Source organism: Cajanus cajan, chromosome 9, assembly GCF_000230855.2.
Source record: "Cajanus cajan strain Asha chromosome 9, NIPB_CcT2T_4, whole genome shotgun sequence".
Lineage (NCBI taxonomy): Eukaryota > Viridiplantae > Streptophyta > Magnoliopsida > Fabales > Fabaceae > Cajanus > Cajanus cajan.
In genome coordinates this window covers 29838734-29910822 of record NC_138525.1, presented here as the reverse complement: position 1 = coordinate 29910822, position 72089 = coordinate 29838734, and the positions used below count along the sequence as shown (strand labels likewise).

Genomic DNA, 72089 nt, shown 5'->3' with positions numbered 1-72089 from the left:
AGAACACTGCTCAAAAACCCCAGAATACTCAAGGAGAGAGTCAAAATTGTGGAAAAGTGTCAAATGACGTCCAAATGACGTCTTATTTATAGGGGTGAGGCGCAGTACGGCCCCTGGTGTCAATACGGCCCGTATTGAAGTTTTGAACTTCAATACGGCCGTATTGAATTCAATACGGCCGTATTGAATTCAATACGGCCGTATTGAGGTTCAAAAACATCAATACGGCCGTATTGGTTTCAGTACGGCCGTATTGCAGTTCAAAAATGCAATACGGGCCGTACTGAGCTCCAAAGAGGCCGTATTGAGCTCCACTCCTCTCACTTTCTTATTTTTAGCTACTCTAAGACCTCTAAACCTACAGATAGTCATCCTATGGTCTTCTGGGAGTCCTTCTGGCTGACTTTCCATTAATCTTTAAGAGTCTTCGAGTCTTATTTCCGACCCGGACAATTTTAGGGGTCTACATTAATTAGGGAATGTCCAGACACAAAACTAATCCCCAACTAATGGTTTTGAAAAGAGTTCATGGAGTCGCCACCAATATTTTGCTCAAAACATCAGAAAAAGAAGAGAAGAATTTTAAAATACCAAAATGGCCTTTACAACCAGAGTTTGGTTCGAGGGTCAATTACGTGTGGGAAGGTGTTAGGCACCCTACAACGCCCTAAATCGGTACTCCATAATGAAACTAGCGTGATTGCAAACAATAATTTAAATATTAGATTCCCTTTTATTATTTACATATTTACACGATTTGTCCTAAAATGCCTATATGATTTTTTTCATGTACAATAGAAGGGATAGATAGTAAAGAAAGGTACCTCTTAAAATGAGCTTTTATAGATACTTCCAATGTAGTAAATTTGAGGTGCTTTTTGGTTACCTTTCACACTTCAAAACACTTCACCAATCTCAAGAAATACAACAAAAAAAGAAAAAGAAGTGTCTAAACATTAGAGGGACTTTACAGAGACTCCAGTTCCAATCCTAAACACCGTTCACGAGCCTTATATTTATTGGCACAAAAATCTACTAGAACAGGCCGTTCTGAATTCAGAACGGGCCGTTCTGGAATTTTCTATTACATGCAAAATTTGAAATTGGAATGGCCCATTCCTAGAGCGAAACGACCCGTTCCGGATTTGAATTTTGCATGTAACAAAGTCAAAACAGGGAGTTCTGACCTAGGGTTACAAGCTTTTTTCTAAGCTTGGAATGGCTTGTTCTGGTTTGGGAACGACCCGTTCCGAGCTTCTAATTTTTGCATTTTGTGTTTTGGATCTCTAGATGTCATGTTAGCCTGCTCTGGTGTTGTTTTTGAGCCTTCAGGAACTTCTTCTTCATGTTGAAAGTTCATTTATTTTTTTTTTCCCTGGACAAAATAAGGTGTCTACATCTAGTCTTTTTTTGGTAGTTCACAATGGCCCATTCTGGATTCAGAATGGCCCGTTCTAGGCTACTAAAACTATCATTCATGCCTTTTGATGCTTTAGTGTATCCTAGGCCTATTTCCACATTAGTTTGGACTTTCTAGGTTCTATGTACTAGTCTACTTAGTCTTCTTCTTGATATAAGCATCCCGGATGAAATCAAGTGTCTATAACACGCACTAAGCTACTAGCAGTGAGTGATGACGATACTTTGGGTTCTATCACCCACAAGTCACAAGTAGAGATGACAAAAATTACTTGTAAAACTCATTACGGATTAAAAATGCATAGTTAAATAAGTATCTTTTTATTAATGGAGTTGAGTAAAGAATGGAATATATTTATATTTGTACATATCCACACTTTAAAATTACTAAAGAAATATTTTTAATTATATATAAAGTAAATTAATCTAATTTATTTTGAAATATATGTTTCATAATTATTTATTTATAGTGCAAATATATGTTACGATGTTACTTTTAATATAAATATATATATATATATATTTAAATTTTTTTTTTTTTTTTTTATGTTTTTGTATATAATTTTTTTATGTTACGATATTACTTCTTGCCTATGTTAACAAATGTTCACAAATACTCATGGTTACTTTCATATATATAAAACTCATGAATAGTAATTAAATAAAACACACACTAAATGGGATGAGTGACAAGAAGTGTTACATACTCTATCCCTTTGCCATCTCAACTCCCAACAAAATTTATACATGGACTTATATATAGTTTTACTCCATAAAAATGAGGTAAATTTATTTTTAATCCATCAAATTTAATTTTTGTAGTCCGTGTAATTGAAGGGGAAAAAACCTTACTTTAGCCCTATGTTCAAATGTCTTTAATCTTTAAAAATAACTCACTTATTACTACGTCTGTCACACAAAATTCATATACTTTTATCTTTATATTAATAAAAATATCACATTAAAGTCCACTAATGTTATATGTAGTCAAAACTAGATTGAACCGACCAATCTATCGATCTAGAAGAATAACAAAATTGAAGTGTGAAAGAACCTGTCAAAAAGTAGTGAAAATCGATCAAGAACCAGTCCAAAAACCAAGTTGAATCGATCCTTTTCCACTTTTTTTTTATTTTCTATAATTATTTAAAAATTTATGATAAATAAATAAATATATTTAATAAAAAAATCATAAATTAGAATAAATTATGTTATTTATTATTGTTAATAATTTTCTTATAAAGATATAATTTAGTCATTTATATTAATTTATATTTTTATATCATGATATTTTATGTTTTATATCATATTAATTTGAGACGTTTCGACTCTAAATTTTAAATTGTTAATATATATTATTGAAATTTAAATTTAAATATTTTATTTAGACTTTTGCATACACTTCAAAAAAATAAAAATATATGAAATGATGTTTTGTTTTAATTTTAGTATTATAAATTTATGATATTATGTTTTATGTAATATTATTTTATGTATTACATAAATATTATTATTTTATTAATACTAATTTGATCATGATTCAACTATAGTTAAATCATTAAATCTTAAACCAATATTTTGACTGATTTGATGATCAGTCCAATTTAAAAAAAAACACTAAATATTACACAATTGAATCAATTTGTCATTGTCAATAATGCTACTAATAGTCTTGATAGACTAAAACAAGTTTTTTTTTCATGGTCTACGAAGATCTAATTTAAATTTAAAGGACTAAAACACATTTGCCACAAATTCAAAGAACTAAAAGTATTTTTTTAATGTTATGAAAAGAAACATAGAGTAGAGAAAACAAACAAGATAATATGAGATAGAGAAAATAATCTGACTGATGTCATGTCTTTAGGGGAGGACTAACCTATTTATAAGTACATGTGATAACTGAACAATTACATAAAAAAGGAATAATACATAACAGAAATATAAATAGTAATGATTGATAGTGAATATTGACATCCACTTATTGAGCCACTAATTATTATTCATAACACTCCCCATTGGATGTCTAATATTTAGAATGTGTCTCGTTAAAATCTTACTAGAAAAAACCTCGTGGGATAAAAACCTAGTGAAGGAAAAAGAGTATAACATTCATAAATATTTATTTCTCCCCCTCATGCATACAATATTTAAGACAACGGAGTCCAATCTTGAGTATCAATTGTTCAAAACTTTTCTTGGAAGTGACTTTGTAAAGAGATCTGCTAGGTGGTCACTTGAGTAGACTTGTTGAACATTTATATCACCATTCCTTTGAAGATCATGAGTAAAAAAAATTGATAGAATATGCTTTGTTCTATCTCCCTTTATGTATTCATCTTTCAATTGTGCAATACATGCAACATTATCTTCATATATAACTATCGATGTCATTTTTCCAAAAAAAAAAACACAACTTTCTCGTACATGTTGAATCACAGATCTTAGTCAAACACATTTACGACTTGCCTCATGTAATGCTAAAATTTTAGCATGATTAAATGAAATGGCTGATATGATTTTTTTTACAGATCACCATGAAAATGGTTGTACCACCACTTGTAAACAAATATCCTGTTTTTGATTTACCATTACGAGGATCTGACAAATAACCTATGACTGTATAACCATTTAGTTCTGGTTTAGGAACATTTGAATATAATAACCCCATATCCATTGTACCTCTAAGATAACGAAGGATTTGTTTAACTCTATTCCAATGTCTTTATGTAGGTGAAGAACTATATCTTGTTAATAAATTAACAAAAAATACTATTTCAAGTCGTGTATAATTAGCAAGGTACATTAGTGCTCCTATAGCACTAAGATATGGTACTTTGGGACCAAGTATTTCTTCATCCTTTTCTTGAGTTCTAAATGGATATTTGTTAACATCTAAAGATCTTACAACCATGGGAGTGCACAATGAATGTGATTTTGAAGTTAGCGGAAAAACACACAGAAGGGGGGTGAATGTGTGTGTGAACGAATGAATTTTAAAGTTGTTTTTGCAAAGAGACTCTTTTTCTTCTAATATAGATATGATTTTGAATACTTAAAAAACTGTGCAAGGTTGGCTCAACAAAAGATTTTCTGTCTGAGAGTTTATCGTCTACACAAGGAAAATATTTCTTAAAATAATAAGTTAAGTAGGTATATTTTCCGTCTGAAAATAGTTGTAGTTAAAATTAAGTAGTGGACGAAATCTTTAATATGATATATACGTTAAACAAAGTTGCATCGAAGAAATAGATAAAGAGTGCAAAGAGTTTTATACTGGTTCGCTCGACCTGAGCTACGTCTAGTCTCCTTCAACCGAAGGGTTCCACTAATCACAACAGATTACAAGTATTATCAACCACTTTTGGTTCGCCAACTTCACTCGTCAATGCTAGTATTCTTAAACCACTTCTGGTGCCCCAAGTATTATCAACCACTCCTGGTTCGCCAACATCACTCGTCAACACTAGTATTCTTAAACCATTTCTGGTTCCCCAAGTATTCTTTCAACTAGCCTCTCCAGGCTTTACAGTAGATAGATGTTTTGAGTGTGTATATATCTCTCACAGAGAGGATAGGATGGTTTCTACACTCGCTAAGGTATGAAACCATAGTTTTGTTGAGATTCATGGAGTATTGAATCAACTCAGTCCTGGAGTATGAGAGTTTTGATGATAACAAAAGATAGATTCTGAGAGTTGAAGCCGACCAAGGACACAAACCAGTTAAGAAAGGAAGATATGAATATCATGATGTGTAATAAGAGTAGCTTATAAGTTCTTATGTGTTGTATTGTTTTGATTAGCTTATTTTGCATGTATGCTTTGTGCATGAGTTAATCTTAATCTAATTGACTGAGAGTGAGTATGATGATGATTTAAAATACTTGGAAAGATTTTTGAAGTATAAAATTGAGTTTTTGAAAGCTAACTCAAAATAATCGATTATCATTAAGTGTAATTGATTATTCCAACAACAGGTGAAAAGAGCCTTGCTGTAATAATCGATTATCTGTGAAATAATTGATTATTCCAAGAAGTACTCTCTGGAATAATCGATTATCCTGCGAAATAATCGAATATTTTGTTCTTGAGTGGTTTCCAGAAATCATGAAGAACAAAATAATCGATTATCCTTTAAAATAATCGATTATCTGGATCTGAAAACTTTATAAATATCTTTCACACTTTCAAACTTAAGAAATGAGATGAACTGAGAATCAAAAAGAGAAAAATTGATATTGTGAAGTCTTTGTGACCTTTTGGAGTGTTTTCGTTGTGAAACCAAAAAGAAAAATATTTTGTGAAATGCTTTGAAAAAGATCATCATCATCACTACATTCTTGGGAGAGGAAGATTAAGATTTGTTTGGAATTCACGGTCTGATTTGTTCAGCTTCCAGGTGAATTTGTTCATTTAATTCTGTGTAAAGTGTAAGGGAAATCTTAAGTAGGTGTCTCAAGTGGTAAGGAATTCTTGTAGTGGGTTTCTACAAGAAGTGCTTTCTTGGGAGCAAGAAAGGGGTTATCTTGAATGTAGGAGTATATGCATGTGTGGTATGCTTGTAAAACTTCTTCATTGAGATAGTGGAACAAATCTTGATCAGGTTATGATTGAGGACTGGATGTAGGTCACATGTGGAGTGGATGAACCAGGATAAAATACTTGTGCATTCTTCTCTCACCCTTATCTTTTACATTGAGCAAAATCTTGGTTGAGTGTTAAAGTGGATGATCTTGATTAATATGTTTGTATGCATAACATTTCTTTAAACTGAATCAAAGTATTGCGTATTAGTTGTTCTTATCATTGAACTTAATCAAGATTAATCAAGAAATCATATAGGACTCATTCCCATTGGCAAGTCTTTCAAGGAACTTCTTTGAGAATTCATATTAGAAAACTTTAAAATTGAAATAAAGATCCTTAGAACTCTGGAAAAAAAATTTAGTGTCATAGAATCCAATTCACTCCCCCCCTCTTGGATTGAGTCATTCTTTTCTAACAATTTTTACAAAGATATGTGTTTTGAGTGTGTGTGTGCAACTCTCACAGAGAGGATAGGATAGTCTCAACACTCACTAAGATAAGCTATCTTAGATTTACACAGATATACAAGACTGTACAGGAAGAGATGTAAGTTTTCTTTTACTTCACTTTTTCTTATTGCTTGTTGCTTATCTTCTCTACTTCAACTCTTGTTAGGTCTTGATATTTATAGCCTCGTGATAAATCTTCCTATTGTTTAAATTTGAACGTGTTCGTTGGAGCGGAGCTTCCCGTTGGTGCAAATAGCAGTTCGTTCATGGCTACATAGATCTTTCATTTAATGCATTTGATCTTGTATTAAATGTTTTCTTACTGAATCTGTGTTACGTGAAGTCTTTTGCATAGTTTTCTCACTTTTATTTTTGACTTCAATCATAACCTAGGTATTTCTGTTCTCTTTCTGTCATTATAATTGTAGAGGCATTGTCTTTTTTCTGAAAAGTAGGTGTACTTTCTTTGACACACGCATCCTTTGACTTGTGGATTCGCACTTGTCTATTTTTCTTCTTTTTTTTCATAATTTTGATGACTTCGTGTGCTTTTCTATGAGTGTAGATGATATATGATATTTCTTGTTGTGAATAGTGGACTTCAGACACTTTTCAGTATTCTTCATCTGCGTTTGGAATTTGAGTCTCCGTTTGAGAGGTAGACTTTGACTTTTCCTTTCGTTTGGTTTGTTGTGAAGATTATAGAAGACTTTAATTCCGTCTGGAACATTTCTTCGTCTTGTGTTATCCATCGTCTGATACTTTGTTGACCCTCGTCTGGTTGATCATTAAGCTTCATCTAATGTTTGTACGGACTTTATCCGGTGCTTAACCAACTTTTGTCTTGTTCTTGATTTAGCCTTTTTTGATACTTGTTTTGGCCTTTCGTTTGATACTTAAGACTTCGACTGGTAGTATACCTTGTTTTGTATTTATTGTATTTTTGTCTGGCTTTTGATCAGGTTTAGTCTTGTTGCTTGATCAATTCGTCTGATGTTATGTACAGCTCAACCAAGCTTCATTTGGTTTGACCATAGTATGTGTAATAACACATACTTCGTTTTTCATTTTTGCATGTTCTTATATTTATCTGAAACACTAACACACATGTTAGAAATAACAATATATATTATATTATCATGTTCAAAACCTTTGTTAGGAATTTCTTCGTCTGACTTAACAAATTTGTCCATATAAAATCTTTTAAGCACCTTTGTTACGTATGCTTCTTGATGCACAAGAATTCCATTTTCTAAATATTCAATTTACATTCAAAGACAAAACTTTGTCCTTCCTAGATCCTTCATTTCAAATTCTTTCTTTAGGCAATCTATTGCTTTTGAAAGCTCTTCAAGAGTTCCAATAATGTTTATGTTATATACATAAACTACAAATCTGGCAAATTCATTTTCAGATCTTTTAGTAAATATACACAACAAATTGGATCATTTTTATATCCTTCTTGTAACAAATATTTACTTAGTCAACTATACCACATACGACCTGATTGCTTTATCCCATATAGGGACTTATTCAACTTGATCGAATAATCTTCTCTAGAAATTGCATCGTTCGGAAAACTAAATCCTTCTGGGAGTTTCATATAAATGTCAGCATCAAGAAAGCCATACAAATATGTTTAACTACATCTAATAGGTGTAAATTAAGTTTTTCATGTACAACCAAACTAATTAAATATCAAAAAGTACTTGCGTCTATTACAGGTGAATATGTCTCTTCAAAATCAATACCGAGTCTTTGTGAAATCCTTGAGCAACTAGTCATGCTTTGTATCTCACTGTAACGACCCGCCATGGTCTCTACACTTAGTGGAATCACACTACTACAAGTGAACTAAGAGAAATATTAAGCTGGATAACTCATACATACAGGTATAAATAAGAATGAAAATAACTAAGTTTCTGGTTATAAAATAAAACACCATATATATACAGTCATCCCAAAAATAATATTCCCTAGTGCTGGTCAAGCACAGACAAAACTGTTACCCAAAATGGTAACTCTAACACGAGGATCAAACTTCCCGTCTCGCAGCGGTCACCTCAAACTCCAAGCTAGCCCTGGCCAGCTCCCATACAAGGTATGATCATCGCAATCCATCCACATGGAAACAGAAAGGTAAGCTAGAGTTCAAAAATCAATTATACAAGTATAGAACAATAATCTATACTACACAATCATCCAACTATCAATCATATTCATAGAGTCACAACATACACTTTATCCAATACTACTCATGCATAAAATACAATCCACCAATCATGAAGTCAGAAACCACACACTTCATCATATTAACAATCATGTAATAAATTCATCTCATGACAGATATCAATACATATCAATCATCTAATGCATCGCCACGCATACACCTAGGAGATCTCCCTAACAACAGAGCTGTATAAGTGACATCCCATCCTACCGAAACCACCCCAACCATTTTCACGCCCAATGTGCCCGCTCGGTCACAGCTAAACAGGATATAATCCTCACTCGAGTTTACTCGGATGATGTCACTTACACAATTGGAAGTCCAGATCCACCGTCAGGTATAGCACAGTTGGGTACGGGCTTACCACAACCTTGGAATGCATAACCAAGTCAGTTGTGGAGTTCGCCCATGTCGCAACCCGAATTTTTCCGATCTCGCGACTAATGGTTTAGACATCCTTTTAAAAGTTTCACCAATTAAGGAATGCCCGGACACCAGAATAATCCTTAGTTAATGGTTTTGAAAAATGGTTCATGGAGTCGTCACCAATGTTTTACTCAAAATATTGGAAAAAGAAAAGGTTTTTTTTTTTTAAAAGAATTCAATAATGGCCTTGATAACCAGAATTGGGTTCGGGGGTCGGTTACGTGTAGGGAAGGTATTAAGCACACCTACAACGCCCTTAATTGGTACCCTATGATGAAGTTAGCATTATAAATGATAATAATAGAAATATTAAATCTCCTTTTATTAATAATTATTTACATGCTTGAAATTTAAATTATCTACATGATTGTTTTTATTATAATAATTATTATAAATAAGAAATAAAAAAAGAGAGAAAGAAATTAACTGAAATACCTCTTGAATGAGCTCTATTGGATCTTCAAAACAGGAAGATTTTAGGTGTTTTGTGGCAACCCTTCACACTACAATTCCTCACAAAATCTCAAGAAATACAAAAGAGAGATGGACAGAGAAAAAGAGAGAAATTTCGAGCTCTAAGGAGTCTGGACGAAATTTTGGAGTCCTGAGAACTCTGCCCAAGCTGTCTATTTATAGGCATCAGAAAGGGTCCAAAAAAGCCCGTTCCAAAATCGGAACGGCCCGTTCTGGATCTGGCCGATATGTGTTAATTTCATGACTGGAACGGCTGGTTCTGAAACTGGAACGGCCCGTTCCCGAAGTGAGATTAATACATATATGGCTAGACTGGAACGGCCGTTCCAAAAAAGGGTTTTTAGACATTTTTCATAACTTGGAACGGCTCGTTAAATTTTAGGAACGGCCCCTTCCAGTTAAGGTTTTATCCCTTTTTTAGGAGATTGGAACGGCCAGCCTACAATTTTTAGGCCTTTTAGGAGCCTTGGAACGGCCCATTCCAATTCAAGAATAACCTGTTCTGGACTTGGGAACGGCTCGTTCTGGGCCAATAAAAATAGTTAATTTGGGCTTTTGGGCCTTCTGATGTCCTATCTTGTTGATTATATCCCCCCGGACGAAATTGGGTATCTACAACTGCCCCTCTTTACTTGTCCTTTGGAATAGCTGTGTTGCTTTTCCAAAGGCAAGTAAAGACGTAGACATTTCGTCTGGGTCTTCTTCTCGTCTCTGTTTTGATGCTTCTACGTTGCTTCCCTTGGATAGGTGTATTTGCTCGTATCCTCACCCTTTAGAGCAGTTGCGTACTCTATTGGGTAACAAGGCTGACAAACTGTACACCTGATTTTCAGTCTTCGAGTAGAAGTTCCATTGTTTCTCTTGTGATAGTGTGGTAAAAATTCGGATCTTCACTCTTGTTTTGACAATAGATACCTTCACATTGTTTCCTTTGGGTAGACGGTGTTCCCTATATCCTTGCCCCTTGGAGCAACTGAGTGTTGGATTGTATGCTCTATTAGGTGTCAAGGATGGTGAACCGAAACATCTAGGCTTCAAGATCCATGTGAATGCCCTATGTCGCTTGCTATGTCCGAATCTCCTCCTTTGCTTCAGCAGTGTAGATGCCCCTACATCATTTCCTTATGGTAGATGGTGTTTACCTGTATCCTTGTCCCTAAGAGCAACTGAGTGTTGGTTTATATGCTCCGTCGAGTGATAAGGATGGTAAACTTGTACCATCTAGGCTTTTGTCTTTGATGTCGATGCATCCTACTGCTTCTGCTGGCTTTATGGTAGTATGTTCCTTTATTTGTAGCTTGTTAAAGAGGGAGTATATTCTGAGCTCAGCCTCTCCAGGTTGGACTGATATTTAGGGCTTCAGCCGGCCCACTCTAAAGGTAGGTAACCCTTTTTGTTGTTGTAGTATTTTTGTAGCCTCTCCAGGCCATAGTATTTTCGTAGCCTCTCCAGGTCGTAGTATTTTCGTAGCCTCTCCAGGCCGTAGTATTTTTGTAGCCTCTCCAGGCCGTAGTATTTTGATAGCCTCTCTAGGCCGTAGTATTTTCGTAGCCTCTCCAGGCCGTAGTATTTTCGTAGCCTCTCCAGGCCGTAGTATTTTCATAGCCTCTTCAGGCTGTAGTATTTTGGTAGCCTCTCTAGGCCGTAGTATTTTCGTAGCCTCTCCAGGCCGTAGTATTTTCGTAGCCTTTCCAAGCCGTAGTATTTTCATAGCCTCTCCAGGCTGTAGTATTTTCATAGCCTCTCCAGGCCGTCTGCTGGTGCTGATGATGTGATTGCCCTTTGACGAGGATTGTTGGTAAGTGGTGCCCTTGTGCTGGTGGGTAAAGGAGTAGATGGTTGACAGAGATTCTAGTGCTGCCCCTGCCATGTGAGTATTGTGATGCCTCTCCAAGCGTAATGCTAAGTCTTTTTGATTTATTGATGATTGATTGTTTGATTGTTGATGGATAGTTGTGGAATGAAAGACTGCCCCTAGGTGGATGGGTAGGAGATGTTTGTTGTGCCCCTCTGTTGGTGGGCAAAGATAGATGGATGACAGGGATTCTAATGTTTCCCCTTCCATGTGAGTATTGTGATGCCTCTCCAGGCGCCTGCTTGTGGTAGGTTTTTTTTTTCTGAATTTCATTTTTTAGCTTCGGCTTTTTCATGTTGAAGCTTGCCTTTTTTTCTATTTTTCTAAATGCTTCGGCTTTTTCAACATTTACGAAGCTTTTCTTTTTCTCATGTTTTTTTTTTTTTGCTTTTTATTGTCATCATTGATGGAGGGATCTAGTCCCATGATGTTATTTGCTGAATCTTTATTGATGAGTATTATTTTGGAAGCCACTCCTAGCTTTGGTAGGAAAACATTCCTGGTCTTGGCATTTTCATGAATCTTCCATTATTCGGTTGAGGAGTAGGGCGCGATGGCCTCTTCATGCTTATGGGTTTGCTTATTTGGTTGATTCCATTCTATTCCATTGTTGATATGTCTTTGCTTAGTGGGCACATAGAATCACTTGGGGTTGTCGTTTGCCACTGCTTGGCTCATGGTTGGCTATTTAGCTTGTGCTTCGTCTTGATGACTGCTTCTGACCCATAGCAAGCAGAATGCATGGATGCATGGATGCAATGAAAATGCAAAATAGGAGTGATTTTATTATTTATTTTTTGTGTAACACCCTTCCATATGCCCCTACCTTATATGCATGAGATGCAGTTTATGCTCATGTGTTTGTTCCTAAACATGCAATTCAAATTTTTTTTTTTAATGTCGGGAAATTAACCTGTGCGCGTTAAGGTTAATGTTCACGATTCCTTTTTATCCATGTTGTTTGTGATTATCGCCGGGATATGTTCTTTTGAACTCAAGGTTTCAGTGGCTCCTTGATTATCTAGTCGATGTGTAGTCAAGCTTCTTCCAACTCTGTTCGAGGACATCTCTATCTTCTCTTTGTGAGCGTTCACTGTACATTTTTCATGTATCTTTTCAGTACCATTTTAATGTCATAAGGGTCAAGAGAAAAGAAGGAAGGAATGTTATTATTTTTATTTTGTTTTTTTTCAAAAGGGTTGTTAGAAGGGATTTTTTCAAAAAGGGGTTTTTAGAAGAAGGGTTGGCCAAGGTAGGCTTTGGTGTTTAGGGTTATCAAAAAAAACGTATTTGCTACGAGAAAGCTATCATTGTGTTTTAGCCTTTTTGGAAAGTGAAGTGATGACTCGGGATCGTACTCTAATTGGATGATTCTTCTGAGCCGCCTTTCGGTTTTCAACTCAGGTTGCTGCTTCAACGTCCTAACATTTGCCTAGGTCACTTGAGATGTGTTCCCTAGCGGACATTTTTTTTATCTTTTCTTTTGCCTAGGTTACCCATTTTTACTTGTGGGTTGCCTAGCAGATCTTATCCTAACTTTTGCACAGCCCCCTTAGTGGGTTTCCTGCCGGGCCTTCATTTTTTTTGCAGCACTCATGAGGTATGGGATGTCTTTATTTTATCAATCCCTAGTCATGTTTGAATTCCTGATTGTTCCTTTGTTATCCTTTCCATGCTATTATTGAGTAACGTCTTTGTTGTAAATACATTTTGTTTGTTAAAGGTTGATGGATGAGGCCTAGAGTGGATATTTAGAGGGAGAAGAGAAACGAAAGAGTGTTATGGCATTTAAAACAGTACTTTCAATTTACACGTGCTCTTTTAACAAAGCTCGAAGGCCCGGGCATGCCCCGAGTTCGTGATTCATACACAGAGAGATAGACGAAGGTTGCGCCCTAGAAAGTCATGGATGATTTGATAATTTAAAAAAACCGTTCCACTTGCTTGGACATCGGTGTTTCAAACTAGGAGTGAAATCTTTATGAATTCTTGCTTTCGAAGGGAATACTCGAGCCACCTTTCGATTTCAACTCAGATAGACATTTTTATATATCCCTAACTTTTGCATAGGACGTATCCTATCGGGATTATGATTCTTTTTTTATTTACCCTAATTTTTGCCTAGGACGCCCTTTACGGGTTTTCATCCTAGCGGGTTTTTGTCGTGCAATGTCTTTATTCCTCAATTGGATATTGTCTTGTAATTCCCTAGAAACAAGGATTCGTCCATTCTTAATCATTCCTCCTATCCCGGCAATTGTCATTTCGTCATGGGAAAGTCTCGCTGTTTGAATCGTCGATTTGGGCGTGTGATGCCCCAATTACTGATAAGTGTTCCCCGATTTGATGTGTCAGGTTCGCATTTGATTACAGTAATTTTCATTATCCGGCTAACACGCACAAATTAGATTTCCCTTTTTATTCTTATTTATTATTTACAAGGAAGACGTGTTATCTATATGAAACGTAAAATAGGATGCAAAGACATATGAGAAATTCAACGAATATCATTCTCATTGATTTTTGTTTAGAGAACATTCTTTGCATACTATTATTATATGTGCCTTTCATTGCTAATGAATGTATGCTAATGTACTATCCTAGGAGATGCATGATATTTATTTTCTGCCTAAATTTTATCATGTTTTAGGCCAAGGGTTATGATGCATGATTTTTTTGCTATATTTTTTATTTGTTTTTTACTAAGGTTATGATGCATGATTTTTGCTATATATTTATTTATTTTTGTTGTTTTTTTTAAATAAACTATCCTATATGATGCTTTGAGTTAGGGTATACAGAAGAGTGTTAGTTTTTTTTATTGATATTTGTTTATTTGTCTATAATTCCTCTTTATTTGAAATGAACAAAAAGAGAACACAACGAATGCAATACACATATGCTCAAACAAATGTACACCCGCGGACAGTCACGTTCATATCCTTGGTCTGTGGTCCCTGCAAGAAAAGTGCATTGTATAGGACGGTTCTAATCTCACTGGTTTTAAGGCCCCCAAGGTGCCCCCATTATAGGGACCGAGTATCTCTAACGTCGTCACCTGGCAAACTCTAAGGTCTGTCGCAGTATTTTAGGCTAGAGTAACCGGTTATAACCTTCAGTGTGATTTTTGACAAGGTTCGCAGGCTCCAAGGCCAAACTTGGGCCGGTCGTACGTCAACCACTCCTAATGTTTAATACCCTCATGCCCCCGGGTGTAGGGGGAACTGTTGTGTGCAATGGTTTGTGTACAATTTTTTTATTCAAATAGATGCAGAATTTAAACAAGCAAACAGATATTAAAGCCCAACAAATAAAGCAAATAAAGTAAAGGGGAAAAATATTTAAATTATTATTGTCGCCACCGGCCCGAAACGGGCTTTCGGCATTCGCGAAGGATGGTTGGACTCTTTTATTGTTTTGAAAAGTATGGATTGCTAGAATGACTTATTCTCAAACTGAGACCTCGTCAAACGAGCAATTTTATTAAAATGATTCACCAATCCATATTAATCCCAAGCGGGACCCTCCATGGATTAGTGGTTTTCGCAAAAGGAGGGTTCGTGGAGTCGCCACCAATGTTTTACTCAAAACATTGGAAAAAGGGATAAGGCAATTGATTTTATAAATCAACTTTGGCCATTACAACCAGAGTTGGGTAAGGGAGTCGGTTACGCGTGGGGAAGGTGTTAGCACCCCACAGCGCCCCTTTCGGGTTCCCTATGACAGATTATTTCTAAAATAACAGTGTAAAATTACTAAATTACCCCTATTTATTCTAAGCGATTATAAATTAACTATCTACATGATGACAGTTTAAATATGCACACAGAAAGCAGTAAAAGGAAGGATTTAAGAAGAAACCTCTTGAAGCGTGCTTTTATATATTGAGTAAAACTGGGAAGCTTTTTGGCGTTCCCTCGCTCTACAAGCTCGCTCGCTCCTTCCTAAAAACTTTTAACTATGGAAATCTGGAGGATTTCCCTTCGACTAGGTTCGATCCTCAAGCAAAATGGCTCGGGGCTCAAGAACTTTGTCGGATCAACTCTCCGAGTGATTTCTAGGGCAGAACACTGCTCAAAAACCCCAGAATACTCAAGGAGAGGGTTCAAACTATCTGAAAAAGTGTGGAATGACGTCCAATTGACGTCATATTTATAGGGAATAGGCGCAATACGGCCTACAGAAGCAATACGGCCGTATTGAAATTTTTGAACTTCAATACGGCCGTATTGAATTCAATACGGCCGTATTGAAATTCAGAAATTTCAATGCGCCCGTATTGAGTTCACTGCGGCTGTATTGAAACTTCAATACGGCCGTATTGATTTCAGTACGGCCGTACTGAAGTTTCAGAAACTTCAATACGCCGTATTGAGTTCACTGCGGCCGTATTGAAGCTTCAATACGGCCGTATTAAGTTCAGTACGGCCGTATTGGGCTTCATTCCCTCCACTTCCTTATTTTGAGCTATTCTAAGACCTCTAGACCTACAGAGAACCCTCCTAGGGCCTTCCAGGAGTCCTTCTGGCTGATCTTCCTTCAGTCTTCGAGAGTCTTCAAGCTTTATTTCCGACCCGGACAATTTTAGGGGTCTACAGCTGCCCCCCCTTTACTTAGTCGGACGGCCTTTTGGTGTACCGGCTGACAAGTAAAGGAGTTGACCCAATTGTCCGGGTGATGTGCCGACCTTTTGACTTGTAATGTCTTCCGGCGGAAAATTGTTGAGTAGCCTCTCCAGGTGGGTGCATACCTCGGCGCTTCTGACATCCTCGGTAGCTGAGTTTAACACCAACGTGCTTCTGACAACGCTGATGGCTGAGTATTGTCTCTCCAGACCTTGAGTATTGTCTCTCCAGACCTTGAGTACTGTCTCTCCAGACCTTGAGTACTGTCTCTCCAGACCTTGAGTACTGTCTCTCCAGACTTTGTTTGAGTATTGTCTCTCCAGACCTTGTTTGAGTACCGTCTCTCCAGACCTTGTTTGAGTATCGTCTCTCCAGACCTTGTTTGAGTACTGTCTCTCCAGACCTTGTTTGAGTACTGTCTCTCCAGACCTTGTTTGAGTACCGTCTCTCCAGACCTTGTTTGAGTACTGTCTCTCCAGACCTTGTTTGAGTACTGTCTCTCCAGACTTCGTTTGAGTACTGTCTCTCCAGACCTTGTTTGAGTACTGTCTCTCCAGACCTTGTTTGAGTACCGTCTCTCCAGACCTTGTTTGAGTACTGTCTCTCCAGACCTTGCCTCTTAACATTCAGCAGTTCCTGCCTCTTAACATTCGGCAGTTGAGTATTGCCTCTCCAGGCCTTGCCTCTTAACATTCAGCAGTTCCTGCCTCTTAACATTCGGCAGTTGAGTATCGCCTCTCCAGGCCCTGCCTCTCAACATGAGGTAGTTGAGTATCGCCTCTCCAGGCCTGTGCATACCTCGGTGTTCTCGACAACTGGGCAGCTGAGTATTGCCTCTCCAGGCTTGTGCATACCTCGGTGCTCTCGACAACTGGGTAGCTGAGTTTACCCTCTCCAGGTCCTGCCTCTTAACATTCAGCAGTGTGAGTTTACCCTCTCCAGGTCCTGCCTCTTAACATTCAGCAGTGTGAGTTTACCCTCTCCAGGTCCTGCCTCTTAACATTCAGCAGTGCGAGTTTACCCTCTCCAGGTCCTGCCTCTTAACATTCAGCAGTGTGAGTTTACCCTCTTCAGGTCCTGCCTCTTAACATTCAGCAGTGTGAGTTTACCCTCTCCAGGTCCTGCCTCTTAACATTCAGCAGTGCGAGTTTACCCTCTCCAGGTCCTGCCTCTTAACATTCAGCAGTGTGAGTTTACCCTCTCCAGGTCTGCTTCCGTGTCTTCTGATCACTTCGGCAATGATTTGATATGATTTTTGTCTCCACAGTCCACGATACTGCTTCGACGGTTTTTCTGATTTTGTGCCGCTGAGGGCTGGATAACGCAGGGATCCGTCTAGGGGATGTGCAGTCATTCATAAGTTCTTGTGCCCCAACTTGCATTGCATTGTTGGTACCCATGGGGAATTTTTGACTCCTTGGGGTGTAGACACAGATGCTCTCTCTTTGAGTTGAGCGATGCCTTTTGTTTGGCTGACGTCCTTTGACGTTGGTGGAGTATCCCGGTTGTCCTTATTTGGGTGACTCTTTTCAATTTTCTGATTTTGTAGCCTCTGTGTAGGCTGTTTATCCACTGGGGATTTTGTCATTCATTTCTTGACTGGCCTCTTCTGTTAGGCAAATAATCTTGATGTTTGATGCTTGGCTGGATGCCGCATTCCGCTTGGGGAATATTTATTGAGATTTTTTATTTTTTCTCCTTTTGTAGGGATGCCTCTTGAGTAGGCGACTGAGGAATTGGAGTTCAGTGTTCGGCTGAGTGCCAGATTCCGCTTGGGGAATACTTATTGATATTTTTGATCTTTCTCCTTTTGTAGGGATGCCTCTGAGTAGGCGACTGGGGAATGAGGGATCTTATGTATCCCAGAGTATTATTTAGGAAGCCTCTACAGGCTTAGCCTCGCTCAGCACTTTGAGTCGGAGAGCTATCTTCCACTGAGGAAGTGTTAAGTCCTTTGATTTGTATATACTGTTTGGATGATCGCACTTCCATTGGGGATTGCGTCGATTTTGCTTTGATAGCTCTCGCTGGGGATTTTTCCGTGAGCTTGAGCTGAGGTTCCCTCTGGGGAGTATTATTTCTGCGAGCCTCTCCAGGCTCAATTATTCTTTGATGTGGAGTATTATTTTGGCGAGCCTCTCCAGGCTCAATTATTCTGAATGAGTATTGTTTCGGCAAGCCTCTCCAGGCTCAGTTATTTCTGAGAGAGTATTATTTCAGTAAGCCTCTCCAGGCTCAGTTATTCTGATGAGAGTATTATTTCAGCAAGCCTCTCCAGGCTCAATTATTCTATACAGTTGGGGGAGTATTATTTCTGCAAGCCTCTCCAGGCTTTAGTTATTCTGAGGAAGTATTATTTCTGCAAGCCTCTCCAGGCTTAGTTATTCTGAGAGTATTCTTTCGGCAAGCCTCTCCAGGCTTAGTTATTCTGAGAGTATTCTTTCGGCAAGCCTCTCCAGGCTCAGTTATTCTGAGAGTATTCTTTCGGCAAGCCTCTCCAGGCTCAGTTATTCTGTATGACGCTGTTGATTTTCTGAATCTTTGCATTTTGTTTGCTGCTGTCATACGCAAGCAATTTTTTCTATTTTTTCTATTTTTTGCAATTGCCTCATGACGAGGTCTTTGAAAATTTCTTTATGGCCAATACGGCCGCATCCATTTCAGTACGCCCATATTTAGTTGAAATTTTGTTCATAACCCTGATTTTAGTACGGGTGTACTGAACATGGTACGGGCGCATTGTTTTTTCTGAAATTTATATTTTTTATTATTTTTTGTTTTTTCAATAAACAGAGAATAAGTGATCTTCCAGTACACCTATCATCTGTATGCATGTATGCAGTATGATGCACCTAATTCTATTTGATTCTTTTTTCAAAAGAATTGACCGATGCGTTTTTGTGTTTGGATTTTGCCATTCCTCCAGACGGACTGTGCTCTGCCGATTTCTGTTACCGAGGAATGATGCATATTTGATTTTGGTGTCATCAACCAAATGATTCTTCCCTTTCTTTAGAAGATGTGTCAACCCTCCTATTGACCACTATATCTCCATGTTTCCACTAGATTATTCAAAAATCGTTGGGACAAGAGAGAAAAGAAGGAAAGGGTATATTTTTCAAAAGTTTGTGTTTTAGAGGGGATTATTTTATTTTTGAAAAATGGTTTTTGTAAGAATGGCTGGCCAATGGTAGGCTCAAGTGTTTAGGTTAGTTTGATTAAACACTTATGAGGTTAAGCACATCTTTGTTATTAATGATTGTGTTTTGACAACTTGGATAGCTTTTCTTGAGCCCCTTGTTGAATTCGATTGATGGTACCATCATGGATTTATTTTGTTTTTCTTTTTTGACGGCCCTAACTTTTGCCTAAAACACCCATTTGTGATGTCTTAGCGGGCTTTTGTTTTTGTTCATTATTTTGTAACCCTAATTTTTGCCTAGGTCACCCTTTTGTGGGATTCCTAGCGGGTCTTTTGCTCTTATTTTTGTGCAGCCCCCTTTTTGGGTTTCCTGCCGAGCTTTTTGTTTTTTTAGGATTTTTGTCCTGAATGGATTTCTTTTATCCATGACGGCACTTATTGAGGCCAAGAAAAGGTGCTCCAAGTTGACACACACACTTCCACATAAAAATGATGTGGGTTTATTATTATTAAGATGATTTTAACCTCATTCATGTTTATTCAAACAGGGTTAAAATAATGTGGTCTAGAATTTTATTGCAAGCGAGAAAAGAAGCAATAAAGAATTAATGAAGAATGATTTTATTATAATCGCAGCGGAAACATGTGCCCTATCGAGGCTCGGGGGTCGGGCTGTCCCCGAGGAGTGATCTCTAATAGTCACTGAATTTACACATCCCTATTAGAAGGAGAAAAACATTTTGACGACGACGACCGGCCTTGACGCTTGTCAACCGGCCTTCCTAAAGATCTGGCTTAAAGAACGTCGAGAAGGATCTTGATTCCTCTTCGTTCTTTGATCTTTATAAGGGTTGTATCCTAACCCTTGTTTCCCCGGATTATCCTTGATAATGGGTAGCTCCGGGATTCCTTGGGAGTCCTTGCCTAATCCTTGTCCTGGCAAGTATCCGTTCTTGGTGAGCATGGAGGCTACCTTCCTCATTTCTCGGGGAAACGTTTCGACATTGGCGATTTCCAATGCTTGGAAGGCGGTTTCTAAAGCTTCCTCCGTTGCATCCACGTAAGGTATGGTGGATGGCTAACTGATGAGTATATCATCTTCAGCTTGTACAGTCACCAGCTTGTCACCCACAATGAATTTGACTTTCTGGTGGAGCGTAGAAGGTACAGCTTTCGCATCATGAATCCAAGGTCGGCCGAGGAGACAACTGTATGCGGGAGTAATGTCCATCACTTGGAATTCGACATTAAAGATAGTGGGTCCAATTTGGATTGGAAGATTGATCTCTCCCACTACTTCTCTCTTAGATCCATCGAAGGTTCGAACGATCATGTTGCTCGGGCGCATTTGGACTCCCTTGATCGCCAATTGCTTGAGCGTTCTTTTTGGCATCACATTCAAGGAAGATCCATTATCTACCAAGACTTTAGCGATGTGATACTCCTTGCACTTTACAGAGATGTGCAAGGGCTTGTTGTGGATTGATCCCTCGGCGGGGATTTCTTCATCGATGAAGGTGAGGTGATCATTAGCCTTGATGTGACTAACAATCCCCTCAAACTCGTCTTGGGAGATAGTGTGCGACACGTATGCCTCGTTCAAGACTTTCAACAGAGCTTGCCGATGCGGTTCGGAGCTTAGGATCAACGACAACAGCGTAATCTTTGCTGGCGTCCTATGAAGTTGATCCACGATGGAATACTCGCTCTGTCGGATAAACTTTAACAGCTCATCAGTCTCCTCCTCGGATTCTTTATTTTCCTCGGTTTTTTTCTTTTCTTCTTTTTCTTTATTCTTGGGGGCTTTATCATGAAGATCTTCGAGAGTGTAGATCCTGCCACTCCTAGTCATGCCCCCAAGTCCAGCGATGTTGGAGATATCGCTGTCGGCAGAAAGGTGGATGTCGTATATCCACGGCACAGCCTTATTTGATTCGTAGGGGAAAGGTCTTGGAGCAGTGATCCTTAACGGTGTCGGACCTTCCCCTTTGTTTGTCTTGATTACCAACAACGGAGTTGACGTGTGTTCGCTTGACGCGGTTGTTGGCTTGCATTTAATAATGAACGGCGTGCGATCCATCTTGAACATACGCATCGATTATTTCTTTCTTTTTATTAATATTTATTAATGAATTACTAGGAGGGATGTATGAAATGCAAATCTAGATCCCTCCATGATCTTTGATAAGAATGCATGATATGAGATGATGACGCTGAATATGCATGCATTGTGTTTATTCAACTAAGCATTATCATGTTTTTAGGATGTCCCTAAGATGATGCATGATATTGCTTGGTTTGGATAAATAACCCTTTTTCTTTTTTGGGTATTTTTTTTTTATTATTATTATTATTATTTTTTGGGTGAAAAGGGAAACTACCTATATGAATGCAATGAAGGTAGATGTTAACACCATGTACTAGAAGATCTTTATTTCTATTTATTCTTTTTATTTATTTAAAAAAGAATGTTGTATGTTTAAAAGGTGCAATGTATGCTCATACAATGTCACATAAAAATGCACAAACAATTCACTCATCCACGAACAGTCACGAGCGAATCACAAGGTAGGGGTATCCTGCAGAAATAGTGCATATTCAAGGTAGGTTCTAACTGTTCTCACCAGTCCAAGGCCCCCAAGGTGCCCCCATTATAGGGACCCAATTCCTCTCATCGTAGGTCGATGGAAAGCTCCAACGCACCGTCGGACTCAAGTTCATGGTTATCACCTTGAGTGATGTTTTCCGACAACGGTCTACGGGCACCTATAGACCCATTCGACAACCGGCCGTACTAACATCCACTCCCTATGGTTAATCACTCATGCCCCCGGGTATAGAGGGAACTGTTGTGTGCAAAGGTTTGTGTACAGTTTGTATTTCAAACAATTGCGGAAATTTAAACATACAACAGTTATTAAAGCCATATAAATAAAGCATGTTTATACAAACAAGGGGTAATGAAGTAATTTTAACTATTATTTGTTAAAATAATCTGTCACTAAATGGGACTGACTCTCGAGGCTTCCCCAGCGGAGTCGCCATCTGTCGCCACCGGCCCGAAACGGGCTTTCGGCATTCGCGAAGGATGGTTGGACTCTTTTATTGTTTTGAAAAGTATGGATTGCTAGAATGACTTATTCTCAAACTGAGACCTCGTCAAACGAGCAATTTTATTAAAATGATTCACCAATCCATATTAATCCCAAGCGGGACCCTCCATGGATTAGTGGTTTTCGCAAAAGGAGGGTTCATGGAGTCGCCACCAATGTTTTACTCAAAACATTGGAAAAAGGGATAAGGCAATTGATTTTATAAATCAACTTTGGCCATTACAACCAGAGTTGGGTAAGGGAGTCGGTTACGCGTGGGGAAGGTGTTAGCACCCCACAGCGCCCCTTTCGGGTTCCCTATGACAGATTATTTCTAAAATAACAGTGTAAAATTACTAAATTACCCCTATTTATTCTAAGCGATTATAAATTAACTATCTACATGATGACAGTTTAAATATGCACACAGAAAGCAGTAAAAGGAAGGATTTAAGAAGAAACCTCTTGAAGCGTGCTTTTATATATTGAGTAAAACTGGGAAGCTTTTTGGCGTTCCCTCGCTCTACAAGCTCGCTCGCTCCTTCCTAAAAACTTTTAACTATGGAAATCTGGAGGATTTCCCTTCGACTAGGTTCGATCCTCAAGCAAAATGGCTCGGGGCTCAAGAACTTTGTCGGATCAACTCTCCGAGTGATTTCTAGGGCAGAACACTGCTCAAAAACCCCAGAATACTCAAGGAGAGGGTTCAAACTATCTGAAAAAGTGTGGAATGACGTCCAATTGACGTCATATTTATAGGGAATAGGCGCAATACGGCCTACAGAAGCAATACGGCCGTATTGAAATTTTTGAACTTCAATACGGCCGTATTGAATTCAATACGGCCGTATTGATTTCAGTACGGCCGTACTGAAGTTTCAGAAACTTCAATACGCCGTATTGAGTTCACTGCGGCCGTATTGAAGCTTCAATACGGCCGTATTAAGTTCAGTACGGCCGTATTGGGCTTCATTCCCTCCACTTCCTTATTTTGAGCTATTCTAAGACCTCTAGACCTACAGAGAACCCTCCTAGGGCCTTCCAGGAGTCCTTCTGGCTGATCTTCCTTCAGTCTTCGAGAGTCTTCAAGCTTTATTTCCGACCCGGACAATTTTAGGGGTCTACAATTATTATTATTTTATTAACTTCATCAATTAAATGGGTCTGACCCTCTTTAAACGTCCCCAGTGGAGTCGCCATCTGTCGCTGTAGACCCCTAAAATTGTCCGGGTCGGAAATAAGACTCGAAGACTCTCGAAGATCAAAGGAAAGTCAGCCAAAGGGACTCTTAGAAGACCGTGGGATGACAATCTGTAGGTTTAGAGGTCTTAGAGTAGCAAAAAATAAGAAAGTGGAGGGAATGAAGCCCAATACGGCCTCCCAAAAGTTCAGTACGGCCGTATTGAACATTTTAAACTACAATACGGCCGCACTGAACTCAATACGGCCGTATTGAAGTTTCTGAACTTCAATACGGCTGCACTGAACTCAATACGGCTGCACTGAACTTCAATACGGCTGCACTGAACTCAATACGGCCGTATTGAGGTTTTTTGAACTTCAATACGGCCGTACTGAATTCAATACGGCCGTATTGTAGTTCAAAACTTCAATACGGACCGTATTGACCCCCAGAGGCCGTATTGCGCCTCATCCCTATAAATATGACGTCAATTGGACGTCATTCTACACTTTTACACTGAGTTTTAACCCTCTTCTTGAGTATTCTGGGTTTTTTTGAGCAGTGCTCTGCCTAGAAATCACTCGGAGAGTTGATCCGACAAAGTTCTCGAGTTCTGAGCTTTTTGCTTGAGTCTCGAACTGAGTCGAAGGGAAATCCTCCGGATTTCCATAGTTAAAATTTTCTAGGAGGGAGCGAGCGGGCTTGTAGAGCGAGGGAACGCCAAAAAGCTTCCCAGTTTTACTTGAATATAAAAGCACGCTTCAAAGGTTTCTTCTTAAGACCTTCCTTTTATTGCTTTCTGTGTGTATATTTAACTGTCATCATGTAGATAGTTAAGTTATAATTGTTTAGAATAAATAGGGGTAATTTAGTAATTTCGCACTATTATTTTTAGAAATAATCTGTCATAGGGAACCCGAAAGGGGCGTTGTGGGGTGCTAACACCTTCCCCACGCGTAACCGACTCCCTTACCCGACTCTGGTTGTCATGGCCGAAGTCGATTTTTGAATCGATTGCCTTAAACTTCTTTTTCCAATGTTTTGAGTAAAACATTGGTGGCGACTCCATGAACCCTTCCTTTTTATGAAAACCGCTAATCCATGGAGGGTCCCGCTTGGGATTAACATGGATTGGTGAGCCTTTTAATAAAATTGCTCGTTTGACAAGGTCTCAGTTTGAGAATAAGTCATTCTAGCAATCCATATTTTTAAACAAATAAAAGAGTCCAACCATCCATCGCGAATGCCGAAAGCCCGTTTCGGGCCGGTGGCGACAGTCGCAACCCAGATTTTTCCGATCTCATGACTAATGGTTTAGACATCCTTTTAAAAGTCTCACCAATTAAGGAATGTCCGGACACCAAACTAATCCTTAATTAATGGTTTTGAAAAATGGTTCATGGAGTCGCCACCAATGTTTTACTCCAAACATTGGAAAAAGAAAAGGTTTTTTTTTAAAAAAAGAATCCAATAATGGCCTTGATAGCCAGAATTGGGTTCGGGGGTCGGTTACGTGTAGGGAAGGTATTAAGCACCCCTACAACGCCCTTAATTGGTACCCTATGATGAAGTTAGCATTATAAATGATAATAATAGAAATATTAAATCCCCTTTTATTAGTAATTATTTACATCCTTGAAATTTAAATTATACAATTAACCCTAAAATGTCTACATGATTGTTTTTATTATAACAATAATTATTATAAATAAGAAATAAAAAAAGAGAGAAAGAAATTAACTGAAACACCTCTTGAATGAGCTCTATTGGATCTTCAAAACAGGAAGATTTTAGGTGCTTTGTAGCAACCCTTCACACTACAATGCCTCACAAAATCTCAAGAAATACAAAAGAGAGAGGGAGAGAGAAAAAGAGAGAAATTTCGAGCTCTAAGGAGTCTGGACGAAATTTTAGAGTCTTGTGAATTGTGCCCAAGTTGTCTATTTATAAGCATCAGAAAGGGTCTAGAACGACCCGTTCCAAAATCAGAACGGCCCGTTCTGGATTTGGTCGTTATGTGTTAATTTTGTGACTGGAACGGCCCGTTCTGAAACTGAAACGGCCCGTTCAGCAAGTGAAATTAACACATATATGGCTAGACTGGAACGGTCGTTCCAAAAAAGGGTTTTTAGACATTTTTCATAACTTGGAACGGCCCGTTCCATTTTAGGAACGGCCCGTTCCAGTTAAGGTTTTATCCCTTTTTTAGGAGATTGGAATGGCCATTCCAATCATGGAACGGGCCGTTCCAATTATTGAACGACCCGTTCCAGCCTACAATTTTTAGGCCTTTTAGGAGCCTTGGAACGGCTCGTTCCAATTCAAGAACGGCCCGTTCTGGACTTGGGAACGGCTCGTTCTGATTTTGGAACGGCCCGTTCCAAGCCACTAAAAATAGTTAATTTGGGCTTTTGGGCCTTCTGATGTCCTATCTTGTTGATTGTATGCCCCTGGACGAAATTGGGTGTCTACAGCCCACCGACTATCCGCAAGGATCCACGCACCTTCTCGAGTACTTGGTTAAGGGAATAACCCTCAACCTCATACCCAGCTCCAACACTAGCTAAGGACTTAGAGGAGACTCACCCAACCTAGTGGCCTACCTGAGCACCACTTTCCCATATCCAGTGGCCTACCTGAACACCACTCTCATATATCAGAGGCCTATCCAAGCACCACTCTCAAGAGACTCTATGTGAGCTCTTCCAGTTTGAAATTATTTTTCCTCTCCTCAAGTCCTAGGCTAGATTCATGCCATAAGGCATCACATGCAATTATACATCACACATCATACATGGTCTGCCCACCATCATGATCAACAATCATACACATGTCATAAGACATCACATGCAATAATGCATCATACATCATACATGGTCTACCCACCATTATGATAAATAATCATACACATATGAACATATACTCAGGCCATATCATATTTAAACATTCATATATATCATCACTATGCATACATATGAATCACACCTCACCATACATCATATATCATACATACATGATCCAAAACTTCAACTTAACATGCATTAGCATCATTTCATTCATAAATATGTTCACGCCCGGCGTTGCCTGAGCTCGCCCAGCCTAATCCCAACCCGAGAGTCCTAAAACTCATCCACACCCGGCACTTTCAACTCACGCTGGGTGTCATTGAGACAGAGACTCCTAAGAGTCTCCACGCCTGACGCAACCAAAACACGCCTGGCCCAACATTCAACCACATGCAAACACAAAAACACAATGCATAGGCTCCATACAACACAAAACAAACTCAAAATCAACATGCACCTATCTGATGCATCAAATTCACCAAAAACCCTATTTTTCCCAAAACCCCGAAAAATGAGCGAATTCTCCGATCCAGCCATGGATCCTCAACTTTCATGCATCAATTGAGTTTCTAAACTCACATGCAACTTAAACAACAAACATTCTAGCTTCCTTCACCTAAAGATTGGCTCAAAATAGCCAATAAATGAGAAGAAGTAAAATTCCCTTCCGAAGCTCAACCCGGAACTTCAATCCTCTTGAAAAAAGCTTCCTAATCTGAGTTTTAAGAAAAGACAGAAGGCATTAGTGATCTAGAGGAGAAAAAGAATCATACAGAGAAATTTGGTAGAGAAAGGAGCTCACAGACCTAGAGTCCTTCTCTCTAAAAATTTTCTCTAAAAGCTTCACTTTCTCCTCAACCACACAACCCCTATTGATAGAAGTTCAGGAGTGGCCAAAAGGGCCTGTTCCGAATCCGGAACGGCCCGTTCTGTACCCCTTTATCATGTGCAAAAATCACATGCAAAACGGGCCGTTCTGAAGCTAGAAAAATCCGTTTTGGGATTCATCCAGAATGGCCCGTTCTCTATCCAAAACGGCACGTACTCCCTCCAGAACGCCTCGTACTCCCTCCAAAACGGCCCATACTCCATCCAGAATGGCCCGTTCTCAACTACGATTTACAGGTCAATTTAGTAGTTTGGAACGGGCCGTTCCCAATTTGGAACAGCCCGTTCCAGATTGGGAACAGCCCATTCTAGGCTACTAAATCACCCATATTGGGCTTTTGGGCCTTCTAAAATAACTTACTACGTTACAATACCCCCAACAAACAGGAATTTTTGTCCCCGAAAATAGGCTTACCTAAAAAGAGGAATGGATATTGTTTCTTGAACTGACTCTCCACCTCCCAGGTAACCTCACCAGTAGCTGAATCCCAAAGAATCTTCACCAAGCTGATGGACTTGCCACGAAGCTCCTTTAACTTGTGATCAACCACAGCTACCAGTCTCTTCTCATAGGTCAAGTTCTCTCTAACTTGCACCTCATCCATCTCTACCACTTGACTCGGGTCTCTATTGTACTTCCTCAACTGTGAAATGTGAAACACATGCTCTCCCTCTTCAAACTCTAGAGGTCACCTCCTCCTATCAGCTAGGACTTTTGTCGACTCTGGGTAGCCCTCAACCTTTCCTGAATCTATCTCACCATCTTAGTAGTCTAAAGAACTAACTTTGGACCAACCACTACTAACTCACCCTCCTGATACCAACATAATGGAATCCTACACCTCCTGCCATACAAAGCCTCAAAAGGCGTCATGCCAATACTCAAGTGACAACTGTTATTGTAGGTGAACTCTACCAATGGTAACACCTCCTCCCAGCTACCCAGATGATCCAACACACAAGCTCTCAAGAGATCCTCTAGTGACTGAATTGTCCTCTCTGACTGACTATCTGTCTGTGGATGATAAGCGGAGCTCAACCTCAACCTCGTCCCCAAAGCCTGGTGTAGAGTCTGCCAAGCTGGAAGTAAACCTTGGATCTCTGTCAGAAATAATATTGGAAGGCACTTCATGCAACCGTACTATCTCTCTGATATACAACTGTGCAAGCCTCTCCAAGGACCACCTCTTGACTGGAAGAAAGTGCGCACACGTTGTCAACCTATCAACAATCACCCAGATAGAGTCACTGTTCCTAGCTGTCCTAGGCAACCCAACCACAAAGTCCTTAGTGACACTATCACACTTCCACTCGGGAATCTCCATCAGCACTAAGCTCAAAACCAGCTACCCTCTCGGTACCAAGCAATCCCAAAATCCTCAACAACTCTAGATTCTGTAATTGCTTATTTCCCACCTGCCTCAAGAACTCATTAGTTATGGTGATCATACCACAACTAATGTGATCTTGAACAACCTCCACCTCTAGTCTCAAATCTCTAAACTGCTCAATCAGCTCTAACTCCCTAATCATCATAGCCGACATATGAATGTTCCTAATCAATACATCTGCTACCACACTCGCCTTCCTAGGATGATACATCAACTAGAAGTCAAAGTCCTTTAGGAATTCCTTCCATCTCCTCTACCTCATATTCGACTCCTTCTGATCAAACAAGTACTTTAAACTCTTGTGATCATTGAATACACTAAATCTCGCACCATACAGATAGTGCCTCCACGACTTCAAGGAAAACACCACAACTGCAAGATCCAAATCATGAGTAGGATAATTCCTCTCATAAGTCTTAAGTTGCCTTGAAACATATGTCACTACTCTCCCTCCCTGCATCAACACACCGCCCAACCCCTGGTGAGAAGCATCACATAACACTTCAAAATACTCACCAATGTCAGGTAACACCAAAACTGGAGATGTAGTCAATCACTCCTTCAATTCCTGAAAACTCTGCTCAAAAGTGTCCATCCAAACAAAAAGTTGATCCTTCCGAGTTAGTTAAGTCAAAGGCATTACTATTTGAGAGAAACCCTCTATGAATCTCTGATAGTAACCCGTTAACCCAACAAAACTCCTAATCTCCGTAACAATCCTCAGACGCTCCCATTGAATCATAGCCTCCACCTTGGCTGGATCCACTACAATCCCCTCTGCTGATATCACATGCCCCAAACCTCACCTCAGACAACCAAAACTCACACTTGGACAGCTTGGCATACAACTACCTCTCCCTCAGCACCTCTAAAACTAACCTCAGATGCTCACGGTGATCCTCCAAAGATCTAGAATACACCAATATATCATCAATGAAAACCACCACAAACCTGTCCAAGAATGACCTGAAAATCCTGTTCATGTAATCCATGAACACTGTTGGAGCATTAGTGACATCGAAACGCATCACTACGTACTCACAGTGACCATACCTAGTCCTGAAAGCAATCTTCGGTTTGTCACTCTCCTTTACCTTGATTTGATGGTATCCGAATCTCAAATTAATCTTCAAAAATACTGAAGCTCCCCTCAGCTGATCCATCAAATCATCAATCCTCATAAGTGGATACTTATTCTTTATCGTTAACTTATTCAGTTGCCAATAATCAACACGCAAACGGGCCCCACCATCCTTCTTCTTCACTAACAATACCGAAGCACCCCAAGGAGAAACACTGGGCCTCACTATCTGTTTCTCCAAAAAATCCTCAATCTGTTTCTTCAGCTCTACCAACTCAGCTGGAGCCATCCTATAAGGAGCCACTGATACCGGTCTTGCACCCAGTACCAGATCAATACTAAACACAACATCACGCATAAGTGGCAATCCCGGCACATCATCTGGGAACACCTCAGGAAACTCACTGACAATCCCAATCCCAGTGATGGCCCTCTTCATCTCAACACTCAAAACGGCAAACAACATGAAGCACTCAGCTCCATCTCTCATCAACTACTCAGCCTGACTCGCTAACAATATCACCTCATCCTCAAACTGACGAAATACCAACTCTCTCCAAGCACAATCTATAAGGATGTGATGGACAGATAACCAATTCATCCCAAAGATTATGTTAATATCTACCATGAGAAACACAATTAGGTTCACTCGAAACCTCCTACCAAACACCTCTATCGGGCATCTCACACACATCTTCGATGTCACCAAAGAAATTGAAGCCAGAGTAGATATATACAAATCAACGTGCAATGCAGACACCGATAACCCAATCTCCCCACACAATCAACAGAAATAAATGAATGTGTGGAACCAGAATCAAACAGGAACAAAACATCCTCACCTGCTGCCTTCCCCATCCTCTTCACCAAATCTGATAAAGTGGAAGTCTCTACACTTGATAAAGCAAACACTCTCCCCACAACCGTAGGCTGGACTGGCCTCGAGGCACTCCAGATGAGTCGGTGGCATCTGACAATCTTTGAAAATGTGGCCTGGCTTGCCACATCTGAAAAAAAAACATTCCCCGAATGGGAAAAATCTATAACCATGTGGGCTTCTCCACATTTGTAACACTGCATCGACTGTGCTCCACCCTAAGGAGTAGCAGGACGAGGTCCCTTACTAACAGCTTCTCTCTGAGACTAAACAGGCCTGTCATAGGGTCCCCTCTGCTGGTCTCCTCTCCTAGATCCAGATGATCCCTCCTGAACTTTAGCAGCCTTGCCGCTGCTACCACCACCCTCCAATCTCTCAACAGTCTTTGCCTTCTCAACCAAGGCAGGAAACTCCTCTATTGACATAGGGACTATGACCCTCTTCAGCTCATGCCTCAACCCCTCTGCAAATTTCCTACATCTCCAAGCCTCAAATACGGCCTGAGAGTAGAAACGAGCCAGATGCTCAAACCTCATAGCATACTCAGAAACAGACAAGCTCCCCTGATGTAGTCTCATGAACCTAGCCTCCTTAGCGTATCTAACATTGTCCAGGAAATACTTCTCCAAGAAAACTCTTTTGAAGCAATCCCAATCTACAACCACACCTTTTCTCTCTATCATTTGTCTGGTGCCTCTCTACCAGTACTCAGCCTCACCCGCCAATATACATATTGCATAGGCCAACTTCCTCTCCTCAGAAGATCCCAAAACACTGAAGATCTTCTCCATCTCACACAACCACTAATCTGCCAAATCAAGATCTGAATCCCCCCTTGAACTGAGGAGGCTAACATCTCCTAAACTCTTTTAAATCTCTCCCATCCTAAGAGACCACTGATCTAGTTGCCTCAACCGCAGCTCTACCCGCCTCCATCTGAGCAAAGTGAGCACTTTGCTACTGCATCACCATGGCCATCATCTCCATAGCCCTAATGATTTGATCAAACTGAGGCCTCACCATACTAAAAGAATTCAAACATTCTTTTACTAACACTTCACCACTACAACTCACCAAAATTAACACATATCAGAGATATGACACAACAGAAACCTAAAAGGATCACTCCCCACAGAGTATCCCAAAAGACTCGACCGGCTCTGATACCATAAAAGTGTAACGACCTGCCATGGTCTCTACACTTAGTAGAATCGCACTACTACTAGTCAACTAAGAGAAATATTAAGTTGGATAACTCATACATACAAGTATAAATAAGAATGAAAATAACTAAGTTTCTGGTTATAAAATAAAACACCATATATATACAGTCATCCCAAAAATAATATTCCCTAGTGACAGTCAAGCACAGACAAAACCGTTACCCAAAATGGTAACTTTAACACGAGGATCAAACTCCACGTCTCGCAGCGGTCACCTCAACTCCAAGCTAGCCCTGACCTGCTCCCATACAAGGTATGATCATCGCAGTCCATCCACATGGAAACAGAAGGGTAAGCTAGAGTTCAAAAATCAATTATACAAGTATAGAACAATAATCTATACTACACAATCATCCAACTATCAATCATATTCATAGAGTCACAACATACACTCTATCCAATACTACTCATGCATAAAATACAATCCATCAATCATGAAGTCAGACACCACACACTTCATCATATTAACAATCATGCAATAAATGCATCTCATGATAGATATCAATACATATCAATCATCTAATGAGTCGTCACGCATATACCTAGGAGATCTCCCTAACAACAGAGCAGTATAAGTGACATCCCATCCTACCGAAACCACCCCAACCGTTTTCACGCCCAATGCGCCTGCTCGGTCACAGCTAAACAGAATATAATCCTCACTCGGGTTTACTCGGATGATGTCACTTACATAATTAGAATTCAAGATCCACCGTCAGGTATAGCACAACTAGGTATGGGCTTACCACGACCTTGGCATGCATAACCAAGTCATTTGTGGAGTTCGCCCACCAACTATCCGCAAGGATCCACGCACCTTCTCGAGTACTTGGTTAAGGGAATAACCCTCGACCTCATACCTCACTCCAACACTAGCTAAAGACTTAGAGGAGACTCACCCAACCCAGTGGCCTACCTGAGCACCACTTTCCCAAATCCAATGGCCTGCCTGAGCACCACTCTCATATATCAGTGGCCTATCCAAGAACCACTCTCAAGAGACTCTATGTGAGCTCTTCCAGTTCGAAAATATTTTTCCTCTCCTCAAGTCCTAGGCTAGACTCATGCCATAAGGCATCACATGCAATTATGCATCACACATCATACATGGTCTACCCTCCATCATGATCAACAATCATACACATGTCATAAGACATCACATGCAATAATGCATCATACATCATACATGGTCTACCCACCATTATGATCAATAATCATACACATATGAACATATACTCATGCCATATCATATTTAAACATTCATATATATCATCACTATGCATACATATGAATCACACCTCACCATACATCATATATCATACATACATGATCCAAAACTTCAACTTAACATGCATTAAAATCATTTCATTCATAAATATGTTCACGCCCGGCGCAGCCTGAGCTCGCCTAGCCTAATCCCAGTCTGAGAGTCCTAAAACTCATCCACGCCTAGCGCGTTCAACTCACGCTCAGTGTCCTTGAGACAGAGACTCCTAAGAGTCTCCATGCCTAACGCAACCAAAACACGCCTGACCCAACATTCAACCACATGCAAACACAAAAACACAATGCATAGGCTCCATACAACACAAAACAAACTCAAAATCAACATGCACCTATCTGGTGCATCAAATTCACCAAAAACCTCATTTTTCCCAAAACCCCAAAAAATGAGCAAATTCTCTGGATCCTCAACTTTCATGCATCAATTGAATTTCTAAACTCACATGCAACTTAAACAACAAACATTCTAGCTTCCCTCACCTGAAGATTGGCTCAAAATAGCCAATAACTGAGAAGAAGTAGAATTCCCTTCCGAAGCTCAACCCGGAATTTCAATCCTTTCAAAGCAAGCTTCCTAATTTGAATTTCAAGAAAAGACAGAAGGCATTAGTGATCTAGCGGAGAAAAGGAATCATACAGAGAAATTTGGAAGAGAAAGGAGCTCACAGACCTAGAGTGCTTCTCTCTAAAACTTCTCTCTAAAAACTTCACTTTCTCCTCAGCCACACAACCCCTATTTATAGAAGTTCAGGAGTGGCCAAAATGGCCTGTTACAAATCCGGAACGGCCCGTTCTGCACCCCTTCATCATGTGCAAAAATCACATGCAGAAGGGCCCGTTTTGAAACCAGAACAGCTCGTTCCGAGATTCATCCAGAACGGCCCATTCTCCATCCAGAACAGCCCATACTCCCTACATAACGCCCCGTACTCCCTCCAGAATGGCCCGTACTCCATCCGAAACGGCCCGTTCTCAACTACAATTTACAGGTCAATTTAGTAGTTTGGAACGGCCCGTTCTGGGCTACTAAATCACCCATATTGGGCTTTTGGACCTTCTGAAATAACTTACTATGTTACAATCACAATTTCACCATTTTCATTTCATTTCTGCACAAAAACTCATTTGTATCCAACTAGTTTTACACCTTTTGGTGTACGTAGTACTAGTCCAAAAACTTTTCGCTTAGCAAGCGAGTCTAATTCTACCTCAATTGCATCTTTCCATTTTGGCCAATCATTTCTTTGTCGACACTTGTTAATGGACTTTGGTTCTTGATCCTCAATATCATGTATTACATTTAGTGTTATATTATATGCAAACACGTCATCAATATTGACATTATTTCGATTCCATCGTATTCCATTCATAACATAATTTGTTGAGATCCCTTCATTTTCAATAATTTCAGGTACCTGAGTTTCTTCTGGAATTGGAATATTAGTTATGTCAAAGGAATCATTTTGAGATTTTCAACCACTACAAAAAAAAAGTCAATTTAGCGACCGAATTTAGCGACCGATTTTTTTCGTCACTAATAGCAACATAATTAGTTGCAGTTTTTATTTAGCGACCGAATATGTTCAGTAGCAATTTTCGATCGTTAATTCCGTCACTATTCAGTTTGTAAATTATATATCCTTTACCGGCCGAATAGCGATTGAATTGTATGTAAATTTGCAATCGAATTGGTTTTGGTGGCTAAATTAGCGACGAAAAAATTTCGGTCGCTAAATACAATACAAAAATATTATTTATAATACTAGTAGCGACCAAATAAAAATCCGTCGCTAAATGTAAATTTTTTAAAAAATTTAAAAATATATTTTTAAAAAAAAGAAAGAAAATATAAAAATATATAATATTTTTTTTATAATGATAAAAAAATTAATGATAAGAAATAAAAATCATGACCCTTCCAATAAAATTATTTTATTTTTTAAAATAATACATATTATATAATTCAAAATAGATAATATATCATAATGTATTAAAAAATGAGAAACATAATGCTATAAAAGAAATTTAAATAATAATTTTTTTAATTAAATCTTTTAAAAAATTTGGACTAATTTGAATAATAATTTATCTATCAAATTTATTTATTTTTCTCTTGAGAAATTTATTTCTCTTTTATCATACTTAATATTTTATTTTATTATATAATATGAAAATATACAATTTATTGTGCTTTCCAATTTTGTTAAGGTAAAAAAACTTCTTTTTAATTTGTAAATCTTATTTTATTTCAATTATTGTTTTAAAATTAGACTTAAAAATCTAGTTCAGTTGATATAAACGTGTTAGTTCCATCAACTTAAAAACAATTGGTTTATATAAGAACTTATCAAACAAATCTAAAATCGATAAAAAAATTATATATATATATATATATATATAGAGAGAGAGAGAGAGAGAGAGAGGAGGAGGAGGAGTTGGAAGAGGAATCAAATGACTCACAAAGTAACTCTTAGTAAAGTTACTCCGCTGAAAAATAACTCATGGTTATGTTGAATTTCATCGATTTAATTATTATTTTAAAAGTTATTAAATTTTACTGATAATTAATATAGAAAATATTGATTAGCTTTGGAATAAATTATTTGTAAACAATATAGTTGAAAAATTAATTATTTCAATTTATTTAACTAGAATCTTATTAATAATTTACTATATAATTTAATATTTTTCTATAACTAATATCTGGTTTTAAACTTGATATGAAAATATTATGATATAACTTGATAAGATTTTAAATTAGTATTTTATTAATGATTGATAATTAGAAAATAAAACAAGGATAAATATATTTTTTGAATTTTATATCTTATATTTAAGATGAATAAATATATTAAGTTAATTAATAATTTATTTAAAATGTTAAAATTTAATTTATAAAAATAATATTTTAAAAGAGAAGGGTTATAATGACACTAGTGTAACTTTTACTAAGTATTACATCACTCAACAACTTTATATTAAATGTGAATTTTATAAATTCACTCGTTAGATTGAAAGTTTTTTACCCTTAGATCATATATACAAAATTTTATATGAATTCAAGATGATTTGACACTTCATTCTTGTAAAACAAAATTGACGTAATATATACAATTCAGAATATAATAAAATATGAGCACTTTGATTACCCTCAAGTTGTTGTTCAACTTTAACAAAACTTGATATAAACATATAAAGTGATATGAATTTGCAATCTAACGGTTGGATTTACAAATCTCACATTTAATATAAAGTTATTGAGCGGTGTAATACTTAGTAAAAGTTATACCAGTGTTATTATAACCTTTCTCGTTTTAAAATATATAAATTATTATTTAAACTTTTAAATTTATAATAAATAATTTAAATTGTATCATAATATTAATTTTAAATAGAAATAAGTATATTATTAATTATAAAAATAAGTGTATATATATAAATGAAGATTAATTAAATATAATATAATTATTATTATTAGTAATATAATTATTATATATATTATTATATATTTATAACGGTCCGGACACACCAAAATGAGAAAGATCCAAAGATAGTATAAGTATGAGATTGTATAGTTGAGGATGACTTAAATGAATTAATTTGTACTACTTATACTAACAACATGCATCTATTTTCGATAACTTATCTCATCAGAACTTCACAGTTAAGCGTGCTTGACTTGGAGTAATATAGGGATGGGTGACCTTCTGGGAAGTTTTCCAGAAACTGTATAATTAAGGACAAAACATGTTGAAAAGTAAAGTATTGTGAAATAGAATTCTTGAGAGGCCAAATATGAGTAGTTCGTAGCGACCAAATTTGCGACGTCTATAAAATTTAATAAAATAAAAAATAAATATTAGCGAATGATTTATTCGGTCACTAATTTGGTCCCCTTACACATCAGCGACCAAAATCATTGCAACCATTTTGCGACCAAAATTTTCGGTCGCTAAACAATGACCGAAAAATTTTTCGTCACTATATAGCTTTGCGACCAGGGTTTTTACAACTACTTAAATTCGGTCGCTAATTTTGTCGCTAAGGTAAATAGCGATCAATTTTAGCAATTTAGCGACCGATTTTGATGGTCGCGAAATGCCATATTTTTTGTAGATATCCTCAATTTGGTCATTTGCGTTTTAGTCCCTTTTTTTATTCGAAGATTCTTATCCTTGGAATCAATTGGTCTACCATGCTTCAAGCATATTTGTGACTCGTATACAGTATTAAATTGTCCAACAGGGATTTCGACTCTTATTGGAGCATTAGCCACTGGTACATATGACTTAGTCACCCCTTTTGGATCTATGAATACATTTGATAATTGGTTGGCTAGATTTTGCAAATGAATTATCTTTTGAACTTTCAATTCACATTGTTTTGTACGAGGCTCAAGATGAGATAGTGATAATTCATTCAAACTAATATCTTTTTCTAGCTGTTTGTGCTCTCCCCTTAATGTTGGGAAAACCAACTTATTAAAATGGCAATCGACAAACCGAGTCATAAATAAATCTCTTGTTAATGGTTGAAGATATTTTATTATAGATGGATATTCATACCCAACATATTCCCAACCTTCTTTGAGGGAGGGGAAATTAGAACATATACAGCATACACAAAGATTCTTAAATGAGAAATATTGGGTTGCTCACCAAAAATTAACTATAAAGGAGAGAATTTGTGATAACTTGTTGGCCTGATGCAAATTATAGCATGTAAGATTGCGTGCCCCCAAGTTGACATTGGAAGTTTTGATTTCATGAGTAATGGTCTTGCAATTAGTTTTAAACTTTTGATGAATGATTATGCAAGTCCATTTTGTGTATTAACGTGTGCTACTGGATATTCAATATCAATTCCAATGGACATATAATACTCATTAAAAGCATGAGATGTGAATTCACCAGCATTATCTAAACGAATTTTCTTAATTGGATGGTCAGGAAAATGAGATCTTAATCTAATTAGTTGAGTTAATAATCTCGCAAATGTCTGATTGCAAGTTGATAATAAACAAACATATGACCATCTTGTTGATGCATCAATTAAAACCATAAAATATCTAAATGGTCCACATGGGGGTATATTGGTCCACAAATATCACCTTGTATCCGTTCTAAAAATAAGATAGATTCATTCCTAATTTTTGTTGGTGATGGTCTAATTATTAACTTCCCTTGGGAACAAGCAGTACATAAGAAAATATTTGATTAAAGAATCTCTTGACTCTTCAATAAATGTCCACATGAATTCTCAATTATTTTTTTGCATCATGCCAAACCTCAAATTTATTTTGATTTGTAAAACTTTTTGTTTACTAAAATATGTGTTTCAACTGTATTAACATATGTGCAATATAGTCCATAGGAGAAAGTAGGTAATTTTTCTAATACTTCCTTTTTATTCAAGTAGAGTTTCGTGATATAAAAATATTTTACATTCCATTCATTGTTTGTTTCAATATGAAACTCATTTAAACGAATATCATTGAAACTTAATAAGTTTCTATAAGAATTAGAAGAATATAATGTATTTTTAATATGCAACTTCATTCCTCCTGGTAACAATATATTAGCTCTTCCGGAGCCTTCAATTATATTTGTAGTACCAGATATGGTACTAATATTGATTTCTTGCATCACTAAATTTGAGAAAAATTTATTATTCTTGAGAATCGTGTGAGTCGTTGCACTATTAGGGAGACACATATCTTCATTATCGATACTAGTGTCAATACCCATTCTTCATAAAAATTAAAAAAAATGTAAATAAGCAATATGATAATATTTTAAATGATAACAATCTAACAAGAAAATCTATATAAATTTAAAAAAAAAATCATAGTCCAATAACATCAAAACATAAGAAATACCCAAATTCCAATAATAAGAAAGAAAGAAAGAAAAAATATTTCTAGACACTCCCATCACCAATAAGGTGATCAATTTTTCCATTTGGATCAACAAAGAAATCAGCAACATATAAGTGAGTAACATCCATACGGCCATAATTTGAATCGTCATCTTCATAAGCGAAATGTGTCTCTATCTTTTTCTTCTTATTATTAAGTGATTCTTAGTAAAGTTCAACAAGATGCTTTGGTGTACAATAGGTACATGACCAGTGACCCTTGCCACCTAAACATGATTAGTAAACCCTAAACCCTAAACCATAACGACAGCACTTGTTTTTCTCGTGTTTGTTACCATGTCCATCCATTTCCTTATTATTTTTTTCCATTATTTTTCCACTTCTAGTGTGAAAAATTATTCTTTACCTCATAACCATGACCACAACTGCCTTTACAACCACGACCACAACTATTTCCACAGCTGTGACCACAACCACGACCACTAGTTTGTCTTTCATATGTTGCAACATTCACTTATGGGAATGGAGCAAAACCAGTTGGTTGAGCCTCATGATTTTTTAATAAAAGTTCATTATTTTGCTCAATCACAAGAAGGCAGGAAGTTAATTCAGCATATTTTCTAAACCCCTTTTTCCTGACATTGTTGTTGCAAGAGCACATTAGATGCATGAAAAGTGAATAATTTTTTTTAACATATCTTCATCAGTAATTTTTTCTCCACGTAATTTCAATTTAGAAGTAATTCTAAATATTGCAGAATTATATTCACTTACAGATTTGAAATCTTGTAATCATAAATGCATCCAATCATAACGAGCTTTTGGGAGAATTACAATTTTTTGGTGGTCATATTTTTCCCTTAAATTGTTCTAAAGAACAAGTGGGTCTTTTATGGTAAGGATTCACCTTTTAACCCTTCGTGAAAGTAATGATGAAGAAAAATCATAGTTTTAGCCTTATCTTGGTTAAATGTTATGTTTCCTTCTTTAATAAATTCTCCAAGACCTATTAAATCTAAATATATTTCAGGATTTAATATCCAAGATAAATAATTCTTTTTCGTAATATCAAGAGCAACAAATTCAAATTTCGCAATATTTGACATGTTCAATATTTGATATATTTAATGTATTGTTAATGCTATTCACTAATTTTCTTCATTGAGGCTGACTGCCGGTTTATTTAATGAGAAACATCAATTCCCTATGTATATTTAGTTACACATTTGATGCATGTTTTTAAGATATTACCAGTATACTTAAGAGGATTAGTAAAATAGTTGCAAGAGAACATGGTATTAGTATTACTCAACAGTAAGAGTTAAGGAGGGTTAAACATGACGTGCTTTTTTATTGGGTTACTAAAGCCAACCATACTTGCATTTATTAGTGTTTCTCTAAGATCCCATAGAGCAATGTTTCTATGTACCTAAGTATTAGATGATTTTTTCTTTTATGGGTATTTATTAGTGTTTCGCTTGGTTATTGAGCTCAAGTCGTTAGATGATTAGTGGGACTTTCCTCGTTCAAGCATGTCTTGTACTCAATTTAATTTCTAAGTGCCAAAACTCAAACCAATAATTGCACGACTTGTGATTCCAGTTGAATAATTAACCAAAAATTCGTATACCCTTGCACTAGTGTTGGACTTAATTCCAGTTTGAATAATTAACCAAATCATCATATGGATTCAACGCTGCTTTCTTGAAACGGACCAGTAGTTCTTCAAAATTAGTACACCGGGCATAATATATCAATTAGGGAGATATAACAGAAATTCTCAAACCGCATACTTCAAATACAAAATAAAGTAAATATGAAAATATTTAATTAAAATTAAGAATTTATAATATCATACTTGATCACAATTAAAATCAAAATCCAAAACATATTTTTAAATCAAAATATTCACACTACATGTCTTTAAAAAAAAATCGTATCATTTCTTTTAAACAAATAAGTCCAGACCAAGGCATAGCCTGCTTTAAAATAATATAATATATTCATGCTGATAATAAAATATTTCAAACATTTTCCTCAATATATTATTAATAAATGTATGAATGACACTAGGCAGAAATATTCCAGAAGAACTGATTTAAGAGGCATTACATGAATCAAACAACCATGCCTTCCTCTGGAAGCTTATCAAAATTAGGCCCATGTACCAAGTTATACAGCAGTAAGAAAACTTTTTTTTTAAAATGGCAAAAATAGTTTGCCACAAAAACAAACTTCAGAAGTGAATGCAAAATCCTACACTGAAAATAAGACTAGTTACTTTCCTCAATAAAAATCTTTACAGAGGTTGCAGCTGAATAACTTAGCATTACAGGGTAATGGGTACCTAGAAAGTCAAGTATTTCTTCTATGACTCAGTATTGGTATTGCAAGGGCTTCAACTTATTCAACCTTTTTGCTAGATGTGTCATCACTATCCTCTTGAGACGATTTGGCACTCTTCGACTCATCAAAATCCAATAACTGAGTTGAAACAAGTAAAAAGTTGTCACGCCTTAGCTAAGCTACATCACTGAATATTAGCATATAAATAACACAACCACATCTCACTAACTTGCAAATCATTTCATAATAATTTTTACCGAAGGTATTAGTATAGAGAATACGTCAGACCTTTTAGAACTGATTATAACATGAAAGTTACCTTTTGCAAAATAGTATTGTTTCTATCCCTAAATACAAGACTCTTTCAATTCATATATACCCATTAAGAAAGTTTAGTTAGTAGCATTAAATTTGTTAACAATTTATTATTTTTCCAAATTTACCCTTAAAATTATTGCAACTCATCATAAGAGAGAATGAATTTATCTAATTACTATATAACATTTATTGTAAAGTAATTAAATGTATTTTAGTCAAAAAATAATAACAATTAAGAAAGAGACAATTCAAAAAGATTCTTATAAAGAAGGACAAAACAAATTTAAAAAATTGTCTTACATTTTACATCTAGGACGGATGGAGTAGTTAACAAAGCCTATCTTCTATATCTATGTATTCTTTTATTTCCTGATTTACTATCATACATATTTAAAACATCTGGAATCCTTCGTAAGCTAATTTAAAAATAAAAAAAAACAATTGGTTTCGTAATAATATAAACATCTATAAATTAGAATATATCTGCTTCAGAAATTTATGCAACTGGAGGTAAAAACAACGGTCAAGTACTTTTTAGTTAAAAGTAAATGTTTATTATATTTAATTTTGACAAACCATATGATGCCATATGTTTGAAAAACATTTAAGAAGCTTTTAGTACAAGTGACAAACATTGGACACCACAAAATTGTGACATTTTTCTCGTGTATTGATAGAGTAAACAATTTCAAAGTGCCACTGAGTCAAATTAAAACATAATCTGTTTATTGGGTTTAAATAATATGCTAAGGATTTAATTTTATCTCACTATCAGGAACCATTTTCTGCATCTTATTAGAAACTGATAGAAGATTATATTGTAAGTGTACAACCTTAGTTACTAAGGAAAAAGCACTTTTTTTTTATCCGTATGAATTACAATGAGGGCAACAGATTTCGATGCTTGAACCCACCCCAGCCCCCTACTTTATTGTTTCCTGATGGGAAAAAGAAACGGTAGCTTCAATTTAAACTCTTAAGTAAATTATACATTATGAGAGAAAGAATTGAAAGAAGATTTTCTAAGGAAATATTATTGAATAAGAGAGAATTCGATAGTGATACTCGAGAGGTATCACTTACATATATAGGCCTAACAGACTTAACTAACTCGAGAGTTAGTAAGCCTACAAGACTAACCAACCTAAAGTGTTGGCAAATACAAACAGAAAAATACATTTGAATGCATGTAAATAATACAACAAATAAAAGTATTTATTATCCTATTCTCTTCTCTAATACACCCCCTACAAGCTCAAGGGGGATGAAACATAGTAGATGAATCAACAACATTGAGCTTGGAGCGAAGAAGCAGAAATCTCTTAGGTAACAAGGCCTTGGTCAAAACATCCACAACTTGATGTTGGGTAGGAATATGCGAAATAATAAGGGACTTGCTTAGCACCTTTTCACGAACAAAAAAGATATCAAGCTCCATGTGCTTGGATCGTGAATGTAAAACAGGATTGTGAGAGAGTGCAACGATACTCTGATTATCACAGAGTACAGTAGGAGTATTTAGGGGAACCTTTAATTCCTTCAGAAGTGATTGAATCCACAAGACTTCAGTTACTGCTTGAGCCAAGGCTCTATATTCAGCCTCAGTGCTAGATCTTGCAACAAGCAGCTACTTCTTGGACCACCAAGACACAAGATTAGTACCAAGATAAAGACATGCCGCTGAAGTGGGCCTTCGATCATTTGGATCGGATGCCCAATCAGCATCAGTAAAGGCAGTGAGATTGAAAGGAGTAGTGTGCTTTGCAGGCAAGAACACAAGTCCATGACCGACAATTCCTTTTAGGTATCTAAGAATTCTTTTAACAACTTTCCAATGTTCCTCCATGGGAGAGCACATGAACTGACTTACTTTATTAACACTGAAGGCAATTTCAGGTCGCGTAATTGTGGCATACTACAATGCACCAACTACGGACCTGTACAATGTACGGTCATCAAATAGAGTACCATCTTTAGCAAGCTGTTGACCGCCAATCATAGGAGTGGAGATGCCCTTGGAATCTTCCATTTTGACCCTAGTAAGAAGATCAATAATGTACTTGTCTTGGGAAAGCAGCAACTTTCCTTGAGAGAGGAGCTTAACTTCAATACCTAAGAAATAATCCAAGGTACCAAGGTCTTTAAGAGAAAAAATAGCATTGAGTTGGGTAACGAATTTTTGCAGCAAGGAGAATTCCCAGTGAGAATAATATCATCTACATAGACAAGCATGAAAACAGTGACAGCTGACGTTGAGAAAATGAACAAGCTGGGATCACACTTGCTTTTGCTGAAGCCAAGCATGAGTAATACAGACGTTAGTTTGTCAAACCATGCGCGAGGAGCCTGTTTCAGGCCATAAAGAGATTTGTGCAGCTTACAGACAAGATGTTTATTGGCAGAATCAACGAAGCCAGGAGGCTGGGACATGTAAATGTCCTCTTCAAGCATGCCATTGAGAAAGGCATTATTAATATCCAATTGTCGAAGAGGCCACCGAAAGGAGACAACAAGAGAAAGAACAATACGAATGGTGACAGGTTTCACAACAGGAGAGAAGGTTTCAGAAAAATCCAAACCAAGTTGTTGATGGAAACCTTTGGCAACAAGTCGAGCCTTGTATTTATTTATGGAGCCATCAGGATTTTCCTTGACACGAAAAACCCATTTGCATCCAATGGGTTTTCTGCCAAAGTGCAGGGCAACTAAGGTCCAGGTGTTGTTGTCATGTAAGGCTGTGATTTCAACTTGCATGACAGCAAGCCAATTAGGATCAGCTAAAGCAGTTTTGATTGTCTTAGGCACAACATGAGAAAGGAGGAGTGTGGGATGAATTCTGGGTTGAACAATGCCATTTTTGGAACGTGTGGTCATTGGATGAAGATTGAGGGGTCTGGCAGGTGATAAAGCGGAAGCAGAGGTAGCAGAGGTAAAGGAGGGATTGGAAGATGGGACAAGAGAGGTAATAAGGGGATCAGCAGGTGGAGAGTGGGAGTGTAGGAGACCAAAGTCTGAGGAAGCAGGACTCACGAATAGATTAGGTTGAGGTGGGTTAAAGGAGGAGAAATTGGGAGAGCTGATAAGAGATGGAATGGTAGAGACAGAGGTGGCAGGGATAGAGGGAATGGATTTGGAGAGAAAAAGACCATTGTAGGGAAATCTTTCTTCATTGAACACGACATCTTTGCTGATGTAAATGCGGCCAGACTTGCTTAAACATTTATAACCTTTATGAGTAGGAGAGTAGCCCAAGAAGAGGCACTTCTCTGACCGGGGTTGAATTTTATGTTGATTGTAGGGTCTGAGTAATGGAAAACAGGAACAACCAAAGACTTTTAGAAACTGGTAATCAGGTTCTTTGTGATGAATCAGCTTGTAGGGTGAGTGATGACCAATGGATGAAGAAGGAACCCGATTAATGAGGTAAGTGGCAATCACGAAGGCATGATCCCAGAATTTGAGTGGTAATGAAGCATGATGAAGCATGGCCAAGCCAAGTTCAACAATATGTCGATGGCGCCTTTCAACCATGCCAATTTGATGATGAGTATACGGACAGGTGAGTCGATGAACGATGCCTTCTTGTTGCAGAAACGAAACTAAGGGGCGAAACTCACCACCACCATCAGTTTGAACCGCCTTAAGTGGAGTTTGAAATTGTTTTTCAACAAGTGCCTTGAAATTCAAAAAGTGAGAAAGAACATCGGGCTTTCGATGAAGGAGATAAATCCACACATATCTAGTACAAGCATCAACACATGTCAAAAAGTATGAATAACCACAACTACAATCTAATGAAGCAGGTCCCCAAACATCATGAAAAACAAGAGGCTTAGAATAAACAGTGGTGGAAGGTTTAGAAGGAAGTTTATGAGATTTAGCAACGCAACATGAATCACAAAAGTTAGAAACTTTATTAACATGAGGAATGCGAATATTACACAAGTGTAAAGCTTTGATTAGTGCATCATGATGAGGATGCCCTAATCGTAAATGCCACTGTTTATAAGTGTTGGAAACAACATTTTTACATAGTTCAAAAACAAAAATACAGGGTTCAAATTAAAAGGAGCAGAATGCTTTGGTATGCCGTCAGAGTTGAAGTTATTCTTTGCAAGTGTTGGGTGAAAATGATAGAGACCATCTTCTCGTTCAAATCCTGTGATTTGACAAAGTAGGAATGAGGATAGAACACAAAGTAGACATTGTTGTCTTTGGAAAATTTAGAGACACTGATCAGATTTTTAGTTAAAGTAGGAACAAGTAATAGATCTTTAAGACAGAAAACTGTGGAGGGATGAACAGGGGACCTAAAAACATTAGAACCAATTGAAGCAATAGATGTACCTTAGCCATTGGCCATAACAATGTGCTCAGCTCCTGTAAACTGAGCACTCTGAAGGAGATGTTAAGGATCAGGAGTGGCATGATGGGATGCACCAGAATCTGGGATCCATGCAGTAGCTGTGTTTAGAGTGGGTGTTGCACGTGGAATAGAGGAAGTAGCACCAGAATAGCTTTGTTGAGTAGGTGATGAAGCAGGAAAGGTGAACCCAGGTGGTGGAAGGTAAAAGCCAGAAGGAGCAGACCCGAAGGAGCCACCCAAGGAATAGGGAGGCCATGAGACTTAGCCAGAAAGACCAAGCATATTTGCAGAGCCAAAATGTGGAACCGCACCGATGTGAGGAGGAAAGCAGAACCAGAGCCAAAGGTGGGGTAAGAGGCAAGCATTGGATTGAAAGGCATTCCAAAACCGCCTAAGGAAAAACCACCAAAACGCTGATAGCACGCGGGAGCCTCATGGCCACGTTTGTGACAGATTTGACATTGGACAGGCGGACCACGATTCCGGCCACCACGGCGACCACAACCGCCGCCTTCCCTGTTCTGGGCAGGGAAGCTAGAGAAACCACCTGGAGACTGAGCCGGAAAATTATGAAACGTATTGGGCTGAGGATGGGTCAACTGTGGTTGTTGAAAGGCTAGATTGGCATTGGGAGTCACATGAGGAACAGAGGCAGTTTGTGCAAGATTGATTGTTACAGGTTCTTGAAGAACAGCAATTTTCGCTTGGTCAAGACGAGCCTCTTGAGCAAGAATCATGTTCTCGAGTTCTGCAGGAGAAAGAATATCATCCCTACTAACAAAGGCAGTGACAGTGGAGATCAGCGAGTCATACTCAGGTGGAAGACCAACAATAATACATTCAGCATGTTCGCGGGGTGAAACAGGGGTACCAATCGAAGCAAGAGTTTCAATGATAGTGCTAATGCGAAGGAGATATTCAGAGCACGACTATGTCCCCTTCTTGATCGTGCGAAGTTCAAGACGCAGTTGGGTGGCTTTAATTTTGGTGAGGGACTGAAAGTGTTGAAAAACAAGATCCCAGATTTGATAGGAATGCCAACAGGAAACAACACGAGCCTGAATTGATTCAGAGAATGTCGAAAGAAGCTAAGAAAAGAGCAATGCATCTTTGCGATCCCAGGCCGTGTATGCAGAGTTGATGTTGTTGGAGTCGCGATCTTCAGCAGTAAGGAATTTTAGCGGAATCTTTGGATTAACAACAAACCGTTCGAGATCATGGGCACGGATCACAGCAGTGACCTGTTGCTACCAGGTCATGAAATTCTTTTCATCCAATTTGCACGTAACAGATTGAGAGAAGGTGTGAGAAGCAGAATGATCAGAGGAAGCAGAAGCAGAAGCCATTGGATCAACAGAAGCAAGAAACAACCAGAAGCAAAGAATCGCACGACAAAGAGAGCGCGAGCGAAGAGCAAAGACGAGGCGCGACGAACGCGCGAGCAACAACAAAGACGAGGCGTGACGAACGTGCAAGCAACAGCAAAGACGAAGCACGACGAACGCGGGCAACAACAAAGACGAGACACAACGGAGATGTGGGCAGAGAAGCGGAAAGAACCGTGCTTACAATGATACCATATGAGAGAAAGAATTGAAAGAAGATTTTCTAAGGAAATATTATTGAATAAGAGAGAATTCGATAGTGATACTCAAGAGGTATCACTTACATATATAGGCCTAACAGACTTAACTAACTCGAGAGTTAGTAAGCCTACAAGACTAACCAACCTAAAGTGTTGGCAAATAAAACAAAAAAATACATTTGAATGCATGTAAATAATACAACAAATAAAAGTATTTATTATCCTATTCTCTTCTCTAATATACATGGTTACAATAAGAAAATGGAATACTATATTTCAGCAAAAAAAATTGTGATCAAATCAGATGCATTTAAAATGATGGATTAACATTGACACAAGAACATAAAGAAGATAAATTAGGAAGCGAAACAAACCTGTTTGACATCAGCATTCCATATGCAATGAGCAGCCAAAAATCCAATTACACAAGGTACAATATATAAAAGAGCAGGCTGAAACAAAGATAAAAGGAAAAGTTAAAACTTTATAGAGAAAATCAATCTCTGAAAATTCATGACATGTTCACATGCTCAACCAGCCCATATATGAATTTGAGAATGTAGTTAAAATCCCCTTCAATCAAAACAAATCAAGAGAAAAAGAATGAATAAATTAAACTACAGATCCAATCACCTGAGCAGCTTGAAACCAGTTCATCACAACGATTGTAAGGGCCAAGCCAGCAGTGTATCCTAAAAATGCACTCTTGAAATATTGCGGCTGTTTTCCTCTAGAAACATCAAAGCGCAAGGCCAATGCTACAAAGATACCTGACGAAGGGAGAAAATGTGCAGTAATAAATAGAAGTAACAGCAAAATAATTTTATTTACTGATTTTCAGTTCCAGATATGAAAATGGATCCTATATATCAACTGACCAGAATCATATACATTCCCAATTTCCAGTAACTGATTTTATTCCAGAATGTATTCTTTTGTTTTGCGTTTTAGGCCTATTTCCCAATTTTATCTTCACTGGACATGATTCAAGAAAGTTTTGATGTTTCTTCATGGCTGAGGTTTCTAATGAGTATCCTCTTTGGATTTTCCTTTGTTCCTTCCCTTATTGTGGATTCTTTAGGATATGTTGTGAATGCTTCTTCTGATGTTTCTGGAGTTTTTGGTGTTACTGTTGGGCATCTCAAACACATTGTAAGGGTGTTTCCGGCTATTTCCTTCCTTTCTTACCCACTGTGCTTTGTTTGCATGGGCCAACAGTCTCTCAAATGGACTTTTGCTTGTCTTCTCTGCTGGTTCCACATCTCAAAATTGATTTTTTTTTTCCTCTTTACTTGGTTCGTTCAAGTCTTGTCAGTGATAATTCTCTAAGTGGCCTGGGATTTGCTGTTTCAATGCTGCCCTGCCTCTGTTTGGTTTTGTTCGAGGCCTTATAGTTATTTGGCATAGTTTGTGTTATTTGAAGTTTGTTATTTGTGGATCTTTCTTTTGCTTCCAGTCAAGGGTTCACAGATTGAAGACTTTGACCACAGGTCACTAGTAAAGGAACCTAATTGTGTCACTAGGTGGTATGATACCCAATTCAGTGTTTGAACACCTGGTAGGAGGTCATTACTGGGTTGTGTGTGATACCCATCTCAATATTCTGAAGACCAGTCAAAAAGTCTCAATGTGTTGCCAAGGTTTGGTTATTTTATTTAAGGGGAAGAAATATTAGTTTCTTATGTTTTTTGTTGAGATCAGCTGAGTTGTTTTAAATGTTGGCAGTGTTCGTTGTTATATGTCCATGGGTTTGCTACTTTTATAAAGTTTAAGATTTGTCAGTGTTAGAATATATTAGGGTCATCAGGTTCTTGTTGTTGAGCCTGTACTGGCACTTGACCTTGTTATTATTACTATAAAGTATAAACAGATAGGATTAGGTTATTATATTAAAAAAATATCAACCAATTATATTCAGTTTGTATCGTTGCTTTTCTATCTTTACCTTCTTCCCTAACACTAACCCTTACCAGTCTTAATAGTATTTGAAAGTCAAACTATAATGTTCTCTTAAACCTACGGACTAAACATTATGCAGGTAATCAAAAGGAGATGAACAAATTTGACGACTAGAATAATCATGAAACCTGGATGAATAAACTAGGAGTAGGAGAAAAGCTTTGAACTTCCAGATAACGCAGGATGATATTACCACAAGAATTTATATTTAACTTATTTGTTTATTTGGGTAAACTAGGGATGGAAGAAAAATTGGTGAGAAGGAAATAAATCTCTTATCTTGGGGTTTAAAGATGTAACTGACCCGACCTAGCGAAACAGCGGATTATGAGGCTAATTGCTTCTTTACCTATTTAGGGTTGTAGCAGTTTACGTCCCTCTTTCTAGACATTAACAGAGGACAGCTCTTTCTTGCCATCCCATTATATTTAAATTTTCCTACCTTAGCCTAGCAGAACCGAATAACGTGTATAAGTAGTAGCAAATACTAAACATTAATTTACAACTCACAAGAGGGCTGTCAACAGTACAGGAAAATACATCAATATAAAAGATTCAACCTACCAGGAATAACAATGTCACCAAGTCCAAGCATTGAAAATGGTCTTGCAGAATCTGCTGTGGGGAACAAAAGCTGCCAAACAAATGAAATAATTAATATTAAGATGAAATAGTATAGGGTGTATTCCTCCCTCATTCAGAACTACTGTCTTTTATGATCTGTTTGGATGAGAAAAGAAAATATAAAGGATAGAAAACACGGATAATAATGCATTTTTTTATATTTGGTTGAAGAGAAAATAAAGAAAATGGAGAGAAGAATTGTTTTTTTTATAAATAAATATTAAAAATTTCTGTCCTTCCTTTTTCTCTGCAAATCAAATTTCAAAATTTTCTCTCTCCTCTCTTTTTGTTTCTTTTCAAACAAAGGGTTAAGGTTGATGGACATACATAAAGAAATCATTAAATTGATGTAAAATTTCATTATATTGTGACTAAAGCACCCTTATTTATTTCATTTAATATGTTTTCTCCAACTTCCCATATGCATTAATAAAATGACCCAAAGTAACCATTTCACAATATATTTAAGTCGTAAAATGCATTATAAAATTCCATGCTTTTTTTCCAACTACTCCATTTTCAATGCTTTTTTTACAGTTTAAAGTAAAACACTTTTCCCAACTATCATCAATTTAACTAGTTATTCAAGTTTCCACCAAAAATTTTAACAGGGTTTCACAATGAATTTTTTTTAACAATAACTTAAAATTACCCAGCCACTCAATGAGTTTTTGAATATTTTAGCTTTTTCCCCCAATTTTTTTGGAGGTTGAATTTTGTTAGATTATATGTTGTTAATTTATGTATTTTGTATTTTATATTTTTTCTTTGTACACGGCTGTTCCTTTTTTATTGTATTCTCTCTCATATATATACATATTCAGATGTGAGAGATACAAACAATATATTTCATTCAAACACTTCTCTCTATATTCAAGTTGGTATCAGAGCGGGTTCAATCCCGCTCTGTTGTCCCTCATCATCAGTAGTCACTGTCTGTCATCTTCAGTGACACCTCCACTGCATTTGCTGACGTCTTCCAAGTCTGTCCGGGGGCTCAGCTTCTTCTTTACAAATTGTTTGGATCGTGGGTCTACTGTTCATCTTCTCCGTGAGTCTCATTTTCACCTATTACAGCAAGATGCTGACAACTTCTGTCCCTAGTTCTTCAATAGCCAGTATTTCTCAATCCGTGGAGAGTCAAGGTCCATGGATAATAGATTCTAGTGCTTCTAATCATATGTCCGGTGATGGCTCCTTATTCAATTCTATTTCATCTAAAACTCCTCACTTCATCACCTTGGCCAATGGGTCCAAAATTGTCTCATAAGGAGTTGGTCAGGTTTCTCTCACTCCCTCCTTAAATCTAAAATCTATCCTTTTTGTCCCAAAGTTTGCTTTTATTTAATCTCCTTAAGTCAATTAACCAAATCATTAAATTGCTCTATAACCTTTGATGCCAATTCCATTGTAATACAAGAACATGGTATGGGTCAGTTGATTGAAAAAGGACATGAACCATGAGGACTACTATTCTGGAACCATCCCCTCCATATCTTGTCTTACATCTCAGTCTAAAGATCTTGGTTGCCTAAAATACTTTCCAGCTATTGATCCTAATCAAAAGTTGATGGTTGGTCAAGGTGAACCGTTAGCAAATCCAGAGAAATATAGGAGATTGGTTTAGTTAAAAGAAAGAGAGAGATGGAAAAATAGAATGAATAGAAGAGAAAAATGGTAGGTGATGAGAAAGAGAAATAATGTACGTAGTTGAGATAATGTGAAATCAATTATCCACATAATTATCAAATGAGGACATAACTTGAAAAAAAAAATATATCAGGTCTTGAATTCTAAAATGACAATAACTTTGAAACTAAAAAGTCTCTAGTTTTGTAATCAAGGGTGAAGGGTGTATTAAACTTCATATGAAGATAGGGAAATAAAATCATTTCACTAAAATTTTAACCTTTATTGGAGCATCAAATGATTTTGCAACGCTGACCATCACTGGAGTGAAGAAAACCCAGAAAATGTCATAAACAAAGAGTCCAGCCTGCAAAACACAAGAAAGAAAAAGATTCAAAGACCATCTAGACAAAATAAATCAATAAAAAAACAAATTAGAAACAAATACTTAATCTTATTGCAACCAAGGCCTAACTATAAACTAGAAGCGCCAATACAAATCAGGAACACAGGAGGGCAGAGGGGCGAGTTAATAAACTCATGGCATTTTTATTCAATAAAGAAAAATTGTTTATACCAAATTATCATAAATGAATGAAACAATGCAGAACAGCTTGGTATATTTGCAGCCAAAAGATGGGTGAGTGAGTTAGAGAACAAGATGTTTGGAAAAAGTTGTATCTGAAATAAATACAAGGCTTTAAGTACCAAAACCATAATTAAAGGAAAAAAAATACATACCAGGAGAATAGCACCAGTCTTGAAAGAACCAAGAGAGAGCATTTCAATTCCCTGTAAATATTACATATTGAGTCATTGGGGTCATTTCACTGCTTACAATTTGAATGTGAGTAACAAAACATATTGACTGATAATCTCAATTTCTTTCTCAACTCCATTCTCTTAGGAGTATGCATATTTATTTGTCCCATCTCCTGGTTTGGATTATGCATGACATTCAAAAGATGGTATCCAAAGAATACTAACCACATCAGTTCTAAAAAGGTGTTCTTTTATACCAAGAAAATAGAATTCAAACAAATACACGTAGGTAAAAAGTTAAGCACCAAACCTGTATACAAAAAGCAAGACCCAATATATTATTTGCCAACCAATGTTTCCACCAAGCATACCACACACAAAAAAAGGTTCCAGGGATTGCAGCAACAATCTGTGACTTTGTAAACTCAATCTCCAAAGCTGTGTAAGAAAGGTGTAATGAAAAATATCATTCTGCATGATAGAAGCAAGATAATGTCAACTAGATCAAGTGCAAATAGGCAGAAAGGTAAAATGTAAATTCTTTGACACAATGTGACAATCGTAAATGATTTAAAAACATGCTCATTAAGAAAACAACAACACAGCAGCTAATAAACTTCACATGTTTGGTCAGAAAAGGAAGAAAAAGAAACAAAGAACACACATAATATTCATATAAATATCACATCTTCCCAAGATGCCCAGGAAGTAGAAGTCAAGCAATATGGAGGCATCATTGTAGAGTTATCTCCTCCAACTCAGTACAATATGTTGCAATAGAATGAAAAATTCATGCAACCCTCAATCTGATTATACAAGTCAAAAAGAATTGAAAACAAAGTAGATAGTAACTAGAACCACCTAGCCCAATTATTAAGATAATAAGAAAATGACTTTGCTTTAAATTGTCATAACAAGACCATGAGGAATACATAAGATTAAGCATTTAGCATTATCTGTTTCTACAAGGTCCAATTATTTGTCCCATTTAAAGGACAGGTTAAAATTCATTTATGGACACAAATAGAATTTGCATAATAATAATAATGTTGTGTAAGTAGTTAAAAGGTACTAACACATACAATTTCCATGAAACAACACATGAAGGGGACAACTGATTCCAAACTCGTAATATAGCAAGAGAGTACCAGAACATGAAAATATTGTCAATATAAAGGGAAGGATAAAGTTACAGCATTTGAAGCACAAATGCACTATAAGAGATGGCATGCATTTATATACAACAAGAATATATAATTTCTGAAACCACAGTTAACAGATAAATTATTCAAAGCAAGAGTATGGGGAAATAGAAGAGGCAAAGACATTACATACAACGAAAATATGGAAAACGCCAGACTATGAGGTCTTCATTCCAAGGCTTGGGCAAAAAACGTTTGATAGATGGTAATAATGTTGCCCTGTACAAAGAAGAATGAAGGTAAGATAAAATAGCAACATAATTTAAACACACATTATTATAAGTGTGCCATTTATTTCACAAAGGGGAGCCATTGCCCAAAGAAAAGAACATACGACAGAGAAAAAATTCCGAGTAAAAAGAAGTAGCCTGTCAATACAGTATTGACCAAGTCCTTAGATAGAAACTTGAAGAGCAAGAAAAGTGATAATAACATTGCACTCCCAACAAAGGGAAATCGCATGGCATGTTCATTGGACATCGTCTCCTGCATTATTATACACAGCACAATGAAGATAAGTCAGTACATGACAAGTCAGACTTGAAAAGTGCAACACAGAGACAGTGAGGATAAAAGCCACTACTTACAGTAAATGGAGTTGGTTTGACGGAACGATAACATCCCACATACACAGTGAGGCAAGCAGTCAAGATAACATTTACATTTGAGTCTACTTTCACAACAAGAGGTGCTAAGGTTAAACCTGCCACAAGAGATAACCAGAGGGTGGACAACAATGAAAGAATTCAGGAACAAAAAACCGATTCCACTTTGAAACTCACAGATACATTAAAATTAGACAACAAAGAACTCCAAAGGCATATAACAAACATCACTTGCCTCTGATTCACTCATGGAAAACCCAAACCCACAACAGCACAACCATCTAAACCTCGTACCTTCTTAAATCCTGTAGTGCCATAATCACATTTCCAATCACTCAAGCCCACAACTTACCACATTAAACTCAAACCCCTTTATTTTGAACAGTCCCATAAGAAACTATAGCAACTGCACTGCACTAAAATACCCAAATTGTAATTTCAGCCACCATACACGTTTCAAATGAACTCACCCACATTAAGCATATATTACACTCTTACACCCCAAAATTAATGTCCACACAAGTTTACTTTTAATTAAATAGCAATCGAAGGATCTATCATCGAAGCAGAAAAGCAAGAGAAAATTTACCAACAAGAACCACACAACAAAAATAACAACTAACCCGCCAAAGCCAAATTCGCAATTCTCTCCGTGTTTTTCATCTTTCTAACAAAAATCTCACGAATATGGCCTCCCCCTGCGATCAGAAACAAGGCCAATTTCATAAATCAGAAACCCACCGTTGACCAATTAGAAATGAATTTCACAAAAATAAAATAAAACAAAATAATAATTTTTTATTTTTTATTTTTTTTTTGCAAGAAATGGAACCTCCTCTCTACAAAAGAAAAATGCAGGACCGGCGAGGCTCAACAACACGAGTGTTCCCTTAAAATCTCGTTGAAGATCGGAGAGAAAATAAATAGAAAGGGATTGTGAAAATTTTTAGAATTGCATTGAATTGAATGGGTTAGGGTTTTAAGTTTTGTAACATATCCAGATTTTTATTTTTATGCTTTTATTTGTTTTACTTCAATTAATTTAATTAATGATGTGTTATTATATATTCCTTGAAAAACAACGAAGATTGAAGCATTTGGACGAATCACGAACTCCACATTTGCCACGTCGCTGCTTCTACATTTACTATTTATTAAAAAAAATAATCTTTTCTAATTAATTATTAAACTATTATTGTTTTCTCACTCTTGACTTTTTTAATTATCAAAATAACATATGAAATTATTGTTTTTGGTAATAGTTTTTTATATACTCATGAGTGAGAATCTAACATTCTCAAATTAAAATGAGAGTTTTATTGTGATTAGGTTATTTTTATTTACTTACTTAACATAATAAAATTATGTTAAATAACATATATAAAGATTCCAAAACACATTTATAATTATTTAAATAAATTTTAATCAATTACTAGGACGTTTAATTCTTGGTATATGACTATGATTCCTAAGAAACAAATTTCTTCTATCAAATACTCCATGAGTGTATGTAGACATTACCTAATTGAAATCAATCTCTTGACGGAGAGGTTGATATAAAAAAAATATAAAATAAAAAATTTAAGTATTTTAAAAAATATTTATTTTTTGTGTATTAATTTATTATTTTAAAAAAAGTTATCCAAAATTTTTATTTTTTAGGATTCTTTTAACTATGTTTCTTACAAAATCTTTTAATAAAAGATGTGAGAATATTTTAATAAAAGATGTGAGAATCTAACTTTACTAAGTTAAAAGAAATATTTTTCTAAAATAAAAGCATCATATTACACTTATTAAGTCATTTAATATTATATATACATATATATATTAAATAATTAAAGTTTCTGAAAAGAAATATATCAAAATTAAACGCAAAAAAAAATATTTACACAAAAATATATATAATTATTTTTAAGAATAATTATGATTAACAAAAGAAATTAAAGTTGCCAAGAAATCAAAAATTCCAATATTTATGATTTTGCTGATCATAATTTTGTGCATAAAAAATAATTATTTCTATCAAATGCACCTTGTGTTTATTACACGAAAAGTTATTAATTTCTCAAAAATATGAAAATAAAAATGTTGATCTTTTAAATCTAATTTATTATTTAAAAAATAGCAATACTAGAAAATGTTCTTTCATAGATAAAAAAATCATAGTTATGTTATTCACGAAATTATTTTAATGAGGTAAAATTCTAACTTTTTGGAGTTGAAAGAAAGTTATATTACGATATAAAAAAAATATATTACTTTACATTCGTTACTTTAAAACTAAATGTAAAAATATGTTATTACGAAAAGACATGTATAAATATTCTCAAATATTTTATTCTTAAAATGAACATATATAAGAAGAAGAAATTGCAATAGTAGTTTCGACCTTTTGTTACATGTGATTTGAGGTTTTGAAGCCTCGCTCGAGTTAAAAAAAAAAATGCTAAACCCTAGACCCTAAACTTTAAAAATATATTTTGATCCTTTATAATAATTGTTTGTTTTAATTTAATTTCACTTTTATTTTTTGTTTCAATTTAGTCCCTAATAAGTTAATTAGTTTCAATTTCGGACTTCCTGCCAAATTATTTAAACGGAGTTAACTGTTGGTCACGTGAATGTCACGTAGATGCATAGGTGGATGCTACGTGGATGCCAATTTTTTTTAAAATACCTAGAACCAGAACGGCCCGTTTTGAAACTAGAATGGGCCGTTATGAGTGCACTCTTGGTGTGTTAATTTTGCATTTGAAACGGGCCGTTCCAGATGCAAAATTAACACACTACCAGTACATCAGAACGGCCCGTTCCAGAACTCAATGAAGACAATAAAATATTCTTTATTAATTTTATTAAAAAACTAATAATTTTAAAAAATAATTTTTTATGGTAAAATTTTAAAATTACTTATTTTTATAAAATACAATTGTCTTATAAATAGAGTAATAACTTTTCCTTTTTCTCTTTGTGTCTGAAGAAATATTTAAGTGTCACTTTATAATATTTTGCAACTTATTTAAAATTAGAGGAATAAGATGATAAAAATTAATAGAATAAACATAATAAAATTATTAATTTATTTTTTTTTAGTATCCTCTAAATCTTTATATTCATTTAAAATAAAAATATTTTATATGTTAAACATAAATATTTTATTTTCTGTCCCTGCATGTGGTTGTGTGGTGAAATGTTAGTCATGTGTATCTTCTTCCTTTACTTCAGGTTCTACCTCTTCAAGAACAGGTTGTTGTTGTTGGGGTACATCGTTAATGACTTCAAGAAAAAATATCATATCATTTCATCCTTTATTGTATAGTGTCAATTTAGTAGTAAGTGGTTCACTCCAGTTTGAAATGAAATAAAATCTGCTATCATTATCTTTAGTGATACACTGCATTGTCCTTAATGATACACTATATAGCCTAACTGTTTAGCAATTGAAGTTATCAATTTCCATTAACAACATTACCAAATTCAGTGTTTGAAATATTTTGTACCTTGGGTCTTTTTTCTTCCACGATTCACAATCGTGAATTATAATCATTGATCGTTTATATTTAGTAATCTGGAACCAGAACGGCCCGTTCTGAAACTAGAACGGCCCGTTCCGGATGCAAAATTAACACACCAAGAGTGCACCCAGAACGGTCCGTTCTGGTTTCAAAACGGGTCGTTCTAGTTCTAGGTGTTTTTAAAAAAGTTGGCATCCATGTGGCATCCACCTATGCATCTACGTAGCATCCACGTGACCAACAGTTAACTCCGTTTAAATAATTTGGACGGAAGTCCGAAATTGAAACCAATTAATTTATTAGGGATCAAATTGGGACCAAAAATAAAAGTGGGACTAAATTGAAACAAACAATTATTATAAGGGACTAAAATACTATTTTAGCAAAAAAATATCATATTGAAGTTGGGTCAATCTATTTTTTATAAATTTATTATATTATACCACTTTATTTTCTATTAAAATTTAATTTATTATATTAATACACAAAATTTAAATAAAATTGAAGTATTAGTTTTGAATCTTTTGATCCAACTTATATTTGGAATTATAGTATATATAATTACATGTGTACATTAACTAAGCAAAAGTATTGTGCTAACTTTTTTATGAATTTTTTATTTTATTTTTTGAGTTAAATAAATAATTATTCAAAGATTGAGTTAATAAATTTAATTTTTCAATAATTATTACACATAAATAAAATTCATACGTATTTTTTATTCTTAAGCGGGCATCATAACAAATTTATTATATTATATCACTTTATCTTTTGTATTAGGATTTACAACAAATTAGGGGTGAAAGAACAAAAATACCCTTAAAATTTCTTTTAGCTACTGGTTGACAACAATAAATCTATACTTAACTTTAAAATGTATTTATCTAACGGTTAGAAAACCTTTCTCCTCCATGGAAGACTCTATCGGAATTTAAAAGTCAATTTTCATTTTCTTTAATAAAGACATATAACTTCTCCTTTATATTCTTGGTCACAAATTCATGTTTAAACAAGAGATTGAACTTCAATTATGTGAGGTTTGTGTTGAATTTAAATTGTTTGTTAAGTTGAATTTAATTTATTGATGGTTTGTTAACTAAATTATTTGTGTTGTTGTGTTTTAATTTAATTAGTTGTTGTTGTTTGGTTTTAATTGAATTTATTTTATTGGTAATTAGTTTATTGTTGTTGATAAGTTACTTTAAGTGATTTTTGTTTTTTAGGACTCACTTATTGTGAGCCGAGTCTTTTGGACTAATTTGAGAGTGGAGGGGGTTAGTTGAGTTGTTCTAAGGAGTTGGGAGAGGGTTCTCATCCTAAGAGCTCATAACTTGTTTTTTGAAAAGGGGATAAAAGAGAGAAAAAGCCTATGTAAAAGGGTTTCTTTGTATTAACTGAACCTTCTTCTCCCCTTTTCCCTTGCTTGTGAAGCTGGCCCTAACTCTTGGAATCCTTAGGCATTCTTGAAGTTGGATTTCTTGTTTGATTGTTGGTTATGAGGCTAGTTGAGTGGCTTAGGGTTTTTGAGTACAGAGAGTATTCATACGAAGTCTTTGGTCTTCCATGTTTCTTGGTTGTTTAAACTTGAGAGAGGTAAAGGAAGCTTACCTATTCTTATGTGTATTTTGCATGTTGAAATGGGGTCTAAAATACACTATATTGGTTGTCAAAATTCTCGTTGGATGTTTGGTTGGGTTAGATGAAGTGGACTGGATTTTATTGTAGTTTTGTTGAGCATGGTTGTGACTTGATGAGTTGGTTGATTTCTGGAATTTTCTTATTTACATGTTACTTTTGTGGTTAGAATCATATTTTGTAATGATGATTATATGAGTTTTCCTGCTTTAGAATTGAAATTGAAATTAGTATATGAGTTAAGGATGGATTTTCGTGGTTTGGGAAATTCAAAATTTATGAGTTTCATGAAGTGCAAACCCTACACTCGTGCTAGTTGTAAAATCATCGCGTTAAGAGCAATGAAGTTGGAATCAATTTTTGTGGTCTTCATGATAGTTGTAGTTATGGATGTTAACTTTCCAATGGCATCAAAATCACCCAAAAAGGAGATCTAGAGCTCAAGTTATAACTCTTTTAATGAGCATAGGTCAAGTTGTCAACTTTTATGTAGACTGTTGGGTTTCTTAAGTTTTCAGCATAGTAGATGATGGAATTAAAACTTGAGGTCTTCATAAGAGTTGTAGATAATCCTTTTATCTTTCATATGAGATAAAAAAGAGTTTTTTTTAGTTGGTAGAACTCCAATTGTGTTGTGTTATGCAAAAGTGTTGTTGTATGTTAATTGATGATTACGTGTTGAAAATGTTATATGTTACTTCTATTATAACATGATAAAATGTGATGTGTTATGATACAAATGTTAAAATATAATGAATTATTTATATTTAAAAGATTTTAAATGATAATAATTGATGATGAGTAATATTGATGTTAAGTTGTATATTGTTGATTAATTTGATGAAAGTTGAAAGTTGTATGTTATATAAAGTGGTAAAGCTAAGCACATATGATTGAGATACATGTCTAAGTTTTGATACATAGATGCTAGAGGCGAATTAAGTTATTTCCCTCTAGGGACTATGTGATTTTGGTATGGAAGTAGTCAAACCATATCTTAGTTGAATAACTAATCGAGTAAAGTACGAAGTCGGGGGTTAAAATCTCTAACCTAGTGTAATGACTCGCCATGATCGTCATACTGCGGAATAATACAAAACTCTACTGGAATATATACTAAAATAGTATAATAAGAATATTTACAACACAAGTTGCTAAGCAAGCAACCCGAAAAAATCCAATTATGTATATAACAGAATATGCTATTATAATGTAGCTTATAAAAGGAACATTCACTCTAGGGACCTCCTGTGGCATCTAGCAGTTATCTCCCAACCTATCCCTGCCCTGCTCCCATACATCGTATGATCATCATAGTCCAAACCACATAAAAACATGCAAGGGTAAGCTAGAGAAAAATAAAAAAAAACTTATAATAATTAAATATGCAACACAACAACTATATAATCATCTTCACATTCAACACAATTAACAAACAACACATATATTATACATCTTAACATCATTTCAACTTAATTCAACACATCAATACTGATCAATACAGTATCAACACCTCAACACAAACTACTATACAACTCATCATAATAGTTACCATATTCAACACAACCACAAACAACACATGTTTAAAAACAACTTACAACATAGGTAATCTAGCAACACTATCATCATCGTCAACTTGTGCAACATACATTGTACAACACTTTAACAACACACATCTCAACAACACCTTCACAGCATATCAACACATACAACTCATATCATCACAATATCAACTTATCAACACACATGCGTCATCACACATTTCAACTTGGAGATCTCCTAACAACATGAGCAGTCTAAGTGATTTCCACCCTACCGAGCCAACCCAATCATTTTCACACTCGAAGCGTCGACTTGATCACAACAAAATGGGATACCAATCCCTCCTCTGGTTTCTTAGGTCTCATCACTTACACTAGGAAAGTTCAGTTCTAGCATCAAGAGTAGTACAACTAGGTATAAGCTTACCACGACCTAGGCATGCATTACCAAGTCACATATGAAATTTGCCCACTAATTATCCTCAAGGAACCACGCAACCTTTCCAGGTACTTGGTTAAAGGTTGTAGCCCTCGACCTCCTACCTTATTCAACCACTAACTAAGGATTTGGAGGAGACTCAACACACCTCAAAACCTACTCCAAGAGACACAACTACTCAAGGAAGGTTTTCCAATCAGTGGCCTTGTCGCAACCCAAAAATTTCCGATCTTGCGACCTAAGATTTAGACATCCTTTTAAAAGTCTCATTAATTAAGGAATGCCCGGACACCAGACTAATCCTTAATTAATGGTTTTGAAAATAGGTTCATGGAGTCGCCACCAATATTTTACTCAAAACATTGGAAAAAGAAAGGTTTTTTTTAAAGATCCAACTATGGCCTTTATAACCAGAATTGGGTTCGGGAGTCGATTACGTGTAGGGAAGGTATTAAGCACCCCTACAACGCCCTCAATCGGTACCCTATGATGAAATTAACATGATAAGAATTAATAAATTAAATATTAAGTCCCCTTTATTAATATTTATTTACATGATTAAAATATAAATTAAGCAATTAACACTAAAATATCTACATTATGACGTTTATTATAACAAAAAAAGAGATAAAGATGAGAAATAAAAGGAAGAGAAGAAGATTGACTAAAATACCTCTTGAACGAGCTTTATTGAATCTTCAAATATGGAGAAGGTGCTTTGTGGCGACCTTTCACACTATAGTATGTCTCACAGATCTCAAGAAATACAATAAGGGAAAGAGAGAATATAGAGATGCGACACAAATCTCAAGAAATATAATAGAAGGGAGAGAAATAGAGAATTTTCGTGCTCAAAGGAGTCTTATTCGAAATTTCTCTGGCTGCCCTGAAAACTGTGCCTAAGGCTCCTATTTATAGGAAGAAGGGGACCAGAACGGCCCGTTCCAGGTTCGGAACGGCCCGTTCTGGGCTAATCCGTTATGGGTAAAATAAGACACTGGAACGGCCCATTCCAAAAGTGGAACGACCCGTTCTGGTTTCAAATTTTACTTACACAAAGTTGTTCTGGAACGGCCCGTTCCAAACTAGGGGAACGGCCCGTTCCAGTTTTAGAACGGCCCGTTCTGGGCAAGTTTATTATAGGTAAAATAAGAACCTGGAACGGCCCGTTCCAAAAGTGGAACGGCCCGTTCTGGGTTCAAATCTTGCATATATCAACCTGTTTTGGAACGACCTGTTTCGTTTTGGGAACAGCCCGTTCTGGTCTTGGAACAACCCGTTTTGGGCTGTCATCTCTTGTTGTTTCCATGCTTCGGGAGCTCCTTTCCTTCACTACGGAGGTCCATTTCCTTGTTTGTGTGCCCCCGGATGAAATTGGGTGTCTACAGCTGCCCCTCTTTACTTGTCCTTTGGAGTAGCTATGTGTTGCTTTTCCAAAGGCAAGTAAAGATGTAGACATTTCGTCCGGGTCTCCTCCTTATCTCTTTCGTGTTGGGGCTTCTATGTTCCTTCTCTTGGATAGGTTTATTTGCTCATGTCCTCGCCCTTTAGAGCAGTTGAGTGTTGGTTGCATACTCCATTGGGTAACAAGGCTGACGAACTGTACACATGATCTTCAATCTTCAAGTAGATGCTCCATTGTTTCTCTTGTGATAGTGCGTTCCTTTATTTGTAGCTTGTTGAAGAGGGAGTATTTTCGTAGCTCAGTATCCCTCACGGCTTTGTCGTATACCGAATTGGGAGATGAGTACAGTCTCTCCAGACCTTTCCCTCACGGCTTTGTCGTATACCGGATTGAGATGCGAGTATAGTCTCTCCAGACCTTTCCCTCACGACTTTGTCATATACCGGATTGGGATCTGAGTACAGTCTCTCCAGACCTTTCCCTCACGGCTTTGTCGTATACTGGATTGGGATTTGAGTACAGTCTCTCCAGACTTTTCCCTCACGACTTTGTCGTATACCAGATTGGGATTTGAGTACAGTCTCTCCAGACCTTTCCCTCACGGCTTTATCGTATACCGGATTGGGATTTGAGTACAGTCTCTCCAGACCTTTCCCTCACGGCTTTGTCGTATACCGGATTGGGATGCGAGTACAGTCTCTCCATACCTTTCCCTCACGGCTTTGTCGTATACCGGATTGGGATGCGAGTGTAGTCTCTTCAGACCTTTCCCTCACGACTTTGTCGTATACCGGATTGGGATGCGAGTATAGACTCTCCAGACCTTTGTTGTATTTTGAGGAAACTGTCGGTGCCCTCATTGGTTTGCTTGAATTTTGGTAGATATTGCCCCAAGAAGGTTGGGCAGGAGGTGTGTCGTAATGCCTCTAATTTGGGCTGCTTTTGTCTTTTGTTCAGATGCTGTCAATTGGAATTTGTGTTTCCTTTTCTTGACTTTTCTTGTTGTGTTGTAGGATGAAAGACTGCCCCTAGGTGGATGGGCAAGAGATGTTTGATGTGCCCCTGTGTTGGTGGGCAGAGAAGTGGATGGCTAGCAGGGATTCCAGTGTTGCCCCTGCCACATGAGTATTGTGATGCCCCTCCAGGCGCTTGTTACGGAGTCCTTTTGATTCATGGATGATTAATTGTTGATTGTTGATGGATGGTTGTGGATGCCCCATGGTGAGTATGGATGCATGGATGCACATGAAAATGCAAGACAAGAATGGATTGGATTTGTTTATTATATTTATTATTTATTTATTTATAAAATGAAGTTATACCCTTTTGTGCACGCTTGTGCCCTATGCATGCTATGCAATGATGCCTCTATGCTAATGCTTAAATGCATATTGATTTTACTTTCAAGAAATTAATCTATGCGCATTGATCAATGACATGGATTGTTAGCCTTTTAGCCGTGTCGGATTTAGCGCTGCTTTTTTGAACCTGAGATTTGTGTAGTTCGGCCTTCTCGCTTGTACCGAATATGATATATTAGCCCTTAGATCAGGTGTACCTAGACTCTATTCTAGGACACCTCCATCTTCTCTTTGTGAGTGTTCACTGTGCATACTCCGTGTATCTTTCAAATTTATCTTAATGCCATATAGGTCAAGAGGAAAGAGAGGAAGAGGATATATATATAAAAAGTTTTGGTAGAAAGGATTTTTTTTCAAAAATGGTTTATAGAAGAATGGCTGGCCGAGGTAGGCTAGTGGTTTAGGCTGATGAACAAGCACATTCAAAGTGAGGAAATCATTTTCCGCGTTAGCTTATTATTTCCTTCAAAGTTAAGCGATGACTTGGGATTGCATATTGATTAAATGATCTTATCGAGCCGCCTTTCGATTTTCAGCTTGGGATGCTACTTTGTCCTAACTTTTGCCTAGGTTATTTGAGATGTGTTCCCTAGCAGACATTTTTTTTTTCTTTGATCCTCACTTTTGCCTAGGCTACCCTTTTTGTTTGTGGATCTCCTAGCTGTCGCCACCGGCCCGAAACGGGCTTTCGGCATTCGCGAAGGATGGTTGGACTCTTTTATTTGTTTAAAAATATGGATTGCTAGAATGACTTATTCTCAAACTGAGACCTTGTCAAACGAGCAATTTTATTAAAAGGCTCACCAATCCATGTTAATCCCAAGCGGGACCCTCCATGGATTAGCGGTTTTCATAAAAAGGAAGGGTTCATGGAGTCGCCACCAATGTTTTACTCAAAACATTGGAAAAAGAAGTTTAAGGCAATCGATTCAAAAATCGACTTCGGCCATGACAACCAGAGTCGGGTAAGGAAGTCGGTTACGCGTGGGGAAGGTGTTAGCACCCCACAGCGCCCCTTTCGGGTTCCCTATGACAGATTATTTCTAAAAATAATAGTGCGAAACTACTAAATTACCCCTATTTATTCTAAACAATTATAACTTAACTATCTACATGATGACAGTTAAATATACACATAGAAAGCAGTAAAAGGAAGGTCTTAAGAAGAAACCTTTGAAGCGTGCTTTTATATTCAAGTAAAACTGGGAAGCTTTTTGGCGTTCCCTCGCTCTACAAGCCCGCTCGCTCCCTCCTAGAAAATTTTAACTATGGAAATCCGGAGGATTTCCCTTCGACTCAGTTCGAGACTCAAGCAAAAAGCTCAGAACTCGAGAACTTTGTCGGATCAACTCTCCGAGTGATTTCTAGGCAGAGCACTGCTCAAAAAAACCCAGAATACTCAAGAAGAGGGTTAAAACTCAGTGTAAAAGTGTGGAATGACGTCCAAATGACGTCTTATTTATAGGGAACAGGCGCAATACGGGCCCTGGAGTCAATATGGCCCGTATTGAGTTTTTGAACTACAATACGGCCGTATTGAATTCAGTACGGCCGTATTGAAGTTCAAGAAACCTCAATACAGCCGTATTGAGTTCAGTGCGGTCGTATTGAAGTTCAGAAACTTCAATACGGCCGTATTGAGTTCAGTGCGGCCGTATTGTAGTTCAAAATGTTCAATACGGCCGTACTGAACTTTTGGGAGGCCGTATTGGGCTTCATTCCCTCCACTTCCTTATTTTGAGCTATTATAAGACCTCTAGACCTACAGAGAATCCTCCTAGGGCCTTCCATGAGTCCTTCTGGCTGACTTTCCTTCAGTCTTCAAGAGTCTTCAAGCTTTATTTCCTACCCGGACAATTTTAGGGGTCTACAGCTGCCCCCCATTTACTTAGTCAAACGGTCTTTTTGGTGTATCGATTGACAAGTAAAGGAGTTGACCCAATTGTCCGAGGAATAAGCCATCCTTCCGACTTGTAGTGTCTTCCGGTGGAAAATTGTTGAGTAGCCTCTCCGGGTTGAGTATTAGTCGTCGCCTCTCTAGGCTCATTGCATACCTCGGTGCTCTCGACAACTGGGTAGCTGAGTACCGCCTCTCCAGGCTTGTGCATACCTCGGTGCTCTCGACAACTGGGTAGCTGAGTACCGCCTCTCCAGGCTTGTGCATACCTCGGTGTTCTCGACAACTGGGTAGCTGAGTATTGCCTCTCCAGGCTTGTGCATACCTCGGTGCTCTCGACAACTGGGTAGCTGAGTACCGCCTCTCCAGGCTTGTGCACACCTCGGTGCTCTCGACAACTGGGTAGCTGAGTAGCGCCTCTCCAGGCTTGTGCATACCTCGGTGCTCTCGACAACTGGGTAGCTGAGTACCGCCTCTCCAGGCTTGTGCATACCTCGGTGCTCTCGACAACTGGGTAGCTGAGTAGCGCCTCTCCAGGCTTGTGCATACCTCGGTGCTCTCGACAACTGGGTAGCTGAGTACCGCCTCTCCAGGCTTGTGCATACCTCGGTGCTCTCAACAACTGGGTAGCTGAGTACTGCCTCTCCAGGCTTGTGCATACCTCGGTGCTCTCGACAACTGGGTAGCTGAGTACCGCCTCTCCAGGCTTGTGCATACCTCGGTGCTCTCGACAACTGGGTAGCTGAGTATTGCCTCTTAGGCTTGTGCATACCTCGGTGCTCTCGACAACTGGGTAGCTGAGTACCGCCTCTCCAGGCTTGTGCATACCTCGGTGCTCTCGACAACTGGGTAGCTGAGTATTGCCTCTTAGGCTTTGAGATGATTTTGTCTCCACAGTCCACAATGCTGCTTCGACGGTTTGATTTTGATTTTGGTGCCGCTGAGGGCTGGATAACGCAGGGATCCGTCTAGGGGATGTGCAGTTACTCATAGGTTCTTGTGTCCCAACTTTTCTTTGCATAGTTGGTGCCCATTGAGGAATTTCTGTTTCCCTGGGGTGTAGACACGAAGATGCTCTTTCTGAGATGAGCGGTGCCTTATGATTGGCTGACGTCCTTTCGACGTTGGTGGAGTATCCCGGTTATCCTTATTCGGGTGACTCTTTTGATTTTCTAGTTTTATTGCCTCTGTGTAGGCTGTTATCCGCTGAGGGATTTTGTCGTTAATTTTGATCGGCCTCTTCTGTTAGGCGGATTCATCTTGATGTTCAATGATTGGCTGAAAAGCCAAATTCCGCTTGGGGAATTTGTAATTGATTTCTTTTTTGGATTTTCCTTTTTGAAGGAGTGCCTCTTGTGTAGGCGACTGGGGATTTGAAGTTCTTATGTATCCCAGAGTATTATTTAGAAAGCCTCTTCAGGCTTAGCTTCACTCTTCGTTTGAGTTGGAAAGCTATCTTCCACTGAGGAAGTCTAAGTCCTTTGACTTGGATATTTTGTTTGGATCATGCTTCCGTTGGGGAATTTTGCTGATCTCGCTTTGATAGCTTTCACTGGGGATTCGGCCCAAGAGTGCAAGCTGCGAAGTCTCTGGGGAGTATTATTTCGACAAGGCTCTCCAGGCTCAGTTATTCTGTACAATTGGGGAGTATTATTTCGGCAAGCCTCTCCAGGCTCAGTTATTCTGTGAGAGTATTATTTCGGCAAGCCTCTCCAGGCTCAATTATTCTGTGGGAGTATTATTTCGGCAAGCCTCTCCAAGCTCAGTTATTCTGAGGGAGTATTATTTCGGCGAGCCTCTCCAGGCTCAATTATTCTGTATGATGAGTTGCTTTTCTTGTTCAGCCCAAGAATGCAAGCTGAGATGTCTTTTGGAGAGTATTATTTCGGCAAGCCTCTCCAGGCTCAGTTATTCTGTATAATTTGTTGGATTTTCTGTATTTTGCCTTTTTTGTCGATTTTGGCTTTTTCTGTGTTTTTGCCTTTTTTGTTGATTTTGGCTTTTTCTGTATTTTTTGTTGATTTTGGCTTTTTCTGTATTTTTGCCTTTTTTGTTGGTTTTGGCTTTTTCTGTATAGAAATGTCTCTGGGGAGTATTATTTTGGCAAGCCTCTTCAGGCTCAGTTATTCTGTATGATTGGGGAGTATTATTTCGGCGAGCCTCTCCAGGCTCAATTATTCTGTATGACGAGGGAGTATTATTTCGGCGAGCCTCTCCAGGCTCAATTATTCTGATAGAGTATTATTTCGGCAAGCCTCTCCAGGCTTAGTTATTCTGTGAGAGTATTATTTCGGCAAGCCTCTCCAGGCTCAGTTATTCTGAGAGTATTATTTCGGCAAGCCTCTCCAAGCTCAGTTATTCTGTACGTTTTATTGATTTTCTGAATTTCTGCATTTTGTTTGCTGCTGTCATACACAAGCAATTTTTCTATTTTTTCTATTTTATGCGACTGCCTCATGATGAGGTCTTTGAATGTGCAATTAATGTGCGTGATGCACAAAATGCAAGTTAAATTATTTTATTAATTTGTTGTTTTTTTTTTTTTTTTTTTTTTTTTTAGAAAAAATGAATGGCTCCCCCTATCCTCTTCTTCTTGGAGGAATTTTTGTCATCGACGTGAGGGAGGATTTCTGTTATTGCCAATACGGCCGTTATTCATTTCAGTATGCCCGTATTGAATTGAAAATTTGTTCATAACCCTAATTTTGGTACGGGCGTACTGAACATGATACGGGCGTATTGTTTTTCTGAAGTTTATATTTTTTGTTTTTTTCAATAAACAGAGAATAAGTGATCTTCCATTACACCTATCATCTGTATGCATGTATGCAGTATGATGCACCTAATTCTATTTGATTCACTTTTCAAAAGAATTAACCGATGCGTTTCTCTGTTTGGATTTTTGCCATTCCTCTAGACGGGCTGTGTGCTGCCGATTTCTGTAACCGAGGAATGATGCATGTTATATTGAGATTTGGTGTCATCAACCAAATGATTTTCCTTTCCTTTAGAAGATGTGTCAACCCTCCTATTGACTACTATATCTCCATGTTTCCACTAGATTATTCAAAAATCGTTTGGGACAAGAGAGAAAAGAAAGGAAAGGTATATATTTTTCGAAAGTTTGTGTTTTAGAGGGGTTTTTATTTTCATTTTGAAAAATGGTTTTTGTAAGAATGGCTGGCCAAGGTAGGCTTATTGTGTTTAGGCTTGTTTGTTTAAGCATTTATGAAGTTAATCAAATCTTGTTATTGACGTTGTGATTTGACAACTTAGATAGCTTTCCCTGAACTTTTTCTTTTTGAATTCTGTTCATGGTACCATCATGGATTTCTTTTCGCTTTTTGATTGTCCTTATTTTTGCCTAAAACACCCTTTTGTGGCGTTTTAGCGGACTTTTGTTTTTGTTCATTTTTGCAACCCTAACTTTTGCCTAGGTCACCCTTTCGTGGGATTCCTAGCGGGTCTTTTGCTCTTATTTTTGCGCAGCCCCCTTTTTGGGTTTCCTGCCGAGCTTTTTTGTTTTTATGGTTCTTGTTTTTAAAGGATTTTCTTTTTATCCATGATGGTACTTGTCGAGGCCAAGGAAAGGTGCTCTAAGTTGTCACGCACACTTCCTCATAAAAATGATGCGGGTTTATTGTTATTAAGACGATTTTAACCTCATTCATTCTTATTCAAACAGGGTTAAAATAATGTGGTCTAGAATTTTATTATAAGCAAGAAAAGAAGCAATGAGAAAGAATAAAGAATGATTTTATTATAATCATAATGGAAACATGTGCCCTATCGAGGCTCGGGGGTCGGGCTGTCCCCGAGGAGTAATCTCTAATAGTCATCAGGTTTACACATCCCTATCGGAAGGAGGAGAGCACTTGATGACGACGACCGACCTTGATGCTTGTGAACCGGCCTTCCTAAAGATCTGGCTTAAAGAACGTCGAGAAGGATCTTGATTCCTCTTCGTTCTTTGATCTTTAACAGGGTTGTATCCTAACCCTTGTTTCCCCGGATTATCCTTGATGATGGGTAGCTCCGGAATTCCTTGGGAGTCCTTGCCAAGTCCTTGTCCCGGCAAGTATCCATTCTTGGTGAGCATATGGGCTACCTTCTTCATTTCTCGGGGAAATGTCTCAACATTGGCGATCTCCAATGCTTGGAAGGCGGTTTCTAAAGCTTCCTCTGCTGCATCCACATAGGGTATGTTGGATGGCTTGCTGATGAGTATGTCATCTTCAGCTTGTACAGTCACCAGTTTGTCACCCACTATGAACTTGACTTTCTGGTGGAGCGTAGAGAGTACAGCTTTCGCATCATGAATCCAAGGTCGGCCAAGGAGACAGCTGTATGCGGGAGTAATGTCCATCACTTGAAATTCGACGTTGAAGATGGTGGGTCCAATTTGGATTGGAAGATTGACTTCTCCCACCACTTCTCTTTTAGAACCGTCGAAAGCTCGGACGATCATATTGCTCGGGCGCATTTGGACTCCCTTGATTGCCACTTGATCAAGAGTTCTTTTAGGCATCACATTCAAGGAAGATCCATTATCCACCAAGACTTTTGCGATGTGATACTCCTTGCACTTTACAGAGATGTGCAAGGGCTTGTTATGATTCGGTCCCCCAGCGGGGATTTCTTCATCGGTGAAAGTGAGGTGATCATTAGCCGTGATGTGACTAACAATCCCCTCAAATTTGTCTTGGGAGATAGTGTGCGACACGTATGCCTCGTTCAAGACTTTCAACAGAGCTTGCCGATGCGGTTCGGAGCATAGGATCAACGACAACAGAGTAATCTTTGCTGGCGTCTTATGAAGTTGATCCATGATGGAGTACTCGCTCTGTCGGATATATTTTAACAGCTCATTAGTCTCCTCCTCGGATTCTTTGTTTTCCTCGGTTTTCTCTTTTTCTTTTTCCTTTTCTTTATTCTTGGGAGCTTTATCATGAAGATCTTCGGGAGTGTAGATCCTGCCACTCCTAGTCATGCCCCCAAGTCCAGCGATGTTAGAGATATCGCTGTCGGCAGAAGAATGGATGTCGTATATCCACGGCACAGCCTTATTCGATTCGTAGGGGAAAGGTCTTGGAGCAGTGATCCTTAATGGTGTCGGACCTTCCCCTTTATTCGTCTTGATTACCAACAACGGAGTTGATGTGCGTTCGCTTGGCGCGGTTGTTGGCTTACACTTAATAACAAATGGCGTGCGATCCATTCTGAACATACGCATCGATTGATCCTTTCTTTTTATTACTATTATTAATGAATTACTAGGAGGGATGTATGAAATGCAAATCTAGATCCCTCCATGATCTTTGATAAGAATGCATGATATGAGATGCTGACGTTGAATATGCATGCATTGTGTTTATTCAACTAAGCATTATCATGTTTTTAGGATGTCCCTAAGATGATGCATGATATTGCTTGGTTTGGATAAATAACCCTTTTTTTCTTTTTTTGGGTATTTTGTTTTTTGTATTTTTTTGGGTGAAAAGGGAAACTACCTATATGAATGTGATGAAGGTAGATGTTAACACCATGTAATGGAAGATTCTTATTCCTATTTATTCTTATTTTAAAAAGGAATGTTGTATGTTTAAAGAAATGCAATGTATGCTCAAACAATGTCACATAAACAATGCACAAACAATTCACTCATCCACGAACAGTCACGAGCGAATCACGAGGTAGGGGTATCCTGCAGAAAAGTGCATATTCAAGGAGGTTCTAACTGTTCTCACTGGTCTGAGGCCCCCAAGGTGCCCCCATTATAGGGACCCAATTCCTCTCGTCGTAAGTCGATGGAAAGTTCCAACGCACTGTCGGACTCGAGTTCATGGTTATCACCTTGAGTGATGTTTTCCGACAACGGTCTACGGGCACCTATAGACCCATTCGACAACCGGCCGTACTAACATCCACTCCCTATGGCTTTCCACT

At 37.3% G+C, this 72089-nt stretch overlaps 1 protein-coding gene across 2 annotated transcripts; it reads right to left on the bottom strand.

Moving 5' to 3' along the window:
* Window positions 1–40966: 40966 nt before the first annotated feature.
* LOC109792165 (signal peptide peptidase) lies at window positions 40967–55343 on the bottom strand. 2 transcript variants are annotated; one of them, XM_020351543.3, is made up of 12 exons: window positions 55180–55343; window positions 54971–55045; window positions 54330–54445; window positions 54077–54228; window positions 53876–53961; window positions 52851–52978; window positions 52520–52570; window positions 52059–52145; window positions 50090–50159; window positions 48200–48336; window positions 47941–48018; window positions 40967–41435 (listed from the first exon to the last, which is right to left on the bottom strand). In XM_020351543.3, exons 2-12 carry the CDS (start codon window positions 55008–55010, stop codon window positions 41355–41357), a joined length of 1026 nt encoding a protein of 341 aa, XP_020207132.1. In that variant the 5' UTR covers window positions 55011–55045; window positions 55180–55343; the 3' UTR covers window positions 40967–41354. The 2 variants fall into 2 exon arrangements, with proteins under 2 accessions (XP_020207132.1, XP_082919241.1); XM_083063115.1 differs by lacking the exon at window positions 55180–55343 and adding an exon at window positions 54583–54763.
* Window positions 55344–72089: the final 16746 nt, after the last annotated feature.

Coding starts and splice junctions, on each gene's coding strand:
- LOC109792165 (XM_020351543.3), bottom strand. CDS start 55,010: ATGAAAAACACGGAGAGAATTGCGAATTTGGCTTTGGCGG. Junction 53,962..54,076: donor CTCGGAATTTTTTCTCTGTC/GTATGTTCTTTT, acceptor TTCTTTGTACAG/GGCAACATTATTACCATCTA. Junction 52,146..52,519: donor AGACTGGTGCTATTCTCCTG/GTATGTATTTTT, acceptor TGTGTTTTGCAG/GCTGGACTCTTTGTTTATGA.